Source organism: Sander lucioperca, chromosome 16 (genome assembly GCF_008315115.2).
Source record: "Sander lucioperca isolate FBNREF2018 chromosome 16, SLUC_FBN_1.2, whole genome shotgun sequence".
Lineage (NCBI taxonomy): Eukaryota > Metazoa > Chordata > Actinopteri > Perciformes > Percidae > Sander > Sander lucioperca.
The window spans coordinates 12,061,120-12,124,692 of NC_050188.1; the positions used below are offsets into that span (position 1 = coordinate 12,061,120).

General features: G+C 42.1%; 3 protein-coding genes and 2 long non-coding RNA genes across 5 annotated transcripts in view; all 5 read right to left on the reverse strand.

Annotated features, from left to right (window-relative positions):
- The window catches only part of LOC116050074, a 15,218-nt gene extending 7,941 nt beyond the window's left edge, over positions 1-7,277 (reverse strand). The window contains exons 1-2 of the long non-coding RNA XR_004105002.1: positions 6,353-7,277; positions 1,598-1,603 (exon numbers count right to left, since the gene is read on the reverse strand). This is a non-coding gene — a long non-coding RNA (uncharacterized LOC116050074). The remainder of the gene's footprint in view (positions 1-1,597; positions 1,604-6,352) is intronic.
- Positions 7,278-10,048: 2,771 nt separating this feature from the next.
- On the reverse strand, positions 10,049-11,847 carry LOC118493487 (gastrula zinc finger protein XlCGF67.1-like). Its single transcript, XM_035993436.1, has 3 exons — positions 11,038-11,847; positions 10,846-10,852; positions 10,049-10,052 (listed from the first exon to the last, which is right to left on the reverse strand). Exons 1-3 carry the CDS (start codon positions 11,615-11,617, stop codon positions 10,049-10,051), a joined length of 591 nt encoding a protein of 196 aa, XP_035849329.1. The 5' UTR covers positions 11,618-11,847.
- A 17,928-nt stretch (positions 11,848-29,775) lies between these two features.
- LOC116050079 (oocyte zinc finger protein XlCOF6-like) lies at positions 29,776-60,616 on the reverse strand. Its single transcript, XM_035993016.1, has 3 exons — positions 60,131-60,616; positions 31,515-31,889; positions 29,776-29,972 (listed from the first exon to the last, which is right to left on the reverse strand). The coding sequence occupies exons 1-3, from the start codon at positions 60,479-60,481 to the stop codon at positions 29,847-29,849; spliced, it is 852 nt and encodes a 283-aa protein (XP_035848909.1). The 5' UTR covers positions 60,482-60,616; the 3' UTR covers positions 29,776-29,846.
- Positions 60,617-62,026: 1,410 nt separating this feature from the next.
- The window catches only part of LOC118493488 (gastrula zinc finger protein XlCGF57.1-like), a gene marked incomplete at its 3' end in the record, with an annotated part of 25,766 nt that continues 24,219 nt past the window's right edge, over positions 62,027-63,573 (reverse strand). Inside the window, exon 4 of the mRNA XM_035993438.1 lies at positions 62,027-62,868. Coding sequence (XP_035849331.1) covers positions 62,027-62,868 — 842 coding nt within the window. The remainder of the gene's footprint in view (positions 62,869-63,573) is intronic.
- The window catches only part of LOC116050052, a 5,837-nt gene continuing 5,717 nt past the window's right edge, over positions 63,454-63,573 (reverse strand). The window contains exon 3 of the long non-coding RNA XR_004895342.1: positions 63,454-63,573. This exon is cut by the window's right edge and continues 27 nt beyond it. This is a non-coding gene — a long non-coding RNA (uncharacterized LOC116050052).

Here is a 63,573-nt window from a genome sequence, read left to right on the forward strand (position 1 = left end):
CTTCAAAATAAAAGCCCGGACGTGTTTTAGGCTTCTTTGTCAAAACACAGAGGAATATAAATGATTAAAATACACATTTGAAGAAAGACAAAAAAAATCTGACCAATCCGTCAAAACGTCAAACTACCGCAACCACTTCAAATAAATGAATAAACATCAAATATTCAATAATTCGGATAAACACGTTAACTTCCTCTCAGAAGCAGGACATCCTGTTTGCGTGTCCTGAGGCCTGTATTACGAAGCAAGATTTGGCGTTAACGAGCTAACTTCAGGTTCAACCCAGGGTTTTCTGTACTACGAAGGTGGATCACTTGTGATCGGGTTTAATCACTGTGGTAACTTATGCTCAACACCTAACCTGGTCGGGAGCAGGTTATTTTGGAGATTAGAGATCAACTGGTGTAAAAGCACCGCCTACTGACCAATCAATACTCGATTGATAACGGCGTCACCGTTCTTAGAAGATCAGCTGGAGCTCGGTGGGCGGAGAGAGAGAGAGAGAGAGAGAGAGAGAGGGAGAGGGAGAGAGAGAGAGGGAGAGAGAGAGAGGGGTACGCTCAGAAAAGTTAAAACATTTAGAGACCGACAACCCCGTTAACATTCCCTGATGGGTATGTTTATGAAAGATATAGATTTTCAGTGGAGGGATTTACTTATAGGTTATTTGTCGGCTTCTTGAGCCGTGTGTTGCCAATGCGGACACCGGTTTGAATTATGTTTTTATATTTTTTTATTTTCTCTCACAGCGCACCACTGCTGGGGTTACAACTGAAATAAAAGGCTAAAGCAACGACAGTTTATGGAAAGCACAAGTGTAATCATGGTCAGATCTTGTGCCTGACTGATGGGGAAGTGACCAGTTTAGTCTAATGTATTGTAGTGGGTGTACTGTACTGTATATTGGCCAGAATCTGCCTTTGGGGGAGGAGGGGGGCATATCATAGTGGGGGGTCTGGGTGTCCTCCCCCAGGGAAGTTTTAAGCATCAACGATTGTTATGCACCAATTTACGGTGAAAATAGGCTACCTTTATTGAGCCTATGTGAAGAATAAAGCACAGATGACAATTCAAAATATATCAAAAACATAATGGAAAGTATGTTGTTACGTGTCATTGGGCATTTTTAAGTGGGTATATGGAAATCCTGGAGCTGACTATCACGTAGACTACACCACTGGATATTGATAAGCTAAACGTTGTGATTTACGCATAACAGCGTCGGCTTTTTTGCCAGCTTTCCTTCCTGCGTTTTGCCTGTAAAACCGTGTCTGTGTTCTTCATATTTATGTAGAATTATAGTTTGCTCTTCTTATATAAAATATGCGGCTCTGTTAGATGTTTGCGATTGGTCGTGGTGTGCAAACAACCGCCTATTTTATGTGAACGCGCGTGTCGCTGGATTGGGAAACCCTGGGTTGATTGAACTAGTTGATAACCAGCGTCGTGATATAGCTTATGCGGGACCGCGGTTGTTAGGGTTAGTGAACGCCTCAAACTCCATGTACGATGAGTAGTGCAAGAGTTTAAAAACATTTGGATTTTTGCAGAACTGATCATTTATTGATCCCAGAGGAAAGTAGCCCAATTTTAGAACAATAATCTCTCCTATCACCTCCGGTCCAGATTAGTTTTCCTATTTCATACGGGTAAATAATAGAAATAATAATGTAAAATAAAAGCGTTAGTTATTTCGCTCACTTATTTCTGTCTACGTGCAAAAAGTTTTGACACAACCAGACACATTGGCTTCATCTGTACTTTATTGACCCTTGTGTTGTTCTTCCGTGGACCATGCAACTTAGTGTTTTTCTTTTTTATATATATATATATAATTTTTGGGGCATTTTAGGCCTTTACTTAAACCAGGACAGCTGAAGACATGAAAGGGGAGAGAGAGGGGGAATGACATGCAGCAAAGGGCCGCTGGGCTGAGGAGTCTTCTTTGATCTCTTGGCTACCTCACTTCATCCTCTTTCTTTTCTTTCTTTCTTTATTCCTTGGTTGGTTGGTTGTATAGTCTGTTGACTACATGTTGAGGATGTCAGAAACGTTGATGAAAGGGGTTGGTGATGTAATGTAATGGATGCTGTTGTTGACGATGTTCATTGTTGATTATATTGTTTCAACTTTGTAGGCTGACGTCCCCTTTTTCCTACCGTATGTATACTTTGACGCTGCTATCTTAACGTCATGGATCCCTCTGCACCTTGTACTGGTATTTATTTGTCCTCGTACTGTTACTGTTGTGTTCCAGTTGGAGTGTGTGTCAAACTTGTATGTATTTATGTGTCTTGTATGTGTTATAAACAAATAAAGTTGAAGTTGGAGTCAACCCCTATATTAGGGCTGGGACGGTTACCGCATTATCGCAATACCGTGGTTAAGTGAGGTCTGAGCTCATCACCACAAAAAAAAAAAAAAAACAGTGGCCTGCACATGTGTGAACGTTGTGTCTAATGACATGGATTCATTCATTCAAGGTTTTCTAAACAAAAAAAAACATATCAAAAGATGGAGCAAATCCGACCTTTCACGAGTTGGGGAGCGCATTGTTCCATACCGTGTATTACGGTAGGAAAGGCAAAGACATTTCTCCGTTCTCAGCTGAGGTAGACACATTAACGTTACAGCTGCAGTGTTTACCATTGCACATTAGCCTAGCAGCTAGCGGAGTGTCCCTCTGTTTATACGGCACGGTTGAAATTCAGCCTGCGTGCACGTTTCGTAGCCTAAAACAGAGCGGCTAATATTGGTAGAGAGCGCAATAGCCTTTCCTCATAGCGGCACTCATACACTACTCTCCGTTACTGCTCGCTCTCCTTGCGCGACCACATGGGCACTGACATCACTCCTTTAAGGCACAATGCCATTCTCGCTCTAATTTACGCTACTCTCGTAAGGGGGTATACTACGCTACTGCGGGAATTTCTTGCTTATCAACCGCAGTAGAAAAAAAATCCATACTGTCCCAGCCCTAACCCCTATACATGGGCGCCCGCTCCACCAGGTGAGCACCTTTAACGTTTTGTTTTTCGGGGTCATAAAATTAAAATTAAAACTTTTTCGACACTTGTTGCTTTTCCTGACTTTTTTGTCACCTTTTCCAAAGTTTTTGTTGCTGTTTTGCGCTTTTTAAAACATTTTTGTTGCTTTTTTCAGACATTTTTCTAAATATTTTCAATGTTCCTTTACCATGTTTTTTTTTTTTTCAAATGCAATAAAATTGAATGAAACACCCAAATCCAATGAAATTAGTGAACTGATCGTTTATTTTGTTTAGGAAGAGCGTTGTATAGAACCACCCACGTTATTATTTAGACAATTTGGTTGACCCGGGGACAACAGAACGGTTAAACAGAGGGCTGAGCGCCGACTAGTGGACCACAGGCCCAATAACTCTTGGCCTAACTCACTACATAACTTACACATTATGTTACAGTGAAGGGTTTCACTCATACTAACAGATCAGTTTCTGCAAGTCTTTTATCACAGAGTTATGACAGAATTATGAATGTAATAAACTAAAATAACATTTGTTGGTCATTAGTCAGTCCACTCAGAGTCCTGTCAGTCTCAGTCATACTAATCAGACGAGAGGAGGGAAAGATTTGTTGGAATATAGCTGAACTTTATGTTGGAGGAAACTCCCAAATGGGACAAAAAGTAGCAGAAATCGGGCAACCCTTATTGTTGAACCCTGCTGGGTCAAAATTTCAACTTGTATATTTTTTTTTCAACTTTTTGGTTGTCTTTTTTTCGAGCTTTTCCCTACGTTTTTGAAGCGTTTCCTGATGTTGTCACTATTTTCAACGTTCTTTTATCAATTTTTTTAAAGGCACAAACGTTATTCCATGTCACCAGTCTCAGGATCAGAAGAGTCTCCAGTCTGGTCTTCAGTCTCTGGTTGTAAAAGTGGATGTGAGTTCCTGGCTGGTTCTGGTCCTCCACAGTCCTCTCCATCAGCTTCTGTTTCCATGTGTTGAGTTTGTCTCTGATGAAGCTGTGAGAACTGAGCTTCCTCTTCATCATCTTCACTCTTCACAGGGACAGGAGTGAATGGGAACTTGGTGATATCAGCCTCCTCCAGCCCTTGAAGCTGCTCTCCCTCCTGACTGCTCCACAACGCCTCCTGTTCCTCTTTAATGTGTGGGGGGGGCTCTGGCTCCTGCTGGTCCACACTGGAGCTACACTCCTGCTGCTCAGGGGGAACCTCTTCTTTAACCACCAACAGCTGCTCAACATCTGCAGGAAACATACAGAGAAAGATTGCGGAACTGTATCTTATCACCTGGATTGTGATTGTTATAAAGAAATACTGGTTGTTCAGTCAGTTACTTAGGTTACATCTACACTACTAGTCTTCCTTTTCAACCTTGGAAAACTGTTGGAAAGGCTGTTGACTGACATTAGGGCCCTCTTCTGGTGAAATAATGCAACTGCAGTAATTAAAGTGACCATATGTAACTTTTTAGTGTTTCTGTAACTGTAATTTTTCATATTATGATATTAAATGAACTGTAACAGCAAACGAGACTTAACAGTGAAAAGAACGCTATTTTTAGGTAGTTTTTATTAGTGCCGTTGCTCGGGTAAAATTTTTGCCGCGTGGTCACAGAATGATTTATGGCAGGTAGACGGCGCAACAGTAACATTCTGAAAGGGTCACAGATTTTTTTTTGTAACACCGGAAAAGCCTGTGTTAGCGTACCCAGACAGGTAGCAGAAGGGTTATTTTTATAAGCTAGGCTTAGTTGTATTTTAATGTTATTTTAGAAATTATCTGCTGTAATTATGGCTGATACTGGGGCAGGACCATCACAGAAAAGAAGGAAATTAAATGAAGAACAACTACCTACCCCAAATAGGTCTTCAGGTAAGTATGCTAAGTTACCATAAGCAACACTTGAAATGCAACAATGCATCTGTAATATATTCTCTTATTGTAAAGTAATGATTTTCTATTATATTTAATGAGCGACTATATGACCTCCTGGTAACACTAACTCAGTAATACAGTGCGCAATAAAGCACCGTAAAGAAAAGACCGTTACGACAGCAGATGTGGTAAAAACACTACCACTTGTGTCCAAAGCGGCCGCTAGAATCAACACAAACTGAAAGTTACATATAACCACATTAAGAGGCATAACAAGAGACTTGTCAGAATAACAGAGTGCGAAGTGGACTTTACTGCATTCAAATGGTTCAAGTTGTGTGTGTCTCTCTGATGAATTGTGAGTAAAAACAATCATTTTTGTCTGATCTGGACATTATTATATATGGTCTTTCACTGTGTTTTGGTGAGACTTTTGTTGATGCAGGGCTAATCTAATCACCATGTGGTTTCCTAATGCTAATGCTAGTTTATCTGTACCTTTATATTTCTAGTTTAGACTGTTGTATTTGGGCAATGTTGACATTCTCTTATGTAAATGACATGGATGTCTGTTTTATAACTTAATGGAGCAATCAGTGCTATTTCTTTCCCCAAGCAGTACATCCCTATATGTAACCATTACCTATACAGTCCTAAGTGAATACCTATTCAATAATTGGTCCTTCGAGCCAGAAGTCTCAGTGCGTCTGTGCCCGTTAACAGAAGCAGAGAACTCCTTCAGTAACCGGGGTATCCCTCCATGTATACACCTTTAGCGGGCTATGATCGGTGCCACTCCCTACTCCGGAGGAGTAAGACCATACCCCTGTTACTGCTGTGCATGGAAACACACTGTGTGCGTGTGTCTGTGTGTGTGTTAATCATACGTACTGTATCAGCTGCTAACACACGTTTCTGCTAGACGCCATCTTATTCAAAGCGTGAAGTTAGCCGCAGTGAAGACTGCAGCTTCCGGTGCAGATCAGTTGCTGAGCTTCTAAATAAATGTCCGGAAGTGTTCCAGTTGCTAGGCTTCAATATAAAAGTCCGGAAGTGTTCAAGACTTCCTCAGAAATACACACAAAGAAGATTAATGATTAAAATACACTTTTAGAAGAAAGACAAATACTGTATAACATTTTCAGAGCTCTGAAAAAAGTTCTAAGCCTTACACATGACATTACAAAAACCAAGAGGGACTCAAGATTTCACAAGTTGTAATTCCTCACAGGGTTTGTCCAGCCAATACCAGGAGATAAAACAGTACTGCAGTACCTCTAAAACACCTTCAACCCTTGTTTGGTTTAGGGTGGGGTTGAGTACCAAAACTCTGTACTTTCTAGGGTACCAACCAGATTAGGCCGGTACTACCAGGGACCAAATCCCAGTGATTTCTAGACCTACAGCCCGTTTTACGTCTTTTGCCTCCTGTGTTTGATACCTCCGCCTTTAATTAAATAATTTAATTTGTACAATAAACTTCATTACCTCTTTACCTCTGCCACTGAGTCGTGCTTTTGAGTCCTCTGAGCTCCCTGACAACTAGTAAATAATGTGTAATGTGTTCCCTTCATAAATTCTTCATGTATTAATCTTGTATTGGTGCTGTATACTGTTAGTTATTGTTGATGTGGCCTTGTTGTCCATCTTTAGTCTTATTTTGTTTATTCTTAGTTATTTTCTCAACTGACTGCCCCAGAGACAGAATGCTGATTTTGAACATGTCTTTAACGATCGCTAGCCAAGCCTGGTAACGTTAGCCTAATGTACGTTACTGTACACATTGTGTGACCTGCAGGACCCGAGCAGAGCTACGATGCTGTCTCAGGTAGGTCAGTATATGGTCTATTATGGAAAATGATGATCCAGCTAACTACAAATTGTTGTGATCTGATACACAATGCTAGGGTATTGGTTAAGTTGTACAATGGAGAAGCTGTCAATTGTGGTGTTTTTTTCTTGTTGCTATTTCTCTCTTTACTTTACTAGTTATTTAAACTACTAAGGCCTATCTATATTTAAAATTAGAAGTAAAGTTCTTTACTGGCTGACACAGCGGCCTCGGTACAGAAAAGATTGTCAGACGAATTGAATAGAAAGGCCATTTCCATTTAAATCAACATAGCAGAATGGTCAGAGCGGCAGCCATTTACGTTTACCATTGCCATGGTAACATATACATTTCAGTATAAGACGACTTCCGGCGAGTCGCGGAGCAAACGAGCCGTGGAGTAGTAACGTTACGAAGCAGAGAGCCGGCCGCTGAATGAGTCAAATTAACTTCATGCTTCATCCACACAAAGCATGTTGCCGTCGCCCCGAGTGACGGCTTCATTCGGCTTGTTTTCTGTGAACGATGTGACGAGGTGGTAACGTTAAGGCGGAGTTAGCAAGCTAACGTTAGGCAAGGCAAGGCAGCTTTATTTGTATAGCACATTTCAGCAACAGGGCAATTCAAAGTGCTTTACATGAAAACAGATTAAAAAATTTAAAACAGATATGTTTTAGAATATCTATATATCTATATATATATATATATCTATATATATATATATATATATATATATATATATATATATCTATATATATATATATCTATATATCTATATATCTATATATATATATATATATATATATATCTATAGATATATATATCTATAGATATATATATATATCTCCAGATATGTGGAGCATTAGCCAACTAACACCGGCCGGCTGGCTGGTTCTGCCGTGCTTTTATGCTGCATCGATTACAGAGAACGAGCTTAACGGCGGGCTGGGTCTAACGTTAGTGGTCCGCTGAACCACTCAGGCATGCAAACAGGTCACGGGTATAAAAGGATGAAAAGGATACGGCGGGCTCCTGACCATCTAAGGGGTCTAGAATTAGACTAGAAGTCCTCTCATCTTCCTTTTCTTAAGTACACATATGTCGTTGTGACCCAGGCAATAGCTAATAACATGCATGCTAGTCAACAGATGGCTTTATTTCATCCTGAAGAGTACTCAGCATGTCTTGGTGTACCACACCGGTCATATCAAACCATTATATTTCTTTACTTTATTAGTTCAGTTCAATTTTATTTATATAGTACGTTTAAAAACAACCGTAGTTGACCAAAATGCTTAACAAGCTAAAAAAAAAAAATGTAATATACACAAACAATACACAATACAAAATAACCAACAGTAGAAAAAGGTTAAGATATCAAAGCTCAACTTTAATTGAAAGACAACGAATAGTAGTGGGTCTTAAGCAAGGACTTCAATGTTTCAACGGTCCGAGCTGTTCTTATATGAAGAGGTAAACTATTCCAGAGGTTTGGGGCAGCCACTGCAAAGGCTTGGTCACCTTTATTTTTTAACCTGGATCTGGACACATCAAGGAGCATCGGATTGGAAGACCTCAGTGCTTTGACAGGTGTGTGGACATGTAAAAGCTCTGATAAATAAGTAGGCAACAACCCATTTTAAATCTTAAAAACAAGCAATACAATTTTAAATTCAATCCTGAAACGGACAGGAAGCCAGTGGAGCGTGGCCAAAACTGGTGTAATGTGGTCACGCTTTTTGGTCCCGGTTAAAAGTCGAGCTGCTGCGTTCTGGACTACCTGTAGCCGACGAAGGGATGACTGATCCAATCCAACATACAAAGAGTTACAGTAGTCTAATCGAGACGTAATAAATGCATCTTTCGAAGTCTTTGCGTAGCAGGTAGGGCTTGACCTTAGCCAAAAGTCTCAGCTGGAAGAAACTGGTTTTAACAACAGAGCTAATCTGTTTGTCAAATTTAAAAGCACTGTCAAAAATCACACCCAGATTCTTGGTAAAAGGATGAATACGGGAATCTAAAGTACCCAAGTGAAGGAGTTCAAGTACCTTGGGGTCTTGTTCGCGAGTGAGGGGACAATGGAGCGGGAGATTGGTCGGAGAATCGGCGCAGCGGGTGCGGTATTACATTCAATTTATCGCACCGTTGTGACGAAAATAGAGCTGAGCCAGAAGGCAAAGCTCTCGATCTACCGGTCAGTTTTCGTTCCTACCCTCACCTATGGTCATGAAGGCTGGGTCATGACCGAAAGAACAAGATCCAGGGTACAAGCGGCCGAAATGGGTTTCCTCAGGAGGGTGGCTGGCGTCTCCCTTAGAGATAGGGTGAGAAGCTCAGTCATCCGTGAGGAGCTCGGAGTAGAGCCGCTGCTCCTTCACGTCGAAAGGAGCCAGTTGAGGTGGTTTGGGCATCTGGTAAGGATGCCCCCTGGGCGCCTCCCTAGGGAGGTGTTCCAGGCACGTCCAGCTGGGAGGAGGCCTCGGGGAAGACCCAGGACTAGGTGGAGGGATTATATCTCCAACCTGGCCTGGGAACGCCTCAGGAATCCCCAGTCGGAGCTGGTTAACGTGGCTCGGGAAAGGGAAGTTTGGAGTCCCCTGCTGGAGCTGCTCCCCCGCGACCCGACACCGGATAAGCGGACGAAGATGGATGGATGGATAAAGTACCAAGAGCATCTACACAGGCATTAAAATGTTCAGTACGACCAAACAACAATTTCAGTGTTATTGTCGTTGAGACAGGGAAAATTCTGATCTAACCATATTGAGATCTCTCAAGCAGTTAAGCAAAGGTTGAAGTGTGTCCTTATCATTGTTTTTTACAGTGTTTTTTTAAAATGGACCCCAAGGGCAGTATGTACAGAAAAAAAGAGCCTGGGTCCCAAAATGTAACCCATTAGCTTTACCATGGCCTAATTAGTGGCATAGACACTATACATGTCAAAAGACCTTAATCATGTTGGTGTCACTGATCATATTACCTTGGAACATGGCAATGCACAAGTGAGTTTTTATAGTTTTCTACAGACCATAATATGTCCATCTCAGCTTTGCTCCAAAGAGAAAACTCCTCCTCTCCCTGACAGGAAACACCTTGCTAGGCTAACTTCCCTATGCTACCTCCCTCACATCTCCCTTGTTTAAACTAAAGATAGCTTTCAACCTGCACTTCCTGTCTCCCTGACACAGACAGAAAAGTCTCCTCTCTGAGACTGCTGGGCCTAAATTGTGCTTAAGCATGATACACAAAATCCCTTTCTTGATTATAATTGATTATATGACAGACATTACAAGACAAAACAATATCTTATAAAATATTTAAAATAAGAGTGTACTTTCCTATCTAGATGTTGATACATAAAGATTATGTTATTCCATGTCACCAGTCTCAGGTTCAGAAGAGTCTCCAGTCTGGTCTTCAGTCTCTGGTTGTAAAAGTGGATGTGGATGTGAGTTCCTGGCTGGTTCTGGTCCTCCACAGTCCTCTCCATCAGCTTCTGTTTCCATCTGACCAACACATTTATGTGTTTTGACATCAGAACGCCAGGCAAATCTTTTGTTACAAACACTGCAGCTGAATCTTTTCTCTCCTGTGTGGATTCTCATGTGTGACCGTAAAGTTCCACTCTGTGTAAAAGATTTCTTACAGACTGAGCAGCTGAAAGGTTTTTCTCCTGTGTGAGTTCTCATGTGTTCCTTCAGGTGACCACGTTCAGCGAACGCTCTACCACACTCAGAGCAGCTAAAAGGTTTTTCTCCTGTGTGAGTTCTCATGTGTCTCTTCAGATGTGACTCACTGTTAAATCTTCTCCCACACTCAGAGCAGCTGAACGTTTTCTTACATCTTGAATCATATTTCAGAGAGTTTAAAGCTGACTGAGGTTCTCTGGTCTCCTTCCAATCAGCACTGTCACCAGTCTCAGGTTCAGAAGAGTCTCCAGTCTCTGGTTGTAAAAGTGGATGTGAGTTCCTGGCTGGTTCTGGTCCTCCACAGTCCTCTCCATCAGCTTCTGTTTCCATCTGACCAACACATTTATGTGTTTTGACATCAGAACTCTGGGCAAATCTTCTGTTACAAACACTGCAGCTGAATCTTTTCTCTCCTGTGTGGACTCTGGCCATGTGTGACCGTAAACTTCCTCTCTGTGTAAAAGATTTATTACAGACTAAACAGCTGAACGATTTTTCTCCTGTGTGGATATTCATGTGTGACCGTAAAGTTCCACTCTGTGTAAAAGATTTCTTACAGACTGAGCAGCTGAAAGGTTTTTCTCCTGTGTGAGTTCTCATGTGTTCCTTCAGGTGAACACGTTCAGCGAAAGCTTTACCACACTCAGAGCAGCTAAAAGGTTTTTCTCCTGTGTGAGTTCTCACGTGTCTCTTCAGATGTGACTCACTGTTAAATCTTCTCCCACACTCGGAGCAGCTGAAAGTTTTCTTGCATCTTGAATCATGTTTCAGAGAGTTTAAAGCTGACTGAGGTTCTCTGGTCTCCTTCCAATCAGCACTGTCACCAGTCTCAGGTTCAGAAGAGTCTCCAGTCTGGTCTTCAGTCTCTGGTTGTAAATGTGGATGTGGATGTGAGTTCCTGGCTGGTTCTGGTCCTCCACAGTCCTCTCCATCAGCTTCTGTTTCCATCTGATCAACACATTTATGCGTTTTGACACAAGAACTCTGGGCACATCTTTTGTTACAAACACTGCAGCTGAATCTTTTCTCTCCTGTGTGGACTACAGCCATGTGTGACCGTAAACCATCTATCCGTGTAAAAGATTTCTTACAGACTGAGCAGCTAAAAGGTTTTTCTCCTGTGTGAGTTCTCATGTGTTTCTTCTGGTTTCCACTATCAGTGAAAGCTTTACCACACTCAGAGCAGCTGAAAGGCTTCTCTCCTGTGTGGGTTCTCATGTGTCTCTTAAAATCTGACTTGAAGCCAAATATTTTCCCACACTCAGAGCAGCTGAAGGTTTTCTTACATCTTGAATCATGTTTCAGAGAGTTTAAAGCTGACTGAGGCTCTCTGGTCTCCTTCCAATCAGCACTGTCATCAGTCTCAGGTTCAGAAGAGTCTCCAGTCTGGTCTTCAGTCTCTGGTTGTAAAAGTGGATGTGGATGTGAGTTCCTGGCTGGTTCTGGTCCTCCACAGTCCTCTCCATCAGCTTCTGTTTCCATGTGTTGAGTTTGTCTCTGATGAAGCTGTGAGGACTGAGCTTCCTCTTCATCATCTTCACTCTTCACAGGGACAGGAGTGAATGGGAACTTGGTGATATCAGCCTCCTCCAGCCCTTGAAGCTGCTCTCCCTCCTGACTGCTCCACAGTTCCTCCTGTTCCTCTTTAATGTTTAGGGGGGGCTCTGGCTCCTGCTGGTCCACACTGGAGCTACACTCCTGCTGCTCAGGGGGAACCTCTTCTTTAACCACCAACAGCTGCTCAACATCTGCAGGAAACACAGAGAAATGTTGTGGAACTGTATCTTATCACCTGGATTGTGATTCTAAGACATACTGTATATAATAATGTTGGAAAGGCTGTTGACTGACATTATTGTCCTCTTGTGGTGAAATAATGCCAACTGTGCTGTTGAGCACAAAGTGGTGCAGTCGGTAATTAAGACGCATAACAAGAGACACGTCAGAATAACAGAGTGTTTACTGCATTCAAATAGTTCAAGTTGTGTGTGTCTGATGAACTGTGAGTAAAACCAATCATTTTTGTCTGATCTGGACATTATTTGAGTCTTTCACTGTGTTTTGGATGCTAATTTGGATCATGCTAATTCTAGTTTAGCTGTACCTTTATATATTTCTAGTAAGACTGTTGTATTTGGACAATGTTGACATTCTCCTATGTAAATGACATGGATGTATGTTTTTATTGCAATTTAATGGAGCAACTGGTGTTATTTATTTCCCCAATCAGTACATCCCTATATGTAACCATCACCTACACAGTCCTAAGTGAATACCTATTCAATAATTGGTCCTTCGAGCCAGAACTGAAGTTTTCCACAGATCTTAGGATGCAGCCTAGTTACACATACAGTGGGGCCTTACCAGAATCAACAAAGCGGCAGTTACAACATCCTCTACTTTAGAGACTATGAAATGGGTTTGTCGGCCACAGGCAAGCCATTACAACTCCTAGTTATCTGCACACAGCACAGTATACAACAAACCTAAGAGGACCATCTGGGTAAACCATCAGCAATGTCCGCCCAGTATAGCACATTTCAGCAACAGGGCAATTCAAAGTGCTTTACATAAAACATTAAGGAGCAGTTAAAAGCAATTAAAACATGTAAAAAATAAATACGAGAATAAAAGTTACAGTGCAGTATAAGAAACAGGATGAGATTATACCTTAGATGAAAGGGCCCTTACCCCTGATGAGACTAAGACACCTAATACTCACCCTATTGTTGAGCAAAAGCCTGTAGGAGCAAACGCTGGCTGCTTCAGTAAGCCAACCTCAATGACAACAGCTATCTGTGGACTCCCCCTCAATTCACACCCCTGACCTTTAGTCATTATGACCAAAAGTCTCTTGCAGAATTAGCCAGCCACCCATGCCTACCCCAGGTATCAAACCCTTGCAATTTTGCAAGCATGGGACCAGCAACCAACTGGTAACACACCAAGTTCCTGTGATTCAGAGGATCATTTCCTCAGCCAATGCGCCACCTTTAAATGCTTTGATGAGACTCAAGTTATAGACTGAATTAAAGACAAACAAGAACTGTTGCCGATGTGGAAGATCACATCAAGCTGCACAATGTACCCTGAAAAAGGCATGCAACATATGTAAAGGTAAACACCTACAGATTCTACATAAAGTCAACACTAAGAGCGTGATGGAAGGTACCTGCCTGGTTAGCTCAGCCACCGAAAACCTTTACCTGGAGGAACCTTCTGACTCCACTGGTGTTCCCATAAAGGCCATCAGAGTCATCCTCCGCCATGGTGAAAACAAAATAGACACCTAGGCGATCTTAGATAAAGGCACAGATCATACTATGCTGCTGCTCCAGGAACTAACAGGAACCATCCGTAAGGACCTCCAGACTCTTAATGGTGCATCAGTCTCCTTCCAATTCCCTCTGTAGTGCAGCCACAGAAATCCTTCCAGAGAGTCAATGCCTTCACCTCCCTTGCTTTGGGCTTGCTGAACTTAAGTATCCACTGGCCACCTTTGAGAAAAGGCAAAAGCACCTCAAAGACTTGCCTCTACACCCCTTTAACCGTGTTTCACCTTTGTTGCTGACCACCTTTGCTTTATAAGCCCAATGGAACCGGTGCGCTTAGGACAACCAGGAGGGCCAGCGGCAATCAGAACACGGCTGGGAGGAACACTTCAAGGGCCGGCTGAGATACTTGAGCCACAGTTACAGCCTCAACAATGCCTTTTTACATCTCTCAGCCCCTTGTCAATTGAAAGGTCAAAGGAAGGAAGCTATAAACCTACTAGAAGCCAGGACCTAGCCAATGACAGTGAATAGGAGTGCTGAGGTATGCCACACCACTGCTAAGGAGAAAGGATACTACGTTATTCAAGGCTTTTTAGGAAGCATTAATGCTAAGCCTCAAGAGTACTGACAAACACCTTGCTAAAGATCCAGAATGGGCTGCTGCGTACACTGCAGAGAATAATAAATTGGAAACCTCTGGTGTTGTAGTCAAACTGCAAGTAGGGTTGGGTACCTTTCGCATCTGAACCAATACTTGTCCCGATACCGGAAATTCGGTTCCCGGTACCCAACGGTACTTTCCCTCTGTAATTACAAAAAAATTATTTCAGTTGTAAAAAATAATTCCAAACCTATTTACTTAGAACACTTTGTTATTTTTTAAGAATATTTTACACGGACAGAAATTAAACAAAAATAAAAACCTACCCTTCCCTCTATCCTCCCAAACCCGTCCCTACAACCTATTAAATTGAATAATTATTAATTTCTTACTCACAGTAACTTTTATTCTTGTATTTGTATATTATATTTTAGCCTGTTTTATTTTCATTATGACCGTTTTTAACTGCTCTTTAATGTTTCATGTAAAGCACTTTGGATTGCCTTGTTGCTGAAAGGTGCTGTAGAAATAAAGTTGCCTTGCCTTACAACCTCAACCTGTCAGTCAGTCCCCAGGGCACAGAACCACCGTTGTGCCTGCTTGTCTCGCAGGAAGTGTTAAAATCAACAGCACCGCGACTGCTTTCAGCTCGCCATTAATATCATATCACAGTGAAAGGTGTCTGTGTGAAGTTTTGAAAAACTGTAACCACACTTGAAACCGCTTTATCGGCATTGCCGTGACTCACTGTGACAAAACTGCAGAGCCAACATAGTTTGCTCCGTCTGCACCTCTGTGCGTGTGTGTGTCAGACCTCTGCTCTCTGTCAATATGCAGAGAGGACAGATAAGCTTGTGCTGATTCGGTCGGTACCGGTAAAAGCACCGGGTTCGGTACCCAACCCTAACTGCAAGCTGACGTTGCTTCTGCTTTCGCTACAAAGGACTTAACCTCAATGAGTCACCGTTGCGTGGTCCTTCCTTGAGTCCCTCAATTGTTAGTGTGTTGCTGCACTTCAGGGGACACAGTGTCCCAATCAGTGGCGACAGAAAGGCCATGTTTCATCAGGTGTGCCTCCTACGGATGAACCCCCTGAAATCTGTGAGTGGCAGGTACTTCCCTTTGGGACTACTTGGTGTCCATGTTGTGCCTCGTTTGCCCTTCACCACCATGTTTTCCTGCACATTGAACCTAGAGAGGATGTAAGATTCTCAATCAAACTGTGCTTCTACGTGAACAAGTGCTTAAAGAGTGTTCCCTTAGTTGAATAGGCCCAGCAGTTGGTCAACAAGCTACAGCAGCTTATGCATCAGGAGGTTTTGAGGTCCATCAATGGACAAGCAACAGGACAGAGGTCATTTGCCATCTACTACCTGAGGCATGCTCAGAAAAACTAGAGCTTTGGCTGTCGCAAGACAAAGCAAAGACACACGAGTCAACACTTGGACTGAACTGGCACTGTGAAACAGATACCCTTGGCTTTAAGCATTGCCGCCTTCTATTAACAACCAACAACGAGGAGCATCTATCGAGCTCTGGAGAGTCAGTACGACCTACTTGGGACAAGCTCAGAGATTGGGATGATCCACAGTTACCTGATGCCGTGAACTGGAATGAGCTAGAAACACGAAACTTGGCACAATGATTGGAAATTATGTGCATTAGGTTCCCAAGAAATATGAGCCCAATCGGCCACATGGTGGCGCTATAATGAAGCCTGATGTATAAATTGACCCATGATCTTGCACCACCCCCAATCAAGCAATGTGTGTCATTTTGCAGCGATAATGTAAGGGTCTCCAGGGCTTCTGTAAGAGGTGACCGTTACACTCAATTTAGGAAGACTACATTTGGTAAATCAGCTTTTTGATTTACAGTAGTAGAAAAGTGGAACTTAATTCCACTTTACATTAGAGATTGTGTAAGTCTCAGCAGTTTTAAAATGTCCTTAAAGACCTGGCTGAAGGAGAATCAACTCTGTGATCATTGATCTTTTTATAACATGGAATGTATATTTTGTATACTGGTTTATACATTATGTAATGCTTGTTATATGTTGTTTGTTGTTAAATTTGTATCTGTTTTGATAGTATTGTCTGTATTGTCTACAAACACAAACAGACACACACACACAGAGACACAGACACACAGAGAGACACACACACACACACACACACACACACACACACAAACAGATGTATTTTTCATAGATGTTCTTTTGAACGTAAACGTGATCCACCAAAACAAGTTCCTTCCCGAGACTATTTAGCAGAGGCATCAGGCAACACCGCCCAAGATGATTGTGATTGATTTAAAGTAGGGTTGTCAAACGATAAATTTTCCTTAATCGCAGAATTTCTATTGTTAATCGCGATTAATCGCATGTTTTATCACGATTAAAATTCTCTATTTTTTTGCATTTCAGAACTGTTTTGGAGTTGGACAGCAATTCTTACCAGTGTATCTTGATTGGGAATCAAATGAATGCAAATAAAGTTACTTTATGAACTTGACTTTAAGATTTGTATTTGTTTATTATTTATTTACTGTAAACAAAAGAAAAATATGTGTGACTCTAGTCACACCTTTGAATCTAGAGTCAATATAGTGTGCAGAAACTCCTAAATAATTTTGATTACTCGCTACGTCCAGTGATCACCGGTTATTGAGACAGCGTTTGCACTTTGCAGCAGTTTGGCTGCTTTCTCCGTGTCGTACAGGCTGTGTATCAGGGCTGTTGGAACAAATGCCGAAATTCGAATATAATTTGAATAGTAAAAAAATCAATACTATTCGAATGTGACTTTTTTTTATAAATATGTTGGTTAACGTTAGCTAATCTCCCTCTTCTCGCCTTGGCCTACCAGCATGTGTCACTCATGTCACATCTTATAAACAATAACTTAGCGGGAGTGAGAAACACAAGGCATTGTGAGGTCTAAGATAACGTTAGTACAACATTACAGAGCTAACGTTACGTACCGAGTAACATTAGTACACGGGGGAGTGACAGGCTGCGGCTGGAAATCGTAAGAAGGACGGGAAATAGTTTTAACATGACTTTAAAATCGACTTCCACCGAGCCAAAGTGCTTATGTTAACATTAGTTAGCTCGTTCTTGTTTTCTAACTGCGTCGCGAGGTATAGTAACGTTAGCGTAGCTGGGAGCTTCATGAAGACAGCTAAAGGTAATGTTAGCTGCCCTACAGCTGTCAGAGTTAGCTTCTACATATATACTACCTTCTAATAGCTGTATTCTCAGTAACGTGACAATCTGCAATAAACAGATTGCTTAAAAATCACTAAAATAGTAGTGACAGCACCGTTTGGCTTAGTTATTAATGCCGTTGTCTTGTCACTGTCATTATGCTAACCGAGCACCGTTAGCCTCTTCAACAGAGCCGCTTCACGTTCACTACACATATAATAGATAATGTTTTGAGTTCTATGTTGATTCAGGGCTCTCAAGTGTCACGCATTGAGCTTGACAGTCACTCATTTCGGTCTTTTGTCACGCACTCCCACCACACATTGTATTTCTCATGCGGAAAAACTATTTATAATATATTTAATATGCCGCAGCGCCCAAAATTTCTCTGGAGCGCCGCTCTCACTATGGAACCGGCAGGAATCAAGCGCGTCTCCCCTGGAGTTCTTAGTTGAGCCTGCCACTTATCAGCCAATCAAAAAAAGGAAAGGGGCTACACAATAGCCAATCAGAAAATAGCACTATTGTATCTGGGTAAGATTTAACGCAACAACCAATGAAAAAAAAAAGCATAGAGCAGCTTACAGACACTTACAGACCTAAAACGTTCACTCATTCAGAGACCCAAATGGGGCTCTGTGTCTGTCAGACGCTCTGAGATCTACCGCATCAGCAGAGCAATCGCGTAATGCACAGCAGGCTACGGTGCAGGTGGATTATTTTCTGAAATATACTGACTATTATAACTATTTTTCTCAAAATATCACGACTCCTCCAAATCTCAGAGAACAGATATATTTTGAATGTGCACAAAGTTTTGAACATGAGCAGAAATCTTGCTCAAACTTAACAATATTACAGTCCAGGGGTTTATTAATAAAAAAAAATGAATTAATGTATCACTGAGGTGAATAATTGTCATATGCACATTTAAGGAGGTTACTTCCTCAACAAAAGATGCAAAAGAGAAGGGAAAGAGTAAATTATGCCTAGGCGACGTGTGTGGTGACTCAGATATAATTAGAAAAGTCGATCCAAAGGAGAATAAATAGATGAAAGCAATACAGAATGCCTGAGAGCCTTATTGCAATATATTCCATTATGTTTTTATATTTGGATTTTGGATCTGTTTCCCTTTACATAAAGCTATTTCCAGCATAAATTGATTCAGAAAAAGGTAGAAATAAGTGCATACGAATTCACCAGAATTCAGGAAATGAAGTGTTTAATGCTCAAAGTTTTGGGGGGAAGGACCCCCAGACCCCCCCGCATCATTAGTCACCATGCAGATAGAATGTCAATCTTGCCTGTCTTCACAACTTGAGAGCCCAGTTGATTTGTGTTTGTCGCTGTGTGCGTGGTGGAAAATGAATGCAAATAAAGTTGCGTGCAGGTCCCCTCAAGGCCAGGCTAATGTTAGTGGACGGAATGTGTAACAACAACCACATGCTTGTAATGCCATTGACAATGCATAAGCCTGAGTAGTGTAGTACATATTATTAGCCTGAGTAGTGTAGTACATATTATTTTACAGGCTGCAATTGAACATTAAATATTCGAATATTATTCTAATATTTAAAAAAATATGGAATATGGAATTCGAATGGTATTATAGAGGGAAATTGACAGCTCTACTGTGTATGCGTAAAACTACTGTCCCCCTCAACGGCAATGTATAAGACGGGTCAGAACATGCCAACCGTAGTACGTCTTTAAGACCCGAGTCTTCTATGATGATGACAGGTCTACAGTTAGTTGCCACCCATTTTGCAAGAGCTGTAGTATTTTTGGGGGATTTGGTTTCATCCACAGGTCGGCAACTAGCACTCTCCAAAATAGTGCTTTACCTGAGCCTGCTAGCATCAACCTGAGTCACGTTAACTGTACTACTACGCTTAGCTCGTAGGTGGTAGCTCAAGCTTGACGTGCTTCGGTGATATTTTAATTCGGCTTTACACAATGTGCATATAGCTTTCAACTTGTCTACTGAGCCGTCCGGGAGTTTTGGAAAATAAAAAGCACCATTCAGAATTGTGTTGCTGCTTGTCTTTCTCCATCATGCCTGCAGCAGCAGGATGTGTTAAAAGGAAGTATGGCAGCTTGATGACAAGTAAAGGTGCGGCAAAGTGTCAAAATAGTAGCCTGTTAGGCACGACGCAAAGCCGAGTGAAGTGTAAAATAAATTAATAAATGGCGGCATGCGATTATTGCGATTAAAAAAAATGTACGCGTTATGCACGGCCCTTAATCGCATCGCGATTAACGCGTTACTGTTGACAGCCCTAGTTTAAAGAAATGCCAATAAACCAGAGCACGTTTTTCTCCCATCCAGGAATGCTGTGTGGACTAGCCAGACCTTCCTCTGCAGCGCTGACGAGGAAGGTCTGGACATGCGAGATTAGTGTGAAAGGAACCCTACTCCTAAAATAAAATAAACCAGGTTCTCTTGAACTTTTATGCTCTTGACTTCTGCAGATTCCCCCCCCTCCCTTTATTTCCCCTAAAAACCCTGTTAACGTTGTTCCTACCTTCCTCTTCATCATCTTCACTCTTCACAGGGACAGGAGTGAATGGGAACTTGGTGATATCAGCCTCCTCCAGCCCTTGAAGCTGCTCTCCCTCCTGACTGCTCCACAGTTCCTCCTGTTCCTCTTTAATGTGTGGGGGGGGCTCTGGCTCCTGCTGCTCCTCTTTAATAACAATCTGGCTTTTGTCGTCTGGAGGTAAAGTTGAAACACAGACAGAAGTTCATGTCAGTTAAAGCTTAGAGATTACAGGGTTTCCCCCAGAAAAGTTGTTTAGCTCGGTGGCCAGTGAGAAAAAAAAAAATGACTCTAAAAAAGCTATAAGACTCCATAGGACCCTACATGACGTCAGTGCTACAAGCTAACTGGAGATTAGTAACATATGTTAGCAAAATTCTTTGCCTCGAAGCTTCGTTAAATCAATGTAATTAAGGTTGTACAGCTCACTGTGTTTCTGCACGGAGGATAATTACTAGCGCACACAACAGGTTGACGCTTCTGTGGACACAAGACTGACGGCCCAGATTATAAATGAAGGAAAACGAAAATAGCGAGGGTCTAAGAGAAGAGACAGGCGAGAGAAAACGACAGAAAGTTTGGGATCATTTTAAGCTGCAAACATGCTGCTACATCATCTCTGTAGAAAACATCCAGTCTACTCATCCATTCCACGGAGCGAACCCAACACAAGGCAGCTAACTACCGTCTGCTGCTCTCCTCCACCGAGCTGTTTTACACAACTAGCCTACAGCATGCTGCTCTGCTAACAGCCATGTTTTACACAAGTAGCCTACAGCATGCTACTCTGCTAACAGCCATGTTTTACACAAGTAGCCTACAGCATGCTACTCTGCTAATAGCCATGTTTTACACAACTAGCCTACAGCATGCTACTCTGCTAACAGCCATGTTTTACACAACTAGCCTACAGCATGCTACTCTGCTAACAGCCATGTTTTACACAACTAGCCTACAGCATGCTACTCTGCTAATAGCCATGTTTTACACAACTAGCCTACAGCATGCTACTCTGCTAATAGCCATGTTTTACACAACTAGCCTACAGCATGCTACTCTGCTAATAGCCATGTTTTACCAACAAGCTAAAACGAGAGCTGTCGGTTTGTAGTCTAACTGTTTATTAGTTTGCTACTAATCTTTGGAAACTTAGCTGCTGCCGGCTCCTACCCCCGGCATGGCCACTTAATATGCATGTGAATGACGTCATCAGGCCAGTGATGTCTGCATTCTTTATTCAATCATATATAACATTTGGGCCACCAAAAATGTACTTTATTTAAGGGTCTTTTTTTGGCAATAAAAAATGTTGCTTTTTCTAAAAAAGGAAACAGGTTTCCTTTTTTTTAGTAAACAGCAATAATAAATATTTACTATTGCTGTTTACTAAGTATTTCTTTCTAAGTAATTCTTATCGGATTAATCGATGGAATAATCGGTAGAATACTCGATTACTAAAATAATCGATAGCTGCAGCCCTAAAACACACACACACACACACACACACACACACACACACACACACACACGCGCGTTTCACTATCTTTGTGGGGACCCGTCTTTGACATAATGCATTCCCTAGCCCCTTACCCTAACCTTAACCATCACAACTAAATGCCTAACCTTAACCCTTACCCTCACCCTAACCATAACCTAATTCTAACCCTAATCCTAAAACCAAGTCTTAACCCTCAAACAGACCTTTAAACTTGTGGGGTCCAGCATTTTGGCCCCACAAAGCTGTCCGGACCCACAAGTATACTGTATTCCCAGTTTTTGGACCCCATAAATATAGTTAAACAAAAACACATACACACACACACACAGTCTAAGCATCAGTGGTTACAATTCTGTGCTGTTGTGTTCCAAGGTGAACATCACTACTATGTAACAATCACCTATACAGTCCTAAGGGAATACCTATTAAATAAGAACCTTTGTTTATCTAGAAAACTGCCCCGAAATCACCATCACCAAACCCACCAGACTCCATGTAAATAATCAGCACTTTTAGCGTGTATAGAGCCAGCATATTTCCACATGTAAATCGGTGAATTAAGGGTTAATTTCAACCAAACCAGAGTGGTGATTGTTGGAACAGTGGAAAGATGAACCAAGACGGCTTTTGATAGTTTTATTGTGTTTCTGTCCACTTTGAATGCAGTGTGTTTTACGATGATAAAAGTACTGATTATTAACATGGAGTCTGGTGGGTATGGCGAAGGCCTGTTAAAGAGCGAAGATTACACTAGATCCTATCCTATCGTCATATCGTTAATGACCAAACCTGCTCTGTGTAACCGAAGCTGAGGGTTGTAAACAGCGTCCAGTAGCTCCCGTTGTCGCTCGTTCTCCTCTTTTGAACGACAAAGTTCCTCCTCGTACTCTGCTATCGTTCTTTCAAACAGCCCAAATATCTCTTCAGCAGCCGCAGTTAGTCGCTGCTCCACCAACGCTCTCAGCATCTGGACTTTACACATTTTACCTCTTTCTCAACACAACAAAGACACTCTGCTAACAAACGTTTCTGCTAAGCGCCATCTTGTTCAAAGTGTGAAGTTAGCTGCAGTAAAACTATAACTTCCGGTGCAGTTTAGTTGCTGAGCTTCAAAATAAAAGCCCGGAAGTGTTCCAGTTGCTGAGCTTCAAAATAAAAGTCCGGAAGTGTTCCAGATTTCTTTTGAAAAAAACGCAGGAATATAAATGACTAAAACACACTTTTGAAGAAAGACAAATACTTTATTAAATTTTCAGAGCTCTGAGAAAACAATGAACCAAATTAAAGATGATGGTAGTTTGTTTCCCTTTCCTTATAATGTGACAAACAGAAGATACAAGTTTTGGTCTTGCAGTGTAATTGTGGTCCAAGCAGCGAAGCTGCAAAGCCTCATAGTTTTTTTTTTTTTTTTTTTTTTAATTGACAAATAACAACAACATACAAAACTCTTGTTGGGGAAAATAATATACGTGTGTATATACAATCGGAATCAGAAAGGGTTTTATTGCCAAGTACGTTTTTTTAAAACATACAAGGAATTTGTTTTGGCGTTGTTGGTGCACGTCACACATTCTCCAAATGGAATATTAAACAATATAAGTATAGGTATAAACAATATAAGTATAAGTATACTGTATGTACACAGTATGTATTAAATTAAAAATAAAGATAGAAATAAAAAGAGTATTACAGCAGAGAGAGTACAGTGGCATGAAGAGCCAGGGGTGGAGTGTGGTGACAGTCAGGGTGGTTTCCGGGCCTTGTTAATAAGGCTAGTGGCAGATGGAAAAAAACTGTTCATGTGGCGTGAGGTTTTGGTCCTGATGGACCTCCGTCTCCTGCCAGAGGGGAGTGGCTCAAAGAGCTTGTGGCCGGGGTGGGAGGGATCGGCCACAATTTTTCCAGCACGCTTCAGAGTCCTGGTGGCGTATAGGTCCTGGAGCGGCGGCAGAATGCAGCCAATCACCTTCTCAGCTGACCGAATGACACGCTGCAGCCTGCCCTTGTCCTTGGCAGTGGCAGCAGCGTACCAGATGGTGATGGAGGATGTGAGGATGGCCTCAATGATGGCTGTGTAGAAGTGCACCATCATTGTCTTTGGCAGGTTGAATTTCTTCAGCTGCCGCAGGAAGTACATCCTCTGTTGTGCTTTCTTCACGAGGGAGCTGATGTTCTTCAGCTTCCACTTGATGTCCTGGGAGATGGTAGATCCCAGGAAGCGGAAAGACTCCACAGTGACAATTGTCGAGCCACAGAGGGTGATGGGGGCAGGTGGGGCTGGGTTCTTTCTGAAGTCCACAACCATCTCCACTGTCTTTAAAGCGTTGAGCTCTAGATTGTTTTGATTGCACCAGGTCACCAGGTGGTCAGCCTCCAACCTCCGATGAGGGAGGTGTTGTCTGCGAACTTCAGAAGCTTGACGGACTGGTGACTGGAGGTGCAGCTGTTGGTGTACAGGAAGAAGAGCAGAGGGGAATGAACACAGCCCTGGGGGGATCCGGTGCTGATGGTCTGTGAGTCGGAGACGTGTTTCCCCAGCTTCACATGCTGCTTCCTGTCAGACAGGAAGTCAGTGATCCACCTGCAGGTGGAGTCAGGCACGCCTAGCTGGGAGAGCTTCTCCTGAAGCAGAGCCGGGATGATGGTGACAGCCAATTATGTATCTCGGACCAGAAGCTGTTGGACACGGGGCAAAAAAAGAGTGTGTTCCAGTCTCATCAGCCTCCTCACAAAATACATAAGGGTCTACATCAAATTGGAATCTTCTTCTAAGAAGGTCAGCGACTGGATATATCTTATAAATTATTTTAAAGTGAGTTTCTTTGACTTTTGTGGAAACAGGCCTTTTAATGAATTTAAAATGTGTTTTTTCAATGGCCAATGCATTCATGTTCGAAACCTGTACACACAATCTTCTATATAATCATTATAATCAAAAAATAATTTAGATCTCAAAGCATCACTAATATATTTATTATTACATTTATTGTCAAATAAAGTGCAATCATTAATAACTAAATTTGGTAAAGTTGGTAAGGGTCTTATTCTTGCATGTAACAATGTGCTTTGAATTAACTGTAATAATGGTATTGCTTTACAGATCTTATTGTATTCTCTATAAGTACAGTAATTCCTGTAGGGCAACGCAACTTTTCAGCATTTCAGCAACAAGGCAATCCAAAACGCTTACATCAAACATTAAAGATCAGTTAAAAACTTTCATGAAAGAAATATAAAAAAATAAGAACAGGGTACAATGGAATAAGATACAAATACAAGAATAACAGCTGCAGCGTAAGAAATGAATAATGATTTGATTTGATAGGTTGTAGAGATGAGTTAGGGAGGAGAGATGGAGGTAGGGAGGGGTTTTATTTTGGGTGGTGTGTAAAATGTTCTAAAAGCTGACAACCTGCAATTTCATGTTTTTATTTGCTTTTACTATTATAATCCTGTAGGACTACAGAGTGAGTGTTCATGACTTCTAACCAGATTGTGCACTATGAAGGGCAGAGGGACGATATCTCTGTAATCCAGGTTATTTAGCAACACAGAATAAACAGCTGAGCAAAATGTAAATTAGTCTGATTTGACAAAGCTGATCCCAACACTACACACCCCTCTGTCATCACAGAGTTCAGAGAATCTAGTTCTCACAGATCCACTTCTTAGGGTTATTATATCTTCTTTGTGTCCAGTTTCCTTGTTGATCGCAGCATGTTGCAGCGTTAATGTAATCGTCACCGTGAGGCAGTCCTGATGCCCAGAACCTTTCAGAGAAATAACAAGTCCTCTTATTAAACAGGGCTGAAACTCCTGATTGGTATTCATTTAAAGTAAACTGTTGAATTTCACATAACATATTTATATTATCTGTTATTAAAGCGTAACTCTCGCCAAAATGCAACCTAGGGTGTTTTTGTGAATGTACCCGAGTCAAACTGTCGTTTAAAAGCATAAATAGGACGGAAGCACCACTTTTAACATTTACCGTATTTTCGTCAAATGGCCTTTTGAATGGGAGTGCTAGGGGCACTACTATGATCGCAGCAAAATCGCTAATTTTAAAACATTAAGAAGGCTCGACACAACATGAGACTTTGCTCCAAGTATCACCAGGGGCTCTACACATGAACTCCAGCACTGAGAACATTGTTTGCATACACAGAGTTTACTAAAAAGAAAGTCACTTTAGCTGTTGGTTTTTCCACTCGCCGCCATCTTGCCAGTCAAAATGTGTCGATCTCCGACACACATCTATTGATTTTAGTATTGTCTCTTATATGAGGCTCCTTTTTCAACTACAAGGTCAATATTGTTTTTCAATAACGACAAAACAAATTATCCGTGCATTTATATGGAACTAAGCTTTAGGAACTTTCCATCTTTACTCTCCTCCCTGTTACGTCGCATTCGGAGATCGAAAAAATATAATATTATGTTAATCTTTTATAGAGCAACAATAGAGTCAATTCTTCGGTATGGTATTACTAGCTGGTTTGGAAATTTGACAGTTAAATCAAAAACTCAGATTTTTAATTTGGTTAAGAAGGCAGGTAAAATTATGGGAACACCTGCACCCCTCAACCCGCAGGAGCTTTTTAATTATGCAACAATCAGGCAGGCTAAGATTATCCTATCTGATAACTCACATGTGTTGTTTTCGGAGTTTGAGCTACTGAACTCAGGAAAGAGGTACAGGGTTCCTTTCTGCAAATATAACAGGTATAAGCACTCATTTGTTCCCCTCGCAGTTAAGCTCATAAATGAGCAGCGATGAACATATGACCATGAATTTTTATTAATATATATTGGTGACTGAAGGTATGTATGGATATGAATGAATGAAGGAATTACTGCACTTTCTTTTTTTTTTTACAATGGATTGTAAGGATATTTACTAGCAGTTTTTATAATATGGTAACTTGTAATTTGCACAGCTATTTGAGTAGCCTAGATGTGTCATGTTCATTTGTTTCTCTAACTTCTTTTTTTAACCCTGTGATGTGTGTCTATGTTGTTACTCTTGCAAGGCAAGTTCTCTCTGTCCAAGGCGAATTTCTCCTTAGGGAGACTAATAAAGAGACTTTGACTTTTTGACTCTTTTTGACTGGTAAGATGGCGGCGAGCGGAATAACCAACTGCTTAAGTGTGATGTTCAAAACCTCTCTTTTTAGTAAACTCTCTGTACACAAACAATGCTCGAGTTCATGTGTAGAGCCCCTAGAGCCGGACGGAGCCACGGTGCCTCTGCAAAGTAGCCTCGGGAAGGAACTTGTTTTGGTGGAACATGTACGTTCAAAAGTTGTTGTTTTTCATGCTGCCCTAACCCTCTTCCTGTAAAAGATGGAAAAAGTGCCAAAAACACTGAAACCGCGACAAAACTTTAAAAAGCAACAAAAACTGATCTGTATTAGTGTTCATGCATGTAAAATAGTCAGCATATAGCTGGAAAAATTTCATTTTAAACTGTTGAACTAAACTGAATTAAACTACTTTTTATTGCGTGTCAAGTACTGCATTCACACAAGTATATAAACATATTTTACTTCGTGGTGGGACTGCATTAGCTGAAAAACGTGCAACATTGTGATAAATATCGTTATCCAGATATGAAATGACCGACCGGAGATTTTAGGGCTGCACAATATATCGTTTTTTTATCGTCATCGCGATATCAACTGCCGCAAAAAACACATCGCAAAATACACTCAGAGTTTTTTTGTGTTAGTTGGAAGAAAATATCTATAGAAAACTGCACTTTAAAAGTGCAGCTTTCATTCTTTTTTTTAGTGCTGCCGTTTATATTCAATTCAATGTTAAATTAGTTCAATAAAAGAAAGTTGGAAATGATTTCCTTTCATTAGTTTTAAACTCAAAATTTTGTTATATTTTAGCAGAAAACTGAAAGCAGCAGAACTGAGAACACTTCAATATCCGATTATATATCAGAAGTTATATCGTCATCAAGATATTCAACATTATCTCTATATTAGACCCCCAGAGAGGCTGATCGGCCTTTCAGCCGACCTTCTCATCATCAACCATCATCAACCTCTATTTAAACACCGACAGCAGCTTAGTTTAATTTAGTTTATTTGCACAAAGAAATAAATCAACATACAATGGATCTAAATAAGAAAGTTATTTCAGTGCTGGAGAGGAAGCCCTTATACAAAAGAGAAAAAAAAAGATAATTCCTCTACAAAATATAACAAGCCATACAACAACCAAACAGCATCATCCAAACACTGACAAGCTATTCTCGCTTTTGCCAGACCTTCATCCACAGGCTGCCAAGAAAGGTCTGACGGTGCCTCTGCTAAATAGTCTCAGGAAGGAACTTGTTTTGGTGGAACATGTGTACATTCAAAAGTAGTTTTAGTCGTGCAACTCAGATTGGACAGATAGTCTAGCTAGCTATCTGGATTTACCCTGCAGAGATCTGAGGAGCAGTTAATCATAGTCCTCACAAATCCACCGGAGGTTAGAACGCCAACACAGAGACAGAGGAAGGGGACGGACATCGGTTGAAAAGAAGAACATCCGGCGGCAAGGTACAATCCTTCCCTTATACTAAAGAGAAAAAACAACTACGAAATGATAATTCCTCTACAATAAAACGTAAGAAAACTTTTTTGCACTCCTCTTTTGTCGGGCAGGTGCGTAGGATGTGATCAGAAATAGCAGATCAAAAAGTTGAGAGAAAAGTCCCGCACACTGACCATTACGCAAGCAATAATTTATTTAGAAAAATACAACGTTTCAGACCTCCATCCCTCTACAATAAAACAAATTGCAAATAAAACAAGCAATACAACAACAAACAGAAGCATCCAACCACTGAGAAACAGTGGAAAAAGTGCCAAAAATACTGAAACTGCGACAAAAACCTTGAAAAGCAACAAACTGATCTGTATTAGTGTTCATGCATGTAAAATCTTCAGCATATAGCTGGAAAATGTCATTTTAAAAACTGTCGAACTAAACTAAACTACTTTTTATTGCGTATCAAGTATTGCATTCAAACGAGTGCAAAAACAACTAAGGAGTGATAATTCCTCTACAAAAAAATAGAAAAAATATTTAAAAAAATATAAACATTAGCAGGTGAATAAGTTGTTTATTTTCTTCGTCTTTCTTTACTTTATTTTGAAGGTTTGTTGTTATTTTCTGCTACTTCCCGTCTTTTCTGTGCGTCTGATTTATTTCATTTTGCCACCTGCTGGAAAAAAACTTGCTTTTGGATTGGATCTGTCCTCCTCTGATACTGCATCCAGCTGTGTGTGTTCATCAGCTTGATCGTCCAATCACAGAAGAGCTGCTGCTGTCATCTGAGCGTCCAACAGACAGACGGGAGTTAATCGACGAGGATCAAAGAGACAGGATGGCGTTTAGCTCCCGGCGTCCAGCCGAGAGAGATTACTAATTACAGCCGCTGACACACACACACACACACACACACACACACACACACACACACACACACACACCAACAAAACTAGCTGGCTGGAGGCTCTGCCTCTCTGTTCTCCTCAGTTTGACCAACATATTTATGTCTATTGAGCGTTGTGCGTACGAAATCTTTGGTCTGCAGCTGAATGGTTTCTCTCCTGTGTGGATTCTCATGCGATTCTGCAGATGTGCCTTAAAGTGATGGTTCGGAGTAATTTCACCCTAGGGTCCTTTGCACCTTGACCTCGAGCCTCGAACAACCCCCCATAAGCTTACACAAGCGTACAAATAGGGTATGTACTCATACAATAAAAATATTTATTAATTTAACTTATTTTTTAAAAGTAAGTGCTAGCAGGAGACAAGTTATAATTGAGGTAAGTTTGGAGACACTACCTTATTTAATCATTGAATTAATAAATATTTTTGTTGTATCTCTTTTCGATGTAATTTGTAGACTCTTACTGCCCGGTAGCAGCAGAGAGCAGAAGCCAGCAGGCAAGTGATATTTAAATAAACTCCTGGTGTACTTACAAACTTTCCAATCCATCGTTTTATGAGTACATAACCTATTTGTACTACTGTAGAAGTTGGGTATCATTCCGGGCATTATTAGTGGGGTAACTTACGAGATACAAACCTGGATCCGTTAGTGTCTGCACTAAGCTAACCAGCTGATAACGCTAACTCGCCCAATGTTCGATCCAGGTGAAAAAGGCTTCTGGGGGGTTCTTTGGCTCGAGGTCATGGTGCAAAGGACCCTCGGGTGAAATTACTCCGAACCATCACTTTAAAGCCAAATCTTCCTCCGCACTCAGAGCAGCTTAAAGTTTTCAGTCCTGTGTGAGTTATAAAAGAAAACGGCGTTCAGAGAGTTCCAACCTGGCTGAGAGTCTCTGGCTGCTCCTGGTCCACGCTGGAGCTCCACTCCTGCTGCTTTCTGATGTCACTAACACAGGAAGTAGACGGTTCCTCTCCTGTGTGTTGTTTCATGTGTCTATTTAAATTTCCACTTTCTTACAAACTGAGAAGCTGAAAGCTTTCTCTCCTGTGTAAGTTATCATGTGTGTCTTCAGATGTGTCTTGTAGCAAAATCTTTTTCCACACTAAGAGCAGCTGAATGGCGTCTCCCCTGTGTGGATTATCATGTGTGACCGTAAACTTTCATTCTGTGCAATTTCCTACAAACTGAGCAGCTGAACAGCGTTCAGAGCATAGATTAAAATGGATAGAAAGGCCACTGAACTGTTTCCCGTAGTCATTTGATTGGTACACAACAAAATGGTGATTGTTGTAAGTTGTCGCAGCTCGCTGGGAGGAGAGCCGCCCAACGCAGCTCGGAAGATGTTCTCGGAGTTGCAGTGAGTGAGGAGGGACAGTTAGACCCAGTGACAACGGGTCAGCGGACCACTAACGTTAGACCCAGCCAGTTACAGACTGGCCACCTGGAATTTGGGCAAATGTCAGAAGGCCCTCTATGGGCCACTACTGATAATAACAATAATCTGTCTTTGGTTTATTTTTATAAATTAGTTTATGCATACAGCCAAAAATATTCAAGATTGTAGTGCAGCGAGCTGCGTGGGAGGGGTTCTCTCGGTAGGCAGAGTTACTAATTTCAAAGCTATGTTATTGACACTCAATGCGTGTTCTACCCAGAGGTTGAGCATTGCTCTTTCCATGTTTTTGAGGAGCGGTTGTATTATTTGCTGTGCTTAAATGTCGAGCCGTTGTATTAAATGCTGAATGTGCCTTTAGTGGAGCATATCATGTCGTAGATCTGCCGACGCTCTTAGATGTTTTTTGTAATTGTTGCATATGTCACCGACTGTACCGAAAGTAATGCGTGTTATTTCAGCGTGTATTCTAAATTTTTAAATTCTCTGTATGTTTCTTTGGGATTTGTATCTCAAAGTTTGGGTGAGGTTGGTGTGGGATGAAAATTGGGCCGGTGTGTTGCAAATGCCAGGGCCGTTTCTTGATACCAGTCCGTCACTGGACCCAGCCCGCTGTTCAGCTCATTCTCTGTAAATGATGCAGCATGACAGCACGGCGGAACCAGCCAGCCGGAGAACAACTTTATTTACTTTATAACTTTATAAGTCATTTGGTTAACATTAGCTGGCTAATTACGCCTTAACGTCACCAACTCGCCACATCGTTCACAGAAAACGAGCTGAATAGAGCTGTTACTCGTGGCGATAGCAGTGTGCTTTGTGTGGATGAAGGTGAAGTATGAAGTTAATTTGACTCATTCAGCCTCAGCTCCGCGAATCGCCAGAAGTCGGCTTATGCGGAAGTTTATACGTTACCATGGCAATAGTACACATAAAAATGGCTGCCACTCTGACCATTATGCTACGTTGATTTGAACGGAAATGGCCTTTCTATCCATTTTATTTCTATGGTTCAGAGAGTTCCAACCTGGCTGAGAGTCTCTGGCTGCTCCTGGTCCACGCTGGAGCTCCACTCCTACTGCTTTCTGATGTCACTTACACAGGAAGTAGACGGTTCCTCTCCTGTGTGGTGTTTCATGTGATATTTTAAATGGCTAGTCTGCCTAAAAGATTTCTTACAGACTGAGCAGCTGAAAGGTTTTTCTCCTGTGTGAGTTCTCATGTGTCTCTTCAGATGTGTCTTGAAGCCAAATCTTCTCCCACACTCAGAGCAGCTGAATGTTTTCTTACATCTTGAATCATGTTTCAGAGAGTTTAAAGCTGACTGAGGTTCTCTGGTCTCTTTCCAATCAGCACTGTCATCAGTCTCAGGTTCAGAACAGTCTCCAGTCTGGTCTTCAGTCTCTGGTTGTAAAAGTGGATGTGAGTTCCTGGCTGGTTCTGGTCCTCCACAGTCCTCTCCATCAGCTTCTGTTTCCATGTGTTGAGTTTCTCTGCTGGCTGGAGACTCTGTCTCTTTGTTCTCCTCAGTTTGACTCTGAAGCTGTGACGACTGAAGGTTGACGCATTTATGTCTTCTGACCTGTTGACGCCAGATAAATCTCTTGTTACAAACACTGCAGCTGTATTTTTTCTCTCCTGGGTGGATTCTCATGTGATCGTACAGATGTCTCCTGGTGCCAAATCGTCTCCCACACTCAGAGCAGCTGAATGTTTTCTTATGTCTTAAATCATGTTTCAGAGAGTTTAAAGCTGACTGAGGTTCTCCGGTCTCCTTCCAATCAGCACTGTCATCAGTCTCAAGATCAGAAGTGTCTTCAGTCTCTGGTTGTAAAAGTGGATGTGAGTTCCTGGCTGGTTCTGGTCCTCCACAGTCCTCTCCATCAGCTTCTGTTTCCATGTGTTGAGTTTGTCTCTGATGAAGCTGTGAGGACTGAGCTTCCTCTTCATCATCTTCACTCTTCACAGGGACAGGAGTGAATGGGAACTTGGTGATATCAGCCTCCTCCAGCCCTTGAAGCTGCTCTCCCTCCTGACTGACACACAGTTCCTCCTGTTCCTCTTTAATGTGTGGGGGGGGCTCCGGCTCCTGGTGGTCCACACTGGAGCTACACTCCTGCTGCTCAGGGGGAACCTCTTCTTTAACCACCAACAGCTGTTCGACATCTGCAGGAAACAGAATGAAACAGACACATTACTGACCACCACTCAAACTAAACTCAAACCAATAATAATGAGAGGTAGTTTGTATCGTTGTAGATATGAAAACTTACAAATTTAGTCTAACAACCTGATACAACGTAGCATAGCATAGCTTGTTAAGGTCAGCTTGTTAAAACCAGTTACAAAATGGAACCATTTAGGGCTGTTTCTAACGATTATTTTTGTCATCAATTAATCTAACAATTAATTTACATATTATTCTAAAGATTTTTTTAACTGAACTTTGGAGAATCAGTATTTTTACTTAAGTACTTGACATAAAACTTAAAATGGCTATGACATGTATTTATTTCATCATTGGAGTAATATGCAGTTAAGATAATCACTGGCAAAGTATTTTTGCATCAGTGTGGGGCAAGGAAAATAATTGAAACGCAGGGCTCCAGCCTAGGTAAATGGCCTGCAGTTTATACACAAGTATAAACTGCAACTCCGTTGTTGTGTGTGTGTGTGTGTGTGTGTGTGTGTGTGTGGTAGAGCGAGTGAGAGAGTGATGGTGATTATCTTCAGAGTGAGTAGTGACTCTAGAGTAGGGGTGCAAGATATATCGACTCAATATCGTTATCGCGATATCACGTTGCGCGATATTATACCAAAAGTCTCGCGATAATTACGCGATATTTTGTTTGCGTTGCATCCCGCCCGACATGTACCCAAAGAGTATAGAAGCAACAAGAGGAGAAACTCAACACAACGTTGTGTTACATTCAGTCCAAGAGGGCGGAGCTGCAGTTCCATTGAGTTTCTCCTCTTGTTACGTCTGTACTCTTTGATGCACCTCTCGAAAAATACACATCACTTGGTAGCGTTGTATTTCCCCCGACTCATTTCCTGGTTCTCCTTCTCCGTAAACAACATGAAATCAAGGAGAGGGTTAACTTTTCCTAAGACTAAAGACTCTCTCTAGAGTCACTACTCACTCCGAAGAAAATCGCCGTCACTCTCTCACTTCTTCCTCACTCTACCACACACACCCACACACACATACCGGCTCGACGCACACACCAGAGCACGTATAAACATCAGCTGCGTGGAGCCTCCGCAGAACCATAAACCGAAGCGAAAGTAAAGAAAGGAGCTAAAGAGAGAGCGAAGAGTGGAGCAAAAAGAACACAAAAGTAAGAAAATGAGTGTTGCTCTGGGAGACGACGAAATAACAGAGATTGAAAGGAAACTTTAGAGGCCAAAAGTTACCCTACAGTCACATTAGCTACAAAAGAGAGCGACATGCACTCGCTTGTGGGTGCTCCTGGGCGTACCTAGCCTACCCCTGGTTGCTTGGCAACAGTAAACAGAAATTCTCCGGTGCTACCTTAAACCACGTCTTAAAAGTTACTTCAGAGGTATTGTTAAGTCACAAAAATTATGTTTTTGGATTTAAAAGTATTTATTTCTCGATAAAAGTAACACAATATATGAGATTAAATGCCAAACATATCAGATATATACAGAAATACGATGTCCTGAAGCGTTAAAATGCCATCTTGAATTATTTTTTTCGACTTGAGCCACTGACATACGTCACGCTGCCCTCACGCTGCCTTCACTCTGATTGGCTGTCTCACGCTGCCTTCACTCTGATTGGCTGCCCTCACGCTGCCTTCACTCTGATTGGCTGTCTCACGCTACCCTCACGCTGCCTTCACTCTGATTGGCAGTCGCTCGTGGCCAAACGGCCACTCCCATTGAAAATGAATGGTAGCTGTCTCTTGTAGCTAACGTGACTGTAGGGTAATGCCTCCTCCTCGGTAGCTTGGAAATACTTTGGCTTTAAGCCAACAGATGTGCACTGCATTGTTTTTATACTGTAGTGTATATACAACCAGTAGAACATGTCCTGTTCTGTAGTCATGGTCCTTATTTATATATTTATACTGTCCAACCAGTAGAACATGTCCTGTTCTGTAGTCATGGTCCTTATTTATATATTCATACTGTCCAACCAGTAGAACATGTCCTGTTCTGTAGACATGGTCCTTATTTATATATTTATACTGTCCAACCAGTAGAACATGTCCTGTTCTGTAGTCATGGTCCTTATTTATATATTTATACTGTCCAACCAGTAGAACATGTCCTGTTCTGTAGTCATGGTCCTTATTTATATATTTATACTGTCCAACCAGTAGAACATGTCCTGTTCTGTAGTCATGGTCCTTATTTATATATTCATACTGTCCAACCAGTAGAACATGTCCTGTTCTGTAGTCATGGTCCTTATTTATATATTTATACTGTCCAACCAGTAGAACATGTCCTGTTCTGTAGACACATGTTGGACCAGTCCAATATGACTGTCAGTTGGATTAAACCTTGTGTTGTAAGAAAACTTGTTTTATTTGTTATAAATCTATTTTGATGCGTTTTCCCATAACTTTGGTAATTTTACATATGTTTAAAAATATCAAAATTAATATCGATATCGCAATATTCATTATCAATATCACATTTTTTTAATATCGTGCACCCCTACTCTACTAGGGACATCAAAGAACCTTGAGCATAAACATCTGAGTCAGATTAACTTCAGGCACCACAAGGCAGAACAGCAATCAATGTAAAGGGCCTGTTTTTATATAGCGCTTTTCTAGTCTTAACGACTACTCAAAGCACGTTTACATAGTACAGGAACCATTCACACACATTCACACACTGTGGCCGAGGCTGCCGCTCATCAGATAAACACACACACACATTTACACTCCAATAGTGCGGCATCGGGGGCAACTCGGGGTTCACTGTCTTGCTCAAGGACACTTCGACATGGGACCGCAGGACCTTCCGATTGGCAGGCGACCACTCTACCACTGAGCCACAGCCGCCCTTTACAGAGTTAACTGTAGGGCTGTAGCCAGTCAACCACTCCCAAATACACCACATCATGTGTCACACAAAGACTTCAGAGACAGTGTGGACAAAGCCTCCATCCAACCACTTTTTGTCCTGAAGAACACTTTACTCGAAAAGTGTTATAATGCCTCACCATCAGCGATGAGCGCATGCGCGACAGTCACATCGCAGGACGTTGCGATGTTGACGCTAAAACTTAGCTAAAAGCTTTTAGCTGCTTGATAGAAAATTAAACTTTCACTGTTGTCCTTTTACATGACTGTTAGCGGCCGAGCCTTCCCTTTTAAGACAGGTGGCCATGTGTAAAGTATTCAAGTTCAACAAAGAATGGTTCACATTAGAAAAGTTCCTTGCTTTTACTGAAGTGACATATTCAATGCAGGACTTTTACTGTAGGAGTATTATTGCAGTGTGGTATTAGTACTTTTACTGCAGTATCTGAATATTCCTTCCCCCGCTGTTCTTATCCTCATTCTTTATTTTATAAAGGACAACACACATTAATTAACATTTCTGTAAATGTGCCAGTGTTAGCCAGCTGGATAATTTACAACTGTAGTCCTTTGGCCAGATGATTTTAGACCACAGCAACAGGAAACAGCAAGACATTAGTACAGGTTATATATACAGACAGAAGTCAACAAGACATTAGTACAGGTTATATATACAGACAGAAGTCAACAAGACATTAGTACAGGTTATATATACAGACAGAAGTCAACAAGACATTAGTACAGGTTATATATACAGACAGAAGTCAACAAGACATTAGTACTGGTTATATATACAGACAGAAGTCAACAAGACACCACACAGACAGCTAGAGCAACAAATAAGCTTTCTCAGTAAGCCATGCAGAGCTACAGGAAGCAGCAAGACATTAGCACAGTTACACATCAACAGTATAAGAAGCCATGCAAGCATCAGAACACAGACCCGAGCCATCTTCTTGCACCGTTCAACCATGAAGAACAGTAACAAGCAGTAATAAAAAGCTGTTCAGCATGCAGAGATCAACTTCAGGTTTGGAAATTAGCCATGATGGTAACTGACCAACAGACTGGAGGACACACATTAATATTAATAATACCAAATCTACCTGTCAGTCCTTTACAATGTTTAATCAACGAAACAATACATTCAAATACAAACATCCTGAGTTTATAGAAGTAAAGGGACCAAACCTGCTCTGTGTAGCCGAAGCTGAGGGTTGTAAACAGCGTCCAGTAGCTCCCGTTGTCGCTCGTTCTCCTCTTTTGAACGACAAAGTTCCTCCTCGTACTCTGCTATCGTTCTTTCAAACAGCCCAAATATCTCTTCAGCAGCCGCAGTTAGTCGCTGCTCCACCAACGCTCTCAGCATCTGGACTTTACACATTTTACCTCTTTCTCAACACAACTAAGACACTCTGCTAACACACCTTCCTGCTAGACGCCATCTTGTTCAAAGTGTGAAGTTAGCCGCAGTAAATCAAATACTACAGCTTCCGGTGCAGATCAGTTGCTGAAAATAAAAGTCCGGAAGTGTTCCAATTGCTGAGCTTCAAAATAAAAGTCCGGAAGTGTTCAAGACTTCCTCAGAAATACACACAAAGAAGATTAATGATTAAAATACACTTTGGAAGAAAGACAAAAACTTTATTACATTTTCAGAGCTCTGAAAAAAGTTTTAATATAATAAATGTACATTTTATTGTATTATTATAAGCCTTACACATGACATTACAAAAAGGGACTCAAGATTTCATAATTTGTAATTCCTCACAGGGTTTGTCCAGCCAATACCAGGAGATAAATCCCTCCCAGAGTCACTGCAGTCCCTCTGAAACGCCTTCTACCCTTGCTGGGTTTAGGGTGGGGTTGGGTACCGAAACTCTGTACTTTTTAGGGTACCAACCAGATTAGGCCGGTACTACCGGGGACCAAATCCCAGTGTTTTCTAGACCTATGGCCCATTTTACGACGTCTTTTGCCTCCTGTTTTTGATACCTTCGCCTGAGATTGTACTTTGTACAATAAACTTCATTACCTCTTCACCTCTACCACTGAGTCGTGCTTTTGAGTCCTCTGAGCTCCCTGACAACTAGAAAATAATGTGTAATGTGTTCCCTTCATGAATTCTTCATGTATTGATCTTGTATTGGTGCTGTATACTGTTACAGTCATTGTTGATGTGGCCTTGTTGTCCATCTTAAGTCTTATTTGATTTATTCTTAGTTATTTTCTCAACTGACTGCCCCAGAGACAGAATGCTGATTTTGAACATGTCTTTAACGATCGCTAGCCAAGCCTGGTAATGTTAGCCTGCTGCAGTGACCTGCAGGACCCGAGCAGAGCTACGATGCTGTCTCAGGTAGGTCAGTATATGGTCTATTATGTAAAATGATGATCCAGCTAACTACAAATTGTTGTGATCTGATACACAATGCTAGGGTATTGGTTAAGTTGTACAATGTAGAAGCTGTCAATTGTGGTGGTTATTTCTTGTTGCCATTCCACTCTTTACTTTACTAGTTATTTAAACTACTAAGGCCTATCTATATTTAAAATTAGAAGTAAAGATCTTTACTTGCTGACACAGCGGCCCCGGTACAGAAGAAATTGTCAGACAAAATGAATAGAAAGGCCACTTCCATTCAAATCAATGTAGCAGAATGGTCAGAGCGACATTGGCATTGCCATGGTAACATGCCAACTTTCGGCGAGTCGCGGAGCTGAGGTTTTGCAGCAACGGACAAACGAGCCGTGGAATAGTAACGTTACTATTACTACGTTACTAAAACTAGACTAGTCATGGATAATTCTGACTAAAATAATACTATATACTTGACTAGACTAAAAAGAGTATGTACATGATTAAAACTAATAAAAACTAAAATGCCAGCTTGACACAAAGACTAGACTAAAATGAAAACAGGCTGCCAAAAACAACACTAGTTGTTGTTGGGTCTAACTGTTCCTCCTCATTCCCTCAGAGAACGTCTCCCGAGCTGCGTCGGGCGGCTCTCTTCCCAGCGAGCTTCGACGCAGTTTACAGCCCCACTGACGCGTATTGTCACCGTGACAACTAACAACAATCACCATTTTGTGTTGTGTACCCATCAAATGACCACGGCAAACAGTCCAATGGCCTTTCTATCCATTTTATTTCTATGCAAGGACACCATGAAGACTCCAGAGACTGTTGATATTCACTCCATGCAGATTTATTTGTTACATTTTAACAACAAACCGAGCTGCCTCGAACACATCAACTGACCACCGGTGATAGTCAGTCGAATAGATAACTGAATCTAAGTTTCATAGAACTCTCTTCTTATACAGCGTTTTGGGCGGTGTCAGTTGGACACATTCATGCCCACAGTTACCTCATGTTCGTTACACCTTTAGATGGACCTGAAATGGTGATATTTTTACTTCTAACCGGCAATTTCCACTGGATGCGGAACGTCTGCGGAACGTCTCTGGAACGTCTCCGGAGTCATTAGGTTTCCATTAAAGTCAGTGTGTGTATTTCCACTGACTGCAGAACGTCTGCGTCCCGACTCCGTCCCAGTTCCGTCAGTCCGCAGCCCTCCGGAGCAGATACCAGAGCTTCTATTTTTGACGGACGACGGAGAGCTCCGCAGCAATTTAGCACAAGTCAGATTGTGCGGGACAGGAAGTCGAGCACAGAAACAAAATAAAACATCCGGTTACTTTTCAAAATAAAATACACCGTGCTCACGGCGGATCATATTTCCCTGCACTACACCTTGAAAACACAGCTCAGAGTAGTTTCCCCTCTACTCCTCTGGATGGAAACTAACTGGTGGTGGTTTTGTGGTTCTGTTTATAGAAACTACATCCTGTTATATCGCGCGAACATACGTCAATTCGCGAGATCTCGTGGTCGGCTGGCCGCAGCCGTTACGCAACAAATCCGGACCTGGTGGGTATTGACGGACGGCGGAGCACGCAGCCGTTCAGCAGCGGAGCCGGTCCGCAGACGTTCTGCATCCTGTGGAAATCCACGGTAACAGTCCTCTCATCTCTTTTTATTAAGTACACCTAGGTCGTTGTGACCCAGACAATAACTACTAACGTACATGCTAGTCAACAGATATATAACATATTATGATATGACTATGATATGACTATGCGTGTTGTTGGATGACGAGCTGCTGCACGTCATCCACAAGCGACAGCAGTCGGCGGGGGACAAGGCAGCCGGTAGCTGCCTTCAACCTCCTACCTAACAGTCGGCTCTATCGCCTAGTTTTTATTATACTAATAAAGTGTTTTTAAAACCAAAGATACATTTTTACGTGTAAGTAAGTATTAGCCTCACGCTAATTTATCAAGACTAGGCCTACCGGCTAAACTAACGCTAGCTTCATGGCAACCTCTACACCTGGCGAGTCCCCACTCCCCCTCAGGATTTCCTCGTTGTTCAATAATACAAACAAAGAAATTGCTGACCTCAGGGAAGATGTTCGTCGGCTTTCCGAGGACTTAAAAACCAAAGATGCTTTGTTAACCGCCTGCTTGGACGTGGCTCATAATCAGTCGCTCCGGATCTCATCTCTCTCGGCGGCCTTCCAGGATACCGCGCCATGGGACCCAGCTGCCTGCCCACGCCCATCGTCCTGCTCGACACCGGTTATCAAGCCACCCTGGACTGAGGTGGTTTGCGGCCGAAAGAGAGCCTCGGGTAGGGCTCCATCGCCTCCTGCCCTCAGCCTCTCCAACCGCTTCAATGCTTTGTCGGAGTCGGAGCCGGTGGTGGCCAGTGCGGCTCACCGGGCTCGCCCCGCTTCAAAGCAGACTGACCAGCCGTCGTCACGGAAGACGATTGCTACCGCGCGGCGAAAGCTTCTGAGGGATGCGGTAGTCAGACGGTCCGGTGGCCTACACTGCCTGGATCGGCCAAATGACAACGCTCCTCAAAAACAATCTCCACAACCGAACGGTAAGCATTCTTCCTCTTCTTTTCCCTGCCCATCTGAAACCGACACTGACTGTTTTGCTCCCGTCACCGGCTACCCACACCCCCCCCACTCCTCGTCCGCTCTTCCCCCTAACCACAGTAATTATTGGGGACTCCATCACTAGAGACCTACGGTTTCATAATGCTGTCACACACTGTTTTCCCGGAGCCAAAGTTGCAGACATCCTGGCTAAAGTTATGGACCTGATACCCTCATTTCTGACCTCTATCAAACGCATCGTGGTCCATTGTGGACATAACGACATGTCCACTCGGATTCAGGAGTGTGAGCGCACAAGGCGAGACTTTACCACTCTCATTGAGGCTTTAAAAAGCACTGGGAAGTCGGTTTTTATTTCGGGCCCACTTCCATCTCTAGGTCGCGGATCAGGCCTCTTTAGCAGACTACTCTCCCTTAACACCTGGCTCCAGCTCACATGCAGTATTCACAGGATAGGTTTTATTGACAACTTCAATCTGTTTTGGGAACGTGGCTCCCTGTTCAGCAGGGATGGGATTCATCCCAATACACGCGGAAGCCAGATGCTACGTGGAAATTTGCACCACGCCCTGCATACCCAGACCTCTGATTGACTGTTTACATCCCGTAAACACTCCCACAAGCACACTGACCAGACACACTCTCCCAAAGTCAATAATCAGAGATACAGCGCTACACGCCCCTCTGTGCTCCCTTCAGAGCAATCACCCATTCATAATCCCATAACCACCGTGTCTGTCCCCCGACTGAGACCGTTTAAACCAAACGCTAACAAAAGAGGTGCTATACTAAACAACCTAATTGGAATTAAAACAACCACTGCAACGACAGAACAGAATAGGAAAATCAAATGTGGACTATTAAATATTAGATCTCTGTCATCGAAAGCATTATTGGTAAACGAATTGATATCAGATAACCACATTGATTTATTCTGCCTCACCGAAACCTGGCTGGGCCATGACGAATATGTTAGTTTAAACGAAGCCACTCCTCCCAGTCATAATAATACCCAAATTCCACGAGGCTCAGGCCGAGGAGGGGGAGTTGCAGCCATATTTGACTCGAGCCTGTTAATTAATCCTAAACCTAAACTAAATTATAACTCGTTTGAAAGCCTTGTTCTTAATCTTCAACACCCAACATGGAAAACAGTACAGCCAATTATATTCGTTGTTGTTTACCGAGCACCAGGTCCATATTCTGAGTTTTTATCTGAATTCTCAGAGTTTTTATCATGCGTATTCCTTCAATCAGACAAAGTACTTATTGTAGGTGATTTTAATATCCATGTGGACATTGAGAGCAATAGCCTTAGTACTGCTTTCAACTCACTGCTAGATTCTATTGGTTTCAGTCAGAGGGTGCATAAGGCCACGCACTGTTTTAACCACACCCTCGACCTTGTGCTAGAATATGGCATCAAAATTGACGATTTAATAGTATTTCCGCAGAATCCTTTATTATCAGACCATTTTTTAATAACTTTCGAATTCCTACTACCAGACTATACGAAATTAAATAAAAGTTTCTACACTAGATGCTTATCTGACAGTGCTATAGCTAAATTTAAGGAAGCTATTCCAACAGCACTTAACTCAATGTCATGCCTTAATATAACAGAGGACCGTTATGTTAACTCTAGTCCCTCCCAACTTGATAACTTTGTAGACGCTGCTACGGCCTGCCTACGGACTACTTTAGACTCTGTTGCTCCTCTCAAAAAGAAGATGATGAAGGAAAGGAAACTAGCACCTTGGTATAACTCCCAAACTCGCAAATTAAAACAAATCTCACGAAAACTTGAAAGTAAATGGCGTTCCACCAAACTGGAAGAATCTCGTGTGGATTGGCAAGATAGTCTAAAAAATTATAGGAGGGCCCTCAGAAATGCCAGATCAGACTACTACTCAATACTAATAGAAGAAAATAAGAACAACCCAAGGTTTCTTTTCAGCACTGTAGCCAGGCTGACAGATAGTCACAGCTCTATTGAGCCATCTATTCCTATAGCTCTGAGCAGTGATGACTTCATGACCTTTTTTAATGATAAAATTATAACAATTAGAGAAAAAATTCATCACCTTCTGCCCACAGCTTCCAACGACTCACCATTGGGTGCAGGAGGGCTAGAGAGAACGATAAGACCTGATACTTATTTAGACGGCTTTTATCCTTTAGACCTCCAACAATTAATGTTAAGGGTCTCTTCAGCTAAGCCAACTACCTGTCTCTTAGACCCCATTCCAACGAAGCTACTTAAAGAAGCACTACCCGTGGTCAACACCACATTACTAGATACGATCAATATGTCCTTATTAACGGGTCACGTACCGCAGTCTTTTAAAGTAGCTGTGATAAAACCTATTCTGAAAAAACCCACCCTCGACCCTGAGGTCTTAGCCAACTATAGACCTATATCTAACCTCCCGTTTCTCTCCAAAATCCTTGAGAAGGTAGTCGCTAATCAATTGTGTGACTTTCTGCATAGAAATAGTCTATTTGAAGACTTTCAGTCAGGATTTAGAAAGCATCATAGCACAGAGACGGCACTGGTGAAAATCACTAACGACCTTCTAACTGCTGCTGACAAAGGACTTGTCTCCGTACTTGTCTTATTAGATCTTAGTGCTGCATTCGACACTATTGACCATACCATCCTCTTACAGAGACTGGAACATTTAGTTGGCATTAAAGGAATCGCACTAAGCTGGTTTAAGTCCTATTTTTCTGAGCGATCCCAATTTGTTAATATTAACGATAAACCATCCAAATACGCTAAAGTTAGCCATGGCGTTCCTCAAGGCTCAGTGCTTGGACCAATTCTATTCTCTTTATATATGCTTCCTCTAGGCAATATTATTAGGAAACAATTAACTTTCACTGTTACGCAGACGACACCCAATTATATCTGTCAATTAAGCCAGACGAAAGCGGTCAGTTAGCTAAACTTCAAGCGTGCATTAAAGATATAAAATCCTGGATGACCCACAATTTTCTGATGTTGAACTCAAACAAAACGGAAGTTATTGTGCTGGGACCCAAGCACCACCGAACTTCATTATCTAAATATATAGCTACCCTAGATGGTATTGCCCTGGCCTCCAGCACCACTGTCAGAAATCTAGGAGTCATTTTTGACCAGGATCTATCCTTTAACGCCCACTTAAAACAAACCTCAAGAACAGCCTTTTTCCATCTTCGTAACATTGCCAAAATCAGGAACATCCTGTCTCAAAACGATGCTGAAAAACTAGTCCATGCATTCGTAACTTCCCGGCTGGACTACTGTAATTCTTTACTATCAGGCTGCTCAAATAAGTCCCTCAAGACCCTCCAGCTGATCCAGAATGCTGCAGCACGTGTTCTGACAAGAACTAACAAAAGAGATCACATTTCTCCTGTATTAGCTTCTCTGCATTGGCTTCCTGTAAAATCCAGGATTGAATTTAAAATCCTTCTCCTGACCTACAAAGCACTAAATGGTCAAGCACCATCATACATAGAAGAGCTTTTAGTACCTTATTGTCCCACTAGAGCACTGCGCTCCCAGAACTCAGAGCTACTTGTGGTTCCTAGAGTCTCTAAAAGTAGAATCGGAGCCAGAGCCTTCAGCTACCAGGCTCCTCTCCTGTGGAACCAGCTCCCAACTTGGGTTCGGGGGGCTGACACCGTCGCCACATTTAAGAATAAACTGAAAACCATCATCTTTGATAAAGCTTATAGTTAGGGAGTGAGGAGTTGCAGCATAGTAGAGTAGAGTAGAGGGAGGCAGGAAGTACAAGCCCGTTCCGGAAGGGGAGAGTACGAGCCCGGTCCAGGGCCCCTCTCTTTAGCCTGCCTCTCTTAGTTATGCTATTATAACTCTAGACTGCTGTGGGAAGCTCCTACCAAGGACACAATGAGCCGCTCCCTCTTCTCTCTTTTCACTTGTCTCCTTTTGTGTGCATCTTAGTCCCAGAAATGCCTGTTACTAACCTAGCTCTGGGGAGTTTTCTCCCCGGAGTCCCTTTGCTTCTTCTTCACCCAGAACATCGCCTTGGAATTGGGTGGCACCTACACCGGGGTCCTGGGTGCAGCTGACGCTATGGACTTACTACACCCTGCTACGCTCTGCGTTTCCCCGCAGTGTCCGACTGCGTCCTGCCGCGTCCAACCGCGTCCACCCAGGCTGCTGTGCCACACTACACCCTGTAACGCCCTGCTGTACCCTACTATGACATGAACTACTATGACTACCATTGTGATCACTGCTTCACTATCTTTATTATGACTATTATTGCCACCATTCACCACTCCCCCAACTGGTGCCGTCAGACACCGCCTACCAAGAGTCTGGGTCTGTCCGAGGTTTCTTCCTAACAAAAAAAGGGAGTTTTTCCTTGCCACTGTCGCAATAGCTACTGCTAATGCTTGCTCTTGAGGCAACCGCTGTAATAGTTGGGGCTTCGTAAAGTACAGAGTTTGGTCTAGACCTACTCTATCTGTAAAGTGTCTCGAGATATCTCTTGTTATGATTTGATACTATAAATAAAATTGAATTGAATTGAATTGATATGTCCATCTCTGCTTTGCTTCAAAGAGAAAACTCCTCCTCTCCCTGACAGGAAACACCTTGCTAGGATAACTTCCCTCTGCTACCTCCCTCACATCTCCCTTGTTTAAACTAAAGATAGCTTTCAACCTGCACTTCCTGTCTCCCTGACACAGAGAGAAAAGTCTCCTCTCAGAGACTGATGGGTCTAAATTGTGTTTAAACATGATACACAAAATTAAAACATGAACCCAATGTGTATTGAATAAACTCCCATACTGATACATGATTAATAGTGAATCTTGTTAAACATACGTTACTTAGAAAGAAGTGAATATATGTGTGGGCCCTATAAAATATCAGGTGGTTACATTTGTCTGATTTCTTGATTATAATTGATTATATGACAGACATCACAAGACAAAACAATATCTAATAAAATATTTAAAATAAGAGTGTACTTATAATGTATTCTATCTAGATGTTAATACATAAAGATTTTTGTTTGATATTTGAGAAGTTTTGCTTGGACTTAAATTGCACAAACATTATTCCATGTCATCAGTCTCAGGATCAGAAGAGTCTCCAGTCTGGTCTTCAGTCTCTGGTTGTAAAAGTGGATGTGAGTTCCTGGCTGGTTCTGGTCCTCCACAGTCCTCTCCATCAGCTTCTGTTTCCATCTGACCAACACATTTATGTGTTTTGACATCAGAACGCCGGGAAAATCTTTTGTTACAAACACTGCAGCTGAATCTTCTATCTCCTGTGTGGACTGCCATGTGTGACTGTAAACTTCCTCTCTGTGTAAAAGATGTATTACAAACTGAGCAGCTAAAAGGTTTTTCTCCTGTGTGAGTTCTCTTGTGTATCTTTAAAGCTCCACTGTATGTAAAAGATTTCTTACAAACTGAGCAGCTGAAAGGTTTTTCTCCTGTGTGGATTCTCATGTGTTTCTGTAAAATTCCACTACGTGAAAAAGATTTCTTACAGACTGAGCAGCTGAAAGGTTTTTCTCCTGTGTGAGTTCTCATGTGTGACCTTAAAATTCCTCTCTGTATAAAAGATTTACAACAAACACTGCAGCTGAAAAGGTTTTCTCCTGTGTGGATTCTCATGTGTAACCGTAAATTTCTAGACATTAAAAACGTTTTCTTACAAACTAAACAGCTGAAAGGTTTTTCACCTGTGTGAGTACTCATGTGTTTCTTCAGGTTTCCGCTATCGGAGAAAGCTCTACCAACTGAGCAGCTGAAAGGTTTTTCTCCTGTATGAGTTCTCATGTGTCTCTTCAGATTTCCGTTTTGGCCAAATCTTTTCCCACACTCAGAGCAGCTGAATGTTTTCTTACATGTTGAATCATGTTTCAGAGAGTTTAAAGCTGACTGAGGTTCTCTGGTCTCCTTCCAATCAGCACTGTCATCAGTCTCAGGATCAGAAGAGTCTCCAGTCTGGTCTTCAGTCTCTGGTTGTAAAAGTGGATGTGAGTTCCTGGCTGGTTCTGGTCCTCCACAGTCCTCTCCATCAGCTTCTGTTTCCATGTGTTGAGTTTGTCTCTGATGAAGCTGTGAGGACTGAGCTTCCTCTTCATCATCTTCACTCTTCACAGGGACAGGAGTGAATGGGAACTTGGTGATATCAGCCTCCTCCAGCCCTTGAAGCTGCTCTCCCTCCTGACTGCTCCACAGTTCCTCCTGTTCCTCTTTAATGTGTGGGGGGGGGCTCTGGCTCCTGCTGGTCCACACTGGAGCTCCACTCCTGCTGCTCAGGAGGAACCTCTTCTTTAACCACCGACAGCTGCTGAACATCTGCAGGAAACACATACAGAGAAATGTTGTGGAACTGTATCTTATCAGCTGGATTGTGATTGTTATAAAGAAATAGTGGTTGTTCAGTCAGTTCCTTAGGTTACATCTACACTACTAGTTTTCATTTTCAGCCTTGGGAAACTGTTGACTGACATATTAGTGCCCTCTTGTCGTGAAATAATGCAACTGCGCTGTTGAGCACAAAGTGGCGCCGTTGGTAATGAAGAGGCATAACAAGAGACACGTCAGAATAACAGAGTGTGAAGTGGACTTTACTGCCTTCAAATGGTTCAAGTTGTGTGTGTCTCTGATGAACTGTGAGTAAAATCTGTCATTTTTGTCTGATCTGGACATTATTTGAGTCTTTCACTGTGTTTTGGTGAGACTTGTTGATGCAGAGCTAATCTAATCACCATGTGGCTTCCTCATGCTAATTCTAGTTTAGCTGTACCTGCCTAGTTATTTGGACAATGTTGACATTACGCTATGTAAATGACATGGATGTCTGTTTTTATTGCAACTTAATGGGGCAATCGGTGTTATTTCTTTCCCCAAGCAGTACATCCCTATATGTAACCATCACCAATACAGTCCTAAGTGAATACCTATATTTAATATTTGGTCCTTCGAGTCAGAAGTGAAGTTTTCCCCGGATCTCAGGATGAAGCCTAGTTTTCTACAACAGACCTTGGAAAACATCGTCAGATGCTCATTTGCCACACATTGTGGACTGCAACCTTTTTACGATGCTAAGTTGGCCGCGGAGAGACTATTGCTTATCTAAGCTTGTAAAGAGAGCTAAGCTCTCCTCCACAGGTATTACCTCTTTCTTCCACACAGCATGTTCAGCCAGGCATTGTCCCTACTGTTGATCACTATGCAGTCAGGCTAGAGACAGGAAGGAGCCAGACTCTACAGCATGAAAGCTAGAGGTGTGAATCTTCACTGATCTCCCAATTCGATTACAATTATCAGATCAGCGATTTGATTCAATATCTCGATGCATCATGATGCGTCAAAAACATTTTTCTATTAAAGCCATATAGGATATTTGACTTGACAAACTTGCATTGTCAAGTGCAATGCCCAAGCTACAATAAGTAACTTTAGACTGGAATGATGAAGTGTTTGGGTTCATTTCTTTAAGGTAGCTACCACGAAGGTTTACCTATTTTGGATTAGTCATATACCACCCTACTTTAGTCATATATTAGTCACATACCACCCTACTTTAGTCATATATTAGTCATATACCACCCTACTTTAGTCATATATTAGTCATATACCACCCTACTTTAGTCATATTAGTCATATACCACCCTACTTTAGTCATATATTACTCATATACCACCCTACTTTAGTCATATATTAGTCATATACCACCCTACTTTAGTCATATATTACTCATATACCACCCTACTTTAGTCATATATTACTCATATTCCGCCCTACTTTTAACCAGCAAATCTATTGTGCTGTATTGGAATAACTGACCCCAGACAACTCTTTAACAAAAAAGGTATTGTTTACTGAACGATAACTTAAATGTACAAATACTATTTAGCTGTTAGATTGAATAACAAAAAAAAAAAAAAAAAACATAGTACAAATCACACCCTTGAAATATGCTAACTGCAATATTTCTTCAAATGATATTACACACAACTACCCCTTTACCCGTTTCTCTATCAGTTTCCACTTAAAACACTCCAGCTACACAAAATGATTCCTCCTTACAGCAGTTTCAATGTAAAACTTACTCAAACCCTATTAAACCACTGTGTTAAAGGACTTTAGCTTAAGTCGATACATACCCTTCTCATCTCTGTGCGTGTTGTAACTCTGTCTGACACCCCCAGCGCTAGCTAAGCCTAGCACAGATCCTGGACGTAACCGGTTCCAACTAGCCTACTGCTCCGAATAAGTCAAAACGTCACTATTACCTTCTGTTTCCATGTGTTGAATTTGGCTCCGATGAAGCTGTGAGGACTGAGCTTCCTCTTCATCATCTTCACTCTTCACAGGGACAGGAGTGAATGGGAACTTGGTGATATCAGCCTCCTCCAGCCCTTGAAGCTGCTCTCCCTCCTGACTGCTCCACAGTTCCTCCTGTTCCTCTTTAATGTGTGGGGGGGGCTCTGTCTCCTGCTGGTCCACACTGGAGCTACACTCCTGCTGCTCCTCTTCACCAACAATCACTTCCAGAACAACTTGAGGTAAAGCTAAAACACAGACAGTGTGAATATTTGTACAATTTAACATCTACAATTCCATTAAACGTGACACAGCAAATTTGACTGGAATATTGGATTGTATGAGTTCGACAATCGACTAGTGTGGACTTGACCGGACAACAGGAAATAAACAGAGGCATGTGCACTGGCTGGATTAACACAACTTTTATGCCTTTCTGTCACATCTACTGCAGTCAGATTTGCTGTGTTCCCTCGGGAGGAATCACTGCACATGGGTAGGCACTTGTAATGACATTTCGAGCATGTCTAGAGGCTAAAAACACGTTTAAAACTTGCCCTGTTTAAGCCTGTTGGGTGCTAACGCTAGCAGGGGGATAACACGGTGTAGGCAGCACCGATTGTTTTCGTTTTTTTTGCTACTGCCAGCACTCCAAACTTCCAAACAACAGAGCTACATGTTGAAATTGACCGGAATTCTCCTTTAACTGTTCTAACATTATTACCACCTTTTGGTTATTCTAAAATGCATAGAATCAACATAGCAGCATAACATGGCATAGCAAAGAAGTCAGGTTATCCTATCACGGTAATGTTAAAGTTCTGCTAACGTTAACGTTCAGTGTTGTGGTTGCTAACTAAAAGAAAAGTTAAAGGTCCCATGGCATGAAAATTTCACTTTATGAGGTTTTTTAACATTAATATGAGTTCCCCCAGCCTGCCTATGGTCCCCCAGAGGCTACAAATGGCGATAGGTGTAAACCGAGCCCTGGGTATCCTGCTCTGCCTTTGAGAAAATGAAAGCTCAGATGGGCCGATCAGGAATCTCCTCCTTATGAGGTCATAAGGAGAAAGGTTACCTCCCCTTTCTCTGCTTTGCCCACCCAGAGAATTTGGCCCACCCATGAGAGAGAGAGAGACATCATGGCTTTCAAACGAGCAAAGTGGCAGTTGGTCAAGGCCACACCCCCACCCTCCACCTTGCCCCCCCCCCCACCTCTCTCCTCCTCAATAGCATTTAAAGCTACAGACACAGAAATGGTACATCCTAAGGAAAGATCATTGTGGGACTGGCTCTAGTGGCTGTGAGAGACTTCAGATACAGTATTAGGGACCACTAAGGTCTATATAAAGAGACTTCAGATACAGTATTAGGGGACCACTAAGGTCTATATAAAGAGACTTCAGATACAGTATTAGGGGACCACTAAGGTCTATATAAAGAGACTTCAGATACAGTATTAGGGACCACTAAGGTCTATATAAAAGCATCCAAAAAGTCCCATGTCACAGGACCTTTAAAACTTAACGACTAGTAACTTTTTTTGAGTAAATTAACATTTGCGCCATTGTGTGCTCTCCCTACGCACATCTCTACAATGAAACAATATTTATCTTGGCTAATCTATATTTTAAATAGGAAATAAGTTCGTGCTGCTATGGAACCCTAAATCAAAGTGTTTATGATAATTTTTTTTAACTGTAATCAAATGTTGTAGTTGTTACAACCAGATGTTACAGTTTCTTACTGTAACTTACTTTAAGAGTAAGGTACAGAAAAAAGTACCGTTGAATACCGAGACCGAACACCAGGTACCGAACCCTAACAGCCACTCTCACTCACACACACACACACACACACACACACACACACACACACACACACACACACACACACAGTTAAACTATGCGTGATGCGGCTGCTCCAGTCGTCTCGTTTATGAGTGCGCGTTGGAGAGAGAGAGGAAAAAAGAGAGAGAAGGTGTGTTTGTTGATGAGTATGAAGTAGCAGTATAGTTATAGCTGTGAATGTAGCAGCACAGTCTGTTTATAGTTTTGTTGCAAAAGACATACATTGTATCAGTAGAATATCCCCTTTTTCCAGCCATGGAAACAGCTTCTATATCCATGTATAGACACATAGCTTCTATATCCATGTATAGACACATAGCTTCTATATCCATGTATACACACATAGCTTCTATATCCATGTTAAAGTCACAATCTTGAATATTGAATAAAAAAATGGAATCGTTGATACTGCCACGCCCCCATGTCCCATCCGGTCGGCTTGTCAAGCAGAAAAAAAAACCACACGTGTTCAAGTGCTGCGAGTCAGTCAACCTCCTGAAACTTGGCTAGAGCCAGTCAAAAGTTACCATGGCAACTGCAGATGCTGGAGACCCATCGACAGAACTTGAGCCCCCTCCTCTTTCACTGAAGTGTGTGAAAGTGTGGAAGTATTTTGGATTTCCAAGTCCGAGTTATGTCGACAACGTTTGCGCTGTCGACAAAAAAAGCCACAGTTTGCAAGCTCTGCTACGTGCTTGTACTATATTCTGTGTGTTTACCACTGCACATTAGCCTAGCAGCTAGCGGATATTCCTTCTGCTTATAGCTTTATCCCAACAAAACCGCACGGTTGAATTTCGGCCTGCATGCACATTTTGTAGCCTAAACAGAGCAGCTTATATTGGTTATATTCAGTGTTGGGTGTAACGCGTTACAGTAACGTAACTACTTTTTCGGGTAAAAAGTAGTGTAACGCGCTACTACTGAAAATTTGGTAACGAAACGTAGTTCCTTTTCCAATTCGGCGCAACGTTACTTTTCCCAGGGACAGATTTGACAGCGACGCTGCCTTCTCAGCTGCTCGCTCACAAGCTCCACACGGCCGTGACAGAGGCTGGTAGCAGAGCAATCACGGCAAGCGAGAAGCAGCCAACGCTAACTTTTGAGAGCGTTTTAAGCTTCGTGGCTTTTTTGCTGGACGGCGCTCTGAGCCAGGCAGACACAAAGCTGACAACCTCACAGATGGATGCGGTGGAGACGGCCTCATACATACACGCAGCGGACCGCTGTGGACTTGTGTCGGTCGCACAGACACGCAAGCATTTCCAGAAAAGAGGCTGCATGTGTCTACGACAATGCACGGACCATCGTGGCTGTGCGACCGGTACAAGTCGATACAGACGTTACATAGTGTACACTAACACCGTGTAACGCCGATGACCTGCTGATGTGCATTCAACCCGCGCTGGACTCGTTCATAATCAATCAGCCGTCACTCTGTGAGGAGAGAATCCAGTCTGCAGTGGAGTTCAGACACTTCACTGATAAACCAGAGATCGGCTTTATGGTCAAAGATAGTTTTTGTATAATTAACTTCAGTCTCCGCCAGAGACGCCTGCTTTTAAAAGTAACGTAAAAGTAACGAGTAAAGTAAAAAGTTACTTTCCATAGGGGGTAACTAAGGGCGTTTTCACACATGGAAGTCCGAACCAAGGTCCGGACCAAGGTTCATGTTTTTGTTCCATTGTAACATTTGATCCGGTAAGTTTTGGTTTCACACTGCAGTTATGCAAGCGCACTAAAGATCTCTACGTGACAAAACTACGTCCTGTCGTCATCACATACGTGAGCTGCGTCTCCAGATACTTATAATTGATTGGTTTGTAGACGGGCTTCCCCGTCCTCTCGTCTCCTCTCTCTGGGTCAGAGTTTTTTCAACTGACTGCTGCTCTCTCCTACTGACTGCTGCTCTCCTCTACTGACTGCTGCTCTCTCCTACTGACTGCTGCTCTCTCCTACTGACTGCTGCTCTCTCCTACTGACTGCTGCTCTCTCCTACTGACTGCTGCTCTCCTCTACTGACTGCTGCTCTCCTCTACTGACTGCTGCTCTCTCCTACTGACTGCTGCTCTCCTCTACTGACTGCTGCTCTCCTCTACTGACTGCTGCTCTCTCCTACTGACTGCTGATGTCTCCTACTGACTGCTGCTCTCCTCTACTGACTGCTGCTCTCTCCTACTGACTGCTGATGTCTCCTACTGACTGCTGCTCTCCTCTACTGACTGCTGCTCTCCTCTACTGACTGCTGCTCTCCTCTACTGACTGCTGCTCTCCTCTACTGACTGCTGCTCTCCTCTACTGACTGCTGCTCTCTCCTACTGACTGCTGCTCTCTCCTACTGACTGCTGCTCTCCTCTACTGACTGCTGCTCTCCTCTACGGCCGCGGCTCTTTTTGTTTTGTTGTGATGTTGAGAAGCGAGACACTGGAACTTTCTGGAGAATTTATTCAGAGACAAACGGAAACCTACACTGTACATTTACTACCACTTAACAAATAAACTGCTGATGTATTCTCAGCTCTGATAGCCGACAGCTGTCTGCTCTGAGCTCATTCACCGTCACTCTCTCATGTAGCCTACACACTAAGCACCGAGCTATTCCTTAAAGGAGCTTCCCCGGTCTTGTAACACAAGGAGAGCCTGCCAGAGCTCCTTCTATTTAGTCCGAAAGTCCGAACCATCCAAAAAAATGCTTTCACACTGTAAACGAACCGGACCATGGTTCAGTTTGGTCCGGACCCAGACCACCTCTTTTGGTCGGACCAAAATTTGGTCTTTTGATCCGGACCGTGGTCCGGGGGAGGTTTCACACCTCTAATTTTGGTTCGGATCAAACTGAAAAGTCCGAAAGTCCGGACCAAATGAGGTATGTGTGAAAACGCCCTAAGTAAAGTAACGGATTACTTTTTTAAGAAGTAACGAGTAACAAGCAAACACTACTTTTTAAAACTAACTTCCCCAACACTGGTTATATTAGAGAGAGCAGCAAGTTAGCGGACTGCCCGAGTCGCCCTACTTGCTATCGTTCTGCTCAGCTGCTGTGCTGGCTCGATGGTTTTTAAGCCCCCAACTAAGCCTTCCAGGCAGCGCTGCGACTGTCGTCTTCAACCGTAACCATTGCCTAATCCTAGTGCCTTCCAGGCAACGCTGCCTTTTTACTTTTTTTTTACAAATTGTCAAGTTTCCAATTGACTGAAGATATGTTATTGTTACACTATGTTGTTATAAATGTTTTAAATTTGACGATGTAATGTGGTACATTGCGAACAAAGGTCAGATATTATAGTACATACAAGTCTAGTCTAAAAATGCCATAGCAACCTGTGCTTTAAAAAAAAAGAAGTAGAAATCGAGAATCGAATCGTGACCTTAGAATCGAAAATGTAATAAAATTGAGGATTTGGAGAACCGTGACACCCCTAATACATGTATACACACACATAGCTTCTATATACATGAATACACACATAGCTTCTATATCCATGTATAGACACATAGCTTGTATATATTTCTATATATTTCAGATGTAAACGTGTCCCACCTGTCCCCTGGTCCGCTGACAGCTTCCTCTCAGACTTCATGTTAAAGTTCCTCGCGGCTCTGCTCCTCTTCTCCCCGACCTGTTTCAGGAAATACAACAACACGTTAGCTTAGCAGGAGCTAGCTGCTAGCGGCTAACCTTAGCTTTAGCACCGACTCCCTGCGACATTAAAAGAGAAAACCAACCTGCTCTGTGTAGCTTTGTTCCAGCTTTTAAAACCACATCCAGCAGTTTGGGACCTTTCTTTCTTCTTAAGAAACTAAACACTGGCGCCTTTTACTCCGCCGTCCTCACCACGATGTGACACACAAACACTTAACGTTAGTTCCGGGGACGGACGCTATTCCGGGTCGTACCAACAACTTCCGGGCAGATGTTTGTTTACTAATGTAACCGAGGGTTTCTTCTGTTGCCTAGACTCAGGTCTGACTATAAAATAAAGAAACACGGGCGTCCAATGGCGGAACAGAGACGGCACTGCACGGCTCACTTTATTCAACCACAACACAGTCAATACTACACTTTATCCACTTCCGCTTTCCCCTTCACAATAAAAGCTCTATGGTTTAGTGTAACTTCCTCTTAACCCTCCTGTTGTCCTCGGGTCAAATTTGACCCGTTTTCAAAGTTTCTGTATCAGAAATACAGGTTACTGTTGAGAAAATACGTGTTTCAGAATCTCTGAAGAAGAAGAGGCTTTGGTCCAAATGAAGATTTAACACAAAGATTTATTAATAAAAAATGATGAAAAAGTCAAAATACATGAATTACGCTGCAGCGGGCCTGTAAATAGTTGTTTTAACCCTTAAGTCTCCACATCTATTCGCCCAGATCTCTGTCTCTCTACCGGCTTTATTCCTCTCGCCCCAGGGGCGGTTACTTTTCCACTCTCGTGGGTAAAAACCATCCTTATTGGCTCTTCGTTGGCATGGTGACATGTTGGACGAATTTCGTTGGTTTCTTCGCTGTCCAATGAGGAAGGAATTGCTCTGAACTCATTTTCAGCCACAGATCAACAGATACTTACATAGAGATGTGAAATCTTTACAAGGTTATAAGGAATTAACATTTCTATTGTCCTAACCTAGTCTAGGACACCAGGGGGGCTGGAGACAGAAGGCTTCTTCCTGCTGTATAGGAGGCGTATATATAATTGTTGGGTTTTAATCCTATCTCTCTTGAAAAGACAGGTGAAGGGTCATAGTGACTGCGAGTGAGTGTGAGACAAAAGGCTGTCTTGACCTGTTCTTCTCAGAGACAAGGTGTTGAAGAATTACAACAGTATGACAGTCATTGATTCAATCATATTTTCCTAACCCGGCTGCAGCATACAATTTAATAAAATAAAACATAGAAGTACATGGTCATTAAAATCAGGCATTGTTTACAACTTTATTTATCTCAACAATTACTTATAAACAAATTGCCTCAAAAATAACATAGGTGGTTCCATACAACGCTTTTTGCAAGTAAAATGAAGGATTGGATCATTAATCTCATTGAATTGTGGAGGTTTTAGTCAACTTTATAGCAAATACATTGAAATGGTTTCAAAACAGTTTCCTGACTAAACGTTGACATATATATCTGATCCACTCCACATCCTCTGATTTGAATTGTTAGTCAAATTAATTCATAATTTGTGCTTTTTTTTTAACTCAGAAAGTAGGTATAGGTTAATATTAATGAGGTTTTATTGACCATGAATTCCAGGAATAAGTGTAACACTAGTGGTAATAGGTTGGAATGAAGTTGGCTAAGAAGATGTAACACAGAATGGGGTGATAATGTATACTTTACAGACAAAACAGAAGTTGGACAACACAAGAGTTAACCTTCAACTGAGAGGTAACATATTAAAATACCTTACACTTAAACAAGAGAATCAGATATCTAGTTAAAATAAAGTGGAGGACTCAAGGAGGCAATTTAAACATGAGAGGGAGTTTAAAGTTAACTCAAAGAAAGCAGGAAAGTGAGGGAAGGTGGTACAGAACTTCACTCCTACTCCATGGTTGTTTCCTGTTTGTTCAGGCCAGGGCCGGCTCTAGCCCTTTGGTTGCCCTAGGCGAGATTGAGTTTTGCGCCCCCCCCCCACCTTAGTCTCGCATTGCCAGATCACAGCGCTGTGTCAGCGATAGAGTAGCAGTGTATGTTCATTTTAGTTTCTAGCTTGCATGTAAGTTAGATGGCACCAACATTTGGTCTAATCATAACTGGTCTGGCAACCCAAAGGCTAGGGTTCTGTTTGTGTGCATGGTGACTTATGATGGGGGGGGTCTGGGGGTCCTCCCCCTGAAAAGTTTGACCATTTAACACTTAATTTCCTGGATTTAGGTGAATTTTTATGCACCATTTATGCTGGGAATATATTTATGTAAAGGGAAACATAGATTACAATCCAAATATAAAAACCACACATGTAGCCTAGCATCATTTACTCCTCCCTCCTCTTTTACTTCTTTTGTTGGGGGAGTAACCTCCTTAAATGTGCATATGACAATTATTCACCTCAACGATACATGAATTCATTTTAATGAATTAATAAACCCCCTGGACTTTAATATTTCAGATGTGTTTGAGCAAGATTTCTGCTCATGTTCAAAACTTTGTGCACATTTAAATTATATCTCATCTGTGTTCTCTGAGATTTGGAGGAGTCGTGATATTTTGAGAACAATAAAGTGATAATAGGCTATTACAAGAATAAAGTCACAATATTTCAGAAGATAATCTACCTGCACCATATCCTGCTGTGCATTACGTGATTGCTCTGCTGATACGGTAGATCTCAGACCTCCTGACAGACCGTTTGAGACTCTGGTCTCTGATTGAGACAAAGTTTAGAAGTGGCTGTACGCTGCTCTACATCAGAGGTGGAAACCCGAAACTACTGCAGAACAGTTTAGATACATTCGAAATTCCCTTACAATTGAGGACTCAGGGGCCTATCTAAATGCAATGATTTTTTCACATTTCGTTATTGTATGACAAGTTGGTCACAGGCTACTAAAACTGCCCTCAGGCCACTTGGGTCATTATATAAAAGCTCTCTAAAGATTCATGATAAGAAAGGCAGACGATTCCATCACTGTCATATTCTTGTAAAATACCAATTTCTTAGCTTTGAAAAATCTGATAATCCACACAAATCTGTGTTTAATGTATAAAATCCTCCATGACACCGCTGCTCCCCCACTAAAAGAATTCATATCTTTGGGCTCTGAAATAACGGCTCGAGCAACTAGATCTACAGTGCGAGGTGAATGCAGGATCCCTAAACGCAGGACAACATTTGGAATAAATGCTTTTTCTTGTGTGGCCGCTCGTCAGTGGAATATGTTGCCTACAGAGCTGATAAGAAGCACAAACTCTTACACGTTTGCAAGACAGGCAAAGACATGGCTTTTGTCAAATCAAATTTGTACCCACATGTGACCGGATATATGTATGTGTGTGTATGTGTATGTGTAAGTGTGTGTTCTGAGGTCTAAAAGAGTAGATTTGAGTACATGAAAGGTTTGAATATGACCTTTTTTATATTATTTATTTGGTCAATGTAAATCTCACTATTCATGTATGTATGATGTATGATGTATTTTAGCTATGATCAGCCTGCCCAGGGACTACGGGTGAAAATTAGCTCTTGAGCTAAAACCTGGTACTATGCATCTCTCCTCTTGAGGTTAATGTTTATTGTACGCTGTCCCTGTTTCTCTAAATAAATAAATACAAATAAATAAACACATAGAGCACAACAAACTGGACACATCTGCTGCAGCATGTCCACAGCAGAGCGCGTCCTTTAAAGCTGCACAGACCAGGGAAGACGCGCGGCTGCAGCTCCGTGGTCTGTGCCGCTGCTCGTCTCTGTTTCTACAGCGAGAGTGGACACTATGCGACGCACAGGTCTGCTTCAGAGCTCCGTGTGGCTGAGGGGGGGCCCTAGGATGATCATGTTTAATAAACATGTTTTATTTCGCTTGTCATTCTAATTCTATTATTAATGGGAAGTAGACCTAAGGGCGACACGGCGCCCCCAACACATTTGACGCCCTAGGCCGTGGGTCTCAAACTCGCGGCCCGGGGGCCAATTGAGGCCCGCGGGCTGATATTTTGTGGCCCCCCCCCTACTTGACATCAAAGTTTAGTGTCAGTGCAGCTGCTGAGTCGTTGCGTGTGCCGCTTGCCACGCTTTTATTTTATTTGTTTATCACTTACGGGCTACCATAGCTAGTCTCGTGACTGCGGCGTTTGTTGTCAACGGTAGTCAAGCTCCGTGAAGTACCTGGGGGAGTATCAACGTTAGTCACTTGGTTGAAACGTGTTCCGGAGTGACGGAAAATATCTGCCTTCACCCAGTTCCAGTCACGTCTCTCTCTCAAAACGTGCCGTGAAGAGAAAGGTTGGCGACGAGCTCAGGCAATTTCAGTGAAAGTGGGAGACGGAATATTTTTTCTATCGAGCACAGGAGCACCCCTACATGTCTCATACGCACAGAGAAAGTTGCGGTGTACAAGGAATATGACATCAGACGTCATTACTCAACTAGACATGCTGAGGAGTATACAACATACCAGGGAGATGAGAGAAAGAACCGGGTCGCCAATCTTAAAAAATGTATTTAAGAAAGCAAACAAAGAATACTTTTGTTGAATACTTGACGCGACCCAGCCTGACCCACACTCTGCCTCGAGCGGCCCCCAGGTAAATTGAGTTTGAGACCCCTGGTTTAGGCAATCGCCTAGTTCGCCTATAGCAATCGCCGGCCCTGGTTCAGGCTGGCAGCAACATGAAGCAAAGGGATTCAGAGACTAACCTGTGGTTGTGCGTGATAAAGTGACTGCTTTCTTTCTTCACATGTTGCCGTTGTGGTGATGTCTGAATGAAGGTGTATGAAGCTCAGACACAGGGACACAGTGACACCTGCTGGTGTATAAAACACACAGCAGCCGTTCAACACCATGAAACTTCCCCAGCTGATTGCGGACATTAAGACAATTATTTTTTTTCTATTCAAAGTTCTCTGAAATGTCCGTGTTTAAATATGTCAATGAGGCATTATCTAATGCCTTTCTTTTCGATACTGCCTTTGTTTAATTCTTTGCACTGCACTGTATTGTGAATTTTATTCTTTTATTCCTGTATTTAATCTGTTTGAGTAGTTGTTTTTAATTTTGTATTAACTATTTTTAATTTTGTATTAATTTGTATTCATTTTTAACTGTGTTTTAATGTTTTATGTAAAGCACTTTTAATTGCACCGCTGCTGAAATGTGCTATACAAATAAAATTGCCTTGCCTTGCCTTGCTAATATAATATATACAATATAATGTTCTTTCTACCAGTCTGACAGAAGACATGTTGTGGAAGAGAAATAGATTGGAAAATGATCCCACATGTTTTTATGTTTAAAAAAAGGATCTTACTCTTTAACAGAAAGGTCAACCTCCTTAGAAATCCTTTCCATGATGTTGTCAGACACTTAGAATATTAATCTGAGTCGGTCAGCGGCAAAATGAGAACTTCTGTTAAGGTAAATACAAGCTGCACAATTGCCCGATTAACTTACATTCTAGCGATCTCGCTTAATACTGGACCAATGTCAAAGATTGTTGTTCCCATCAGTCACTTAGACACAAAAATATCGAGACATAGGGGTTGAAAAAAACGGTAGTTACCCTTTAACCCTTTTCACTATCTGCAAAACCACATGGCAAACCAGTCATCCCTGCGTCTGTACTTTGGTTTGTTTCTAACAGTTTTGAACGTGTATAGAGACTAGTGCCAACTACTCACAAAAAGCAGAGCTTTAGCTCAACAGTCATGTGATCATGTGCACCTTCAGATTTGGCCTGTTGTTAAATCTTTTCCCACATTGAGAGCAGTTATATTTGATACTACCGACAGAGACAGACTTGTCTTCAGTCTCTGGTTGTGAAAGGGTCTGTGGATGTGGTTCTGGTCCTCCACAGTCCTCTCCATCAGCTTCTGGGTCTTCAGCTGCCTCTCTGTTCTCCTCAGTTTGACTCTGACCACCGACACACTGATGGTCCCTGAGCTGTTTGTACCAGGTGAAACTTTGGTCACAAACGCTGCAGCTGAACAGAATCTTCTTTTTGACCGTGCAAGACGCAAGTGTCTTGCAGCCAAGTCTTTTCCAACACTCAGAGCCCCTTAACAGTTTTTCCCCAGCGGTATCAGTCGTACGATTTATTGGGACTTCAGTATTGTTCAGAGAGTTTAAATCTGACTGAGGTTCTCTGGTCTCCTTCCAATCATCATCAGACACTTCAGTTTCTTGTTTGAAAGGAAGTTTTCTCTCTGATGAAGCTTCGACAACTGACGACCAACACATCTATGACTTTTGAACGTTGTACGCCAGGCAAGTCTTTTGTTACAAACACTGCAGGTCAATCGTTTGTCTCCTGTGTAAGACATCATGTGTCTCTACAGATGTCCCCTTTGGCCAAATCTTCTCCCACACTCACTGCCGCTGGGTCTAACGTTAGCGGTCCGCTGACCCACTGCAGCTGCGTCTAACATTAGCGGGCCGCTGACCCGTTGTCGCTGGGTCTAAATGTTCCTCCTCATTCCCTCCGAGAACATCACCTAAGCTGCATCAGGAGGCTCTCCTCCCAGCGAGCTTCGACACAGTTTACGGCCCCACTGACGCGTATTGTCACTGGACAACTAACAACAATCGCCATTTTGTTGTGTACCCATCAAATGACCACGGCAAACAGTCCAATGGCCTTTCTATCCATTTTATTTCTATGCGAGGACACCATGAAGACTCCAGAGACTGTAGATATTCACTCCATGCAGATTTATTTGTTACATTTTAACAAACACATCAACTGACCACCGGTGATAGTCAGTCAGACCCAGACAATAACTACTAACGTACATGCTAGTCAACAGATGGTTCACTTTATGTACCACACCGGTCATATCAAACGATTATATTTCTTTACTTTATTAGCTTTACCATGGCCTAATTAGTGGCATAGGAGACACTACACATGTCAAAAGACCTTAATCATGTTGGTGTCACTGATCATATTACCTTGGAACATAGCAATGTACAAGTGAGTTTTTATAGTTTTCTACAGATCATAATATGTCCATCTCAGCTTTGCTCCAAAGAGAAAACTCCTCCTCTCCCTGACAGGAAACACCTTGCTAGGCTAACTTCCCTATGCTACCTCCCTCACATCTCCCTTGTTTAAACTAAAGATAGCTTTCAACCTGCACTTCCTGTCTCCCTGACACAGACAGAAAAGTCTCCTCTCTGAGACAGCTGGGCCTAAATTGTGTTTAAACATGATAAACAAAATTAAAACATGAACCCAATGTGTAGTGAATAAACTCCCATATTGATACATGATTAATAGTGAATCTTGCTAAACATGCGTTACTTAGAAAGAAGTGAATATATGTGTGGGCCCTATAAAATATTTGCCTGATTTCTTGATTATAATTGATTATAAGACAGCCATTACAAGACAAAACAATATCTAATAAAATATTTAAAATAAGAGTGTACTTTTTCCTACCACACAATATAATGTCTTCTATCTAGATGTTGGTACATAACGATTTTTGTTTGACAATTGACAAGTTTAGCTTGGACTTAAAGGCACCAACGTTATTCCATGTCACCAGTCTCAGGATCAGAAGAGTCTCCAGTCTGGTCTTCAGTCTCTGGTTGTAAAAGTGGATGTGAGTTCCTGGCTGGTTCTGGTCCTCCACAGTCCTCTCCATCAGCTTCTGTTTCCATCGGACCAACACACTTTTGTCTTTTGACATCAGAACTCTGTGGACTACCATGTGTGACCGTAAATGTCCTCTTTCTGTAAAAGATTTCTTAAAGAGCAGCTAAAAGGGTTTTCTCCCCTGTGTGGATTCTCATGTGTTTTTGTAAATTTCCACTCTGTGTAAAAGATTTCTTACAGACTGAGCAGCTGAAAGGTTTTTCTCCTGTGTGAGTTCTCATGTGCATCTTTAAAGCTCCACTGTGTGTAAAATATTTCTTACAGACTGAGCAGCTGAAAGGTTTTTCTCCAGAATGAGTAATCATGTGGGTCTTCAGATGTCCACGTTCAGTGAAAGCTCTACCACACTCAGAGCAGCTGAAAGGCTTCTCTCCTGTGTGGATTCTCATGTGTGACTGTAAATCTCCACTCTGTGTAAAAGATTTCTTACAGACTGAGCAGCTAAAAGGTTTTTCTCCTGTGTGAGTTCTCATGTGTGACCGTAAATGTTCACTCTGTGTAAAAGATTTATTACAAACTGAGCAGCTGAAAGGTTTTTCTCCTGTATGACTTTTAATGTGTCTCCTTAGATGTGTACTGCGGCCAAATCTTCTCCCACACTCAGAGCAGCTGAAAGGCTTCTCTCCTGTATGAGTTTTAATGTGTCTCATTAGATGTCTACTGTGTACTGTGTCCTCTCCATCAGCTTCTGTTTCCATGTGTTGAGTTTGTCTTTGATGAAGCTGTGAGGACTGAGCTTCCTCTTCATCATCTTCACTCTTCACAGGGTCGGGAGTGAATGGGAACTTGGTGATATCAGCCTCCTCCAGCCCTTGAAGCTGCTCTCCCTCCTGACTGCTCCACAGTTCCTCCTGTTCCTCTTTAATGTGTGGGGGGGGCTCTGGCTCCTCCTGGTCCACACTGGAGCTACACTCCTGCTGCTCAGGGGGAACCTCTTCTTTAATCACCAACCACTGTTGCACATCTGCAGGAAACAGGAAACACACAGAGAGACGTTAACACAGACACAGAGAGACAGCATCAAGAGTCTCGTTCCAAATCTCTTTACGTGGTAAAAAAACCCTGGTATTTCAGGTTTCTGCAATCTAACTTTCAGCCCGAGTGCTGTAAAGACTGACAATTATACCTGAGGCTTATATTATTCTTATTTAATTTTCTGGTCTGGTTTGAATCCTACTTAAAGAACAGGGACTACTTTGTGTCTATAGATAAACATCTGAACGGACAAATATGAAATGCGGAGTTCCCCAAGGCTCCATTCTGGGGCCTCTTCTGTTTAACATCTACATGCTTCCACTGGCTCAGAAAACAGTTGCACTGATTATTTGTCTATAAGCGTTAACGTTTGCTGTGTGATCACATCAATGCACAGTCACATGATTTCTCAAACCTGACGCAGGTTCTCCGCTCTCCTTGAAAATGTCACAGTTACCTTTTGTTTCCATGTGTTGAGTTTGTCTCTGATGAAGCTGTGAGGACTGAGCTTCCTCTTCATCATCTTCACTCTTCACAGGAACAGGAGTGAATGGGAACTTGGTGATATCAGCCTCCTCCAGCCCTTGAAGCTGCTCTCCCTCCTGACTGCTCCACAGTTCCTCCTGTTCCTCTTTAATGTGTGGGGGGGGCTCTGGCTCCTGCTGGTCCACACTGGAGCTACACTCCTGCTGCTCCT

Bases quoted from the DNA above. Each gene is read 5' to 3' on its own strand.
- LOC116050079 (XM_035993016.1), bottom strand. From the start codon at position 60,481: ATGTGTTGGTCGTCAGTTGTCGAAGCTTCATCAGAGAGAAAACTTCCT. The intron at 31,890-60,130 runs GCAGCTGAAGAC...GAGAACAAAGAG, and splicing joins AAACTGAGGAGAACAGAGAG to ACAGAGTCTCCAGCCAGCAG. The intron at 29,973-31,514 runs ATGAAACACCAC...TTAAATAGACAC, and splicing joins CTAGCCATTTAAAATATCAC to ATGAAACAACACACAGGAGA.
- LOC118493487 (XM_035993436.1), bottom strand. From the start codon at position 11,617: ATGAGAACCCACACAGGAGAGAAGCCTTTCAGCTGCTCTGAGTGTGGT.